The 71,216-nt window shown below is 47.2% G+C and overlaps 1 protein-coding gene across 4 annotated transcripts; it reads left to right on the forward strand.

Annotated features, from left to right (window-relative positions):
* The first annotated feature begins 3,598 nt into the window (after positions 1-3,598).
* On the forward strand, positions 3,599-52,602 carry RIMS3 (regulating synaptic membrane exocytosis 3). 4 transcript variants are annotated; one of them, XM_058303808.1, is made up of 10 exons: positions 3,668-3,960; positions 17,156-17,325; positions 17,781-17,936; positions 19,435-19,603; positions 23,847-24,094; positions 31,612-31,753; positions 42,260-42,372; positions 44,840-44,941; positions 45,077-45,216; positions 46,755-52,602. In XM_058303808.1, exons 5-10 carry the CDS (start codon positions 23,878-23,880, stop codon positions 46,965-46,967), a joined length of 927 nt encoding a protein of 308 aa, XP_058159791.1. In that variant the 5' UTR covers positions 3,668-3,960; positions 17,156-17,325; positions 17,781-17,936; positions 19,435-19,603; positions 23,847-23,877; the 3' UTR covers positions 46,968-52,602. The 4 variants fall into 4 exon arrangements, with proteins under 4 accessions (XP_023442397.1, XP_004450703.1, XP_058159791.1 ...); XM_058303810.1 differs by having other exon boundaries at positions 3,676-3,960; positions 19,435-19,599; XM_023586629.3 differs by lacking the exons at positions 17,156-17,325; positions 17,781-17,936 and having other exon boundaries at positions 3,599-3,960; positions 19,435-19,599.
* The last annotated feature ends 18,614 nt before the right edge of the window (positions 52,603-71,216 follow it).

The following is a 71,216-nucleotide window of genomic DNA, read 5'->3' on the forward strand; positions in this document are numbered from 1 at the left end:
ATACTTGTCCAGCCTCCTCTCCAACCTACTCCCAAACTCAGGTCACACGGATGCTGCCTCTCCCCCACACCCCACTCTCACCTCTCTGCCCCATTCCTTCTCTGGTCCCTCAACTCCGGAAGGCTCAGCTTCAAGAGCGTCCCTAGGTACTTCTGCTGTGTTTCCAGGATTCACTATCAGAAATGTTTCTCTTCTTGTCTCCCCCAATGCCTGTTTCCTTCCATTCTGTATCCCTAGCATCAAGGTAAGCCTCAAAAAACAAAAACAAAAACAAAAACAAAAACAAAAAACACGTTTGCTTTATTGAATTCCCCCAAAGAGTTGGCTTTCTCACATTAAGACCTGGGGTCTTAATGTATCAGATGTTACATTACGGTAACGTCTTAAGATATCAGACGTTAAAACCTGGTGTCACCATTTAAGAATTGGACAACTCACTGCTTTTGAAGCCTCAATTGCTTTGTCTGTCAGATGGAGATGGGTCGTAAAAAGGTCCTACTTCGAAGAGTTGTTTTGAGGGTCAAGTGCAATAGTCCATGTTAAGTGTTTAGCACAATTCTTGGAATACGGTTAGCTTCCTCAGAAAATTAGCTATTACTCATTTTAAGGAAAAAATGTCCGCCTCAACGCAGGAAGCAGCAGGGGCTAGAACCGAGGACTGCAGTTCCCAAGATGAGCACACGAGGGAAGTGGTGAGCAGCCTCCGGGCGGCCTCTGGCTCCGCTGTGCGAAGCCACCTGCTGTGGACCCAGATGGCCTGGCTGGGATTTCCGGGGCTTCCGGGTCCCTGAACAGGTGGACGCTGGCCGGGGAGGAGCTTCCGCAAAAGAGCTTGGCCTCGACTCCCACAGCCCTGGTCGTCCCTCCTGCTCAGCATCTTCCCCGCTTGGGAGGGACTGCAGTTTGAGCGGATGGCGCCTGGGATTTATACTCAAGTAATTTGTCATTTGTCTTTCAAACTGGTTTATGGTCATTTCTTCCCTATAGAAATTTTTATAGTCAAATTTATCGATGTTTTCTTTTCTGGCATCTAGATTTCATCATGCTTAGAAAGGCTTTCCATCTCCAAGATTGTTAAAATATTCACTCGTTTCCTTCTGATACATTGTGATTTTATTATTTAAATATTTGCTCCACCTGGAGTTTATTTGGGTGAAGGGAAAGGACATAGCTTTCTTTTATTCTTCAAAATGACTTCCCAGTCATTCCACTCATTTACTGAAAGGCCTTTATTTTCCTCCACTTATTTGAAATGCTATTTTTATAATAAAATTCCCTTGTGTTGTGGGAACCCGTTTCTGTACTCTATTGTGTTCCACTGATTTGTCTAGTCCTGCTTTATTACCATACTGCTTTAAATACACTGACTTTATAACATGTTTTAATATCAGGTAGGGCGAATCACTACTTTCCCTAGATTTTCATTACTTTTTTCATAGATTTTCTAAAAGATTTCTGCATTTTATTATATATATACTTAAGAATCTAATCACACACCCCCAATTCTTCTGAAAGCCAAAATGGAGCTTTGGAGTCCCTAAAAGTAGATGTAAAATGTACATTTGCACATTTCTCCAGGGAGAAGGTTCACAGTGCTTTTTACCAGCAAAGGGAGGCTCTGGTTTGCATGTCCTGTGACGTGTGTGTAATGATGTTTATACAGTCTGCCCCCCTCCCTCCCACATCCTCTCAGGCCCTGGTCTTGGCCCGCATTCTCTACCTCCAGTACTGTTCGAGCAACTTCCCTGGCCTCTATCTTGCTTACCTTAATCTATCTTTCTTTCTTCTCCAGATCATATTCTGTAACACAGGCCCTAGCTCCAGGCCTGATGTGGATTCAACAATAACAAAAACTTAACTAATAAGTGAATAAAGTCACAAAACCCTGTTCAACCTCTGACCAGCTGTGGGAGCCAGCTTCAAGCGCTCCCCATTCTTAAACCTCATTTTTCCCTTCTCATAGACTAGCTGAAAAGGGAAGAGACTGGGCGAGAGGTAGGGAGAAGACACAGATAGCTAACCCAAGGAGGGTCATTTCATCCCAATAATTTTCCTTTTTCTTCCCCCCTCCCCACTCCCTGTTCATACTTTAATTCATCCCCTTAGCAGGGAGACTGCTTTTTTGCCTGCCTCTAAGCAAACAATTAGGATGGCAAATATTAATAATAATGTCCCTTTTGTAAATGAATGAAATTGAGAACACCTCAATCCAAGAGTGGACTTGATCCCCCCAAGCAGGGTTAAACACAGCAAGTTGGGGCAGGCATGACCCTACGAGAGACTTTACCCAGCATCCTCCTCAGGGCCCAGGCTGCCAAGGAACCCAGGACTAGGGAACCCACTTGGAAGTGCATTAAGACAGAGGCCAGGCTCTAAAGTAGAATTTCTCAACCTCAGCACTGTTGACATTTTGGATAATTCTTTGGTGTGAGGGACTGTCCTGTGTGTTGTTTTTTTTTTTTAAGATTTATTTATTTATTTATTTATTTCTCTCCCCTTCTCCGCCCCCCGCCCCCCGCCCCCCCCCACCCCGGTTGTCTGTTCTCTGTGTCTATTTGCTGCGTCTTCTTTGTCCGCTTCTGTTGTTGTCAGCAGCACAGGAATCTGTTTTTCTTTTTGTTGTGTCATCTTGTTGTGTTAGTTCTCCATGTGTGCGGCACCATTCCTGGGCAGGCTGCACTTTCTTTCGGGCTGGGTGGCTCTCCTTGCGGGAGGCACTCCTTGCGTGTGGGGCTCCCCCAGGCGGGGGACACCCCTGCGTGGCAGGGCACTCCTTGTGCGCATCAGCACGGCGCATGGGCCAGCTCCACACGGGTCAAGGAGGCCGGGGGTTTGAACCGCGGACCTCCCATGTGGTAGACGGACGCCCTACACAATGGGCCAAGTCCGCCGCCTGTCCTGTGCTTTGTAGGATGTTTAGCAGCATCTCTGGCCTCTACTTACTAGATGCCGGTCCCCCTCTCCCCCCCAGTTTTGATAGCCAAAAACATCTCCAGATATTGCCATATGTCCCCTGGGGAATAAAATTGACCTGAGTTCAAAACCACTGCGCTAGGAGAAAGAGGGAGGGCAGAAGAGGGGAGGTTCGTGTGCTCGGGGCAGGTGGCTCTCTATTCCTTTCTCTATGTCTGAGACATGATAGTCTTTTCTTCATAGCAGACACTCAGACAAGTCTTTCCTCTTCTCTGGGCTTCAAGTTTTTTCATCTGTAAAATGGACTTGGTATTTGTAAGTCTTTCCCCTCTTCTCTTACCATCTGACGTTCTTAGATCTGGTCAGCAGATTGCAGGGCCCAAATTGCCCCAAGATGGGGCAATCGCGATGCCAGGGAAGTCCTAGGAGGTAAGAAAGGAAGGAAGGACGAGAAAGAACAGGTAAGGGTGGTGGAGAGGGCTGCCAGGCGTGAGGCAGGAGCGTCCTAGAGCCGAGGAGGGGCTTGAGGTGGCCCCTAGACCCCGCCACTTCGAGGCCCACTCGCTTTTAGCCTTATTAGCATAAGTCGCTCCTAACTTGGAAACCTAGACGCTCCGGGTTCCTCTAGGCCCCGCCCACCTGTCAAGGCCCCGCCCCTCGTTGATCCCACCCCAGCCAGTGGCCCATCCCGCCAGGCCGAGGCCCCGCCCCCAGCAGGCCCCGCCTCCCTCTTCGCCTCCCGCCAGCCGAAGCTGGGGCTTTGCACCCCCAGGCGGAGAGAACCGTGGCGGCTGCAGAGCGGGCAGCGCAGGCGGGCGGAGCAGAGCTGCCCGGCCCCGTGGCGGGCGATGCCCCCGTGAACCTCTCTCTTCGCGCCTCCCCGCCCCGCGTCCCTACTCCCTCGGAGTCTGCCGCCCGCCTGGGGCCGGGCCGCGCCCACCGCCGGGTCCGCGGGGCGGGGTCCCGGGGCAACACCTGCCCCGCCTTGTGGGGCCGTTTCGGCCTGCGGAGCCCCTCTCCCTCCCTGGATCACCGTCCCACCTCCAGGTAAGTCAGCAAGCCTTGCTTGTCCGGGAGAGGACTTGGGGAGGGGGCTACGGTGATCGGGGGTATGCGAGGGTTCAGGTGCTGGGGAACCAGATGTTGGGGGGCAGGGCTCCGGCAATGAGAAACAACGCAGGGAAATGAGTGCAGGGTCTGGGAAGGCGGAGGCCAGTGGGGATGATCATCGCGTGTGGACCATTGCGGGGTGGGGGCTAATATGTGAGGGGAGACATGGAGTGTTTGGGGGAAGCCCGAAAAATGGGGTGGGGGCCTCAGAGCCTTGAGTTCTTTGCTGATCCTCAGAGCACCTGGGGCCCTGATCCTAAACAGCGTAGCCTTGGATGGCATTTTTGGAAAGTGATTAAAATCACTCCTGGAAAGGCAGCTGGGAGGCAGGCTGCCTTTTTCCCCCGCTGCCAGTGCCCTGGTTGAGAAGCAGTCACTCTTCTCTTCCAATGTGACACCATTATGGTGCCCAAAGGAACCTGGCCAGATGAAAGAAAAGGAGTGGTGCTCACCCCAGCCCTAGGGTGGGAAGAGGGGCTTCTGGGAATCTGGAAAGGCAGTTGGTTAGCATCACGGGGGGAGCCCAAGGTGCAGGGGGCCTTGGTCAGACCCTTAGTGGGTTTTCTTCTCTGGGCATCTTCTCATTCAGGGGGAGGCTACCCTCCCTGGCTGGCCTCCTGGCCGCCTGGACGCCATCCTCCATCCCTTTCTCTGGACAGCCCAGTACTGAAGACCTGGTTTCTTCCCAGTGTCCTGGGCCTGGAAATCCAGGGAGGGCCCATAGCATTTGTGGTCCCAGATTGGAGTGGGCATTGCCATGCCCAAGGCCAGAGAACAAGGGGCTCTGGCTGGCACTGCCACCTGGGGGATGTTTGGATGTGGCCCTTCAGGGCTGGGGAAGCTGGGCAACTGTCATTGTCGACCCCAGCCCCAAAGATGTTGTCTGGGTGTGGGGAGGAGAGCTGCTGTCCTCTGTTCATGATGACGTCTTAAGTCTGGGGTCCTTGGTTTTGGGGCATGAAGTGGTAGAGGGAGGGCCTTTCTGGGCTGGGGCTGGTCACCAAGGGGTTAACTAGCCAGGCCCCACAGTTGCTGCCAGCTACCAATTAGTCTGTAATCAGGCAGCTGCCAGCTGTCCCTGGGGGCATGTGGGCTACCTAATGGGGAGTGTCTGGTTGGGGGTGGGTGGGCAGGGGTCTGCTGGGGAGAAGGTATAAGAAACATGTGCTTAAAACAAGTACTGTGCTTGTTTAGGGCCCACAGACCCCATCTGTGCCAGGCGGCCTGGTGGAGAAGCCTCCAGCCCTGGGATTCCATACGTACCCAACCTTTGGCAGAATATGGAGCCCAAAGTTGGGCAAACCTGGCTTCAAACCTAGGCTCTGCCACTTTCTAACTGTGTGTTGCTTAGGAAATCACTTCCCTTCTCTGAGCCTCCTTCTGTAAAACAGACCCACCTTCTAGGTCTAGGAGTAAATGACATGGTGATTTGAGCTGATTAGCACAGTGCCTGGCACTCAGGGGAGCTTAGTAGGTAACTGCTGTGCCCAGCACTCACTGGGGGCAGGCTTGCAGGAGCCAAGTGCTGAGGACCCGCCAGGGACAAGGCAGTTGTGGTCGCTTGCTGGGATTGGGGGTTGGATAAGAGTGTGATCTAGAGGGCCGGGGCATTGTCACTGTCTTAACTAGCACCCAACCTCTTTGCTTGCCTACACTCTGGTCTCTGGACATGAACTGTATTTTACTCTGCGGAGTCCAGGCCTGACGCTGCGCCTCTCTGGGTTTCGCCTTCTCCCTGCCCAGGTGCTGCGCTCTACAGGGTCTCTCAAGGATCTGGGTGATGTCTGCAGCTGCAACAGCAACTGGCCCTTTAAGGAGGGAAGAAAACAATTATCCGGCCTGGGCATTGCATCAGCTGGAGCCTGGAGGGTCCCTGGGGAGGGGCGAGCAGGCTGGTGGTTGATTTCATTAGTGCCATGTGAGAACTCTCACCCGAGTCTGCCCCACTCCCCAGCTGCAGCCTCCTCCCCCAGGCGGTGTAGCAGCAGCAGCAGCAGCCCCCAAGCCAGAGCCTCCCCCACCCCAGGAGCAACACCTTGGTGGGTTCCCTCTGTGCACCTCCAACCCATGTCATGGGCCCAGGCAGAGGTGGGGTGTGGGGAAGTGTCTCTCACACTGGAATTTTGCTGACAATGAGGGTGAGGCCCCCACTAGAGTTTGACTGACATTGGGGGATGTTTCTCCCACAGGGGCATTTTGTTGCCCCTGGGGAGGGGCCAACTTCTAGACTCTGGTATTTTGCTAATCTGACAGAGGAGCTTTGCTGGCCAGAGTGTGTGTGAAATGAGGGCATGGGTTAGAAACAACTACTTTGCCTGCGGGTGAGCCGGCTGGGAATGGTGAGTCATGGGAGTCTTGTGGTCTGGGGAAGAGAGGAGACCAGGTTCATGGGCATCAGCTGGACCTGGGTTCAAATCCTTATCTTCCAATTCCAGACTTTGTTACCCTTTGAGGGATGTGGCCTCAACTCCTGAGCCTCAGTCTCATTTGAATAACAGGAACATGCTACCCATCCCGCCTCCTCCCCGCTGGCTGTGCCCAGCCCAGCATTGGCAGGTAGAGGGCGCAGACTATACGATTGTTCTCTTTCCTTTGCAAACCTGGGCTCCCCAAGCCTTGAGCTCAAGATGCTCCAGCAAGAAAAAGAGGTTTGGGGAGGGATGGAGAGCCAGGAGAAGGAACGCTGGGCCTCTTGCCTCCCTTTTGGGAGGCTGCCGTTGGCCCACTGAGCACCTCTGATGTGCCGTGCTCCGTGGACCAGCAGCCCCTGCGCTTATGGAGCTCTAGTGAGGAGATGATCCAGAGCAGGGCAGCATGCAGGCAATGTGTTAAAGGAGGGATTCAGGGAGCCTCAGGAACTATCACCAGGATGCTGTTTCTATTTTAGCGAAGGTGTGAAGGGTGACAGGGATTGAGGAGGCAAAGAAGAAGGGATGGGGAAGAAGAGTGTGCTCAGGCCCTAGTGCTGGCAGGAACATGCTTAGTGGGATAGAGGGAGGTTGGCGATGAAGAGAGGGTCGAGAGGGGGTAGGCTTCAGCAGCCGGGACACTGGAGACCTGGGAATTTATCCCAAGGCCCCTGAAGAATTTTGAGCAGAGGAGACAGGGTCAGATTCCCGGAGAGCGTGGGCTTAGGCCACAGACCCTCAGTCAGCACTTTCTCAGGTGACCTGTTGACCTCTCTTAACCCCTTCCCAGTACCCAGCCTTGGCGCCCAGGGAGCCAGTTGTTTTTGTGGTTTGCCCCAGGAGGGAGGGGGCCAGGTGGAGTCCTGCCTGCTCCCTCTCTCTGGGCTGAGGTGCATCTCAGCCTTGTTGACGAAGCTCCACAGAGCTGAGCCCTTGGGGCCAGGCTCCTCTGAGCTTCCTGGGGAGCCAGATGACAAGGTGCAGGGCTCTGGCACCAGGCTGCCCTGTGTTCACATCCCAGCTCTCAGTTCCCCAGCCAGGTGGCCTCTGGCAAGGTACTCCCTGTCTCTAACCTCTGTCCTGGACTCTAAGATGGGCTTGATATTATCTCTAGGGGGGAGGAAGAAGGGAAATTCTAGGTGGAAATCACAAAGCCCTATCTCGATGTAATTGGCATGTTTTATTCTGGGCTGGCTTCAGGACACTGTAGTCACACAAGGTCTGGTGCTTGGTTTAAATGTTCTGCTGTTTCTACTTGGAATTCTTAATACTTTTGAGCAGGGGGACCCACATTTTCATTTTGCACTGGGTCCTGCAAATGATGTAGCCCTGCAAATTAGGTAGGGACAGGTGTAGGAAGAATCTGGGAAGACACAGACCTGCACGTAGGTCCCAAGAGGAGGAGATAAAAGACAGAGGGCATGACTAGCTGTGCTGAGGTGCGTGGGTGTTAATAATAGTAAGGATTTTTTTCTGTTTTGCTTTTAGTTAATTAATTTAGTTATTTTTAATGTTACATTAAAAAAATATGAGGTCGCCATATACCCCCCCCACTCCCCTCACCCCACTCCTCCCATAACCACAACCTCCTCCATCATCATGGGACAGTCATTGCACTTGGTGAATATGTCTCTGAGCACTGCTGCACCACATGGTCAAGGGTCCACACTATAGTCTACACTCTCCCCTAGTCCACCCAGTGGGCCATGGGAGGACATACCATGTCCAGTAACTGTCCCTGAGGTACCACCCAGGACATCTCCAAGTCCTGAAAATGTCCCCACATCACATCTCTTCTTACCATTCCCACCCTCAGCAGCTACCATGACCACTTTCTCCATCTCAGTGCAACATTTACTTCCATTACTAATCACATTAGTTCCGTAATAGAGTATCAGTAAGTCTACTCTAATCTATACTCTATTCCTCCATTCTGTGGACCCTGGGATGGTTATGTCCACTCCACCTCTGTATCAAGAGGGTGCTTCAGTTCTGCTTGGATGATGGATGCAATTCTCCTGTTTGCAGTTGTAGGCACTCTTGGCTCCCTGGTGTGGTGGTTGACCTAATAGTAAGGTTTATTTAGTGCTTACCACTGTGAGACGCTCTGCAAGCCCATCACATGCTCCTCTGCAAGCAGCCCTATGAGGTCGGACCTATTGTTATCCCCACTGTACAGATGAGGAAACTGAGGGGCAGTTACTTGGCCAAAGTTACACAGCTGTCAATGGGCAGAGTTGGGATTCAAACCCAAGTTGTCTGGCTACACAGCACATACTTGGCCAGGGAAGTCTTCACGTAGGAGGGACTGGATCTAAAAGTAACCAGAGGGGAGCCGATGCGGCTCAGTGATTTGAGTGCCAGCTTCCCACATACGAGGCCCCTAGTTCAATCCCCAGGCCTGGTACCTCAGAAAAAAAAAAGAGTAACCAGAAATTGGTCTAGGAGGAAGAAGTAGCTAGGAAAGGAGGCATCTCTCAGCTGGCGAGTGCCTGTGCCAAGGGTGTGATGCTGGGCCAGGAGAAGAGGAGCCAAAGCCAGATGCATCTTGGGGCTGAGAGAAGGTAATTTTTGCATTTCAGTGCTTCTCATTTTCCAAGCTCAGAGCCTCTGGTCACACCACCCCCGGCCCGGCTGTCGTGGTTCCTCAGAGCTGTCCCGGGCCCTCTTCTCAGTGTATACTCTCCTCCACCCACCCCCCTCCCCAGGTAATTTCATTTACCTTCTCGATTTTAACACTCTTTTCCACCTTAAGACCTGCATGTCTATCTGCTTCCTGGACTACACTTAGATGGCTCAGAGATAATCAGCCTCAGGTCCAAACCCAGCTCCCCAGCACTGCCTGCCCGAACCTGCTCTGGTTCCGCCTCCAGTGTCCCCAGCTCATCCCTGGCACCACCATCCACCCACTCGCTCAAACTGGAAAGCTGGAAGTTCTCCTGGACACCTCCCTCTCCCTCACCCCCATATCCCACACTCGCTCTTCAGAGAGTTTTGTATGTTCTCCTGAATATCTCGAGTCTGTCAGCCCTCTCCCGCCCGTCCCCTCCTGGGCCACTGTGGCAGGCTTTGTGCCCCTATGTTCCTGTCCTTTCCCCAACTTCATTTCACTTTTTACACCATAGCCAGAGTGATCTTCAATAGATGAATGTTTGGTCATATCATTTCCCTACTCAAAACCCTTCCAGGGCTTCTTACTGTCCTTGGGATGAAAGCCAGACTCCTTGACGTAGCCTACAAGGAAGGCCCTGCGTGATCTGGCGCATGCCTGCCTTTTGTGTATCGTCTTGAACCCTTCTCCCTCTGCCTCAGCTGCAGGACCCTCACACATGCTTCTCCTTCCTCTCCTGATGCCTGAGTAACTCCTCTCTGTCCTTCAGATACCAGCTTGCACGCCCTTTGCTGCGGGAAGCCTAAAAACCAGAAGCAAAATGCCGCCCCCTCCATGGAACCTTGTACTTTCGTGACATTTACACTTGAGCTGCTTTTTCATCATCTCTCATTCTTGCTAGCCTGTGAACTACATGGGGCTAGGAATCCTGAATTTGGTGAGCACACAGTAGGTATACAACAAGGAATTGCAAAATGAATGGAGAGAATAAATGAACCATCGCTGCAGCCTCCTAACTAGTCTCTGCTTCCAGGCTTCTCTCCTCTTTCCCTTTCTCTGTGCAGCCCCGGAGCGATCTTTCTAAAACACAGAACTGACCCTGTCACCCCCTGCTACTTAAAATACTTCAATAACTCCCCACTGCTGACAAGAAAAGGCCTCAGCTTCTTCTCATGATGTTCAGAGCCCTTTGTGATCTGTGCCCGACTGCCCAGCGACACCTCCTCTGCTTTCCCACCATACTTTGAACTCCTGGTACTTCCTCGGACACACCAGGCTGTTTGGTACCTCTGTGTGCACTTGCCGTTCCCCTGCTTATAATGTCCCTCTCCCTACTCTGTCTCCCTGAAGAACATGTCCTTCATTCTCCAAACCTTTGCTGTGAAGCCTCCTCTCCTCCTTGGGCAGTCAGTGCCGCTCAGCCTCATCAGTACAGAGTCTACACCTCTTACTCATTGTTTCCCACTAAACAGCTCCTCTAGCTCAGGCATGGTGCTTATTTCTCTTCAGGGTTGTGCTTTGTATCTCCAGCTCACTCTCAGCTTCTCCTTGTCTTAATTAGGTCTTTGTTTGTATACAGAAACTAACTCAAGCTAGCTTCGGTAATAAAGAAGCATTGAGTATGAGGACACTAAGGAAGTCTGGGCACTGAGGGGCAGGAAAATCATAGGATCAGGAAAGGCGGGAGCTGGAAGGCCAGGAGAAATGGAAGCAGCTGCTCTCTGCATCCTCTCGTGTCTGTGCTTTTCCTGGCCGGCTGTCTTCATCTTTCTGTCTTTGTAGACTGAGTTTTTTTCCCCTGCTGTTCTGGGCACCAAGCCACATACAGTGCCTGTATTGTGTCCCTCGGTGCTAGCCACTCTCAGAGACAGAACTCAGGGCTTGACCGATCCAATTCCAGACTCCCAGGAGAGAATCTGATTGGCTCTGATGTGTCAGGGACCCAGCCTGGTCCAATCAAATGCAGCCAGCTGGGAGGGGTCCGAAAGTCAGACAGGCAAACATGCCCATCTCAGAGAAAGGGACTGTTTGTTAGCTGGGCAAGTACCCCAATAGGTACCTGCTGGAATCCTGAGAGGACCAGGGTGGGTACAGGGGTTTGAACCTTGCCCCCAACCTTCCATCTGAACAGCCCTTGGAGAAAGTCCAGCCTCCTGGAATGGTGTCTTAAAGAGGAGCCTGTTCCTGGGCCAGCAGTGCCCAGGGCAGGATCTGAAGAATATGCCAAATGTCCTTCAGAGGACTGAGCAGAGATAGGGAGGTCAGATCCGGAACTTTCTCACCTCTCTTTGGAGTGGGGTGAGAGGGAAGAAGAGGGCATGAGTAGTCACCCTGCCAAAAGCCTATTCATCCTCTAAGATTCAACTCATTTCCTTTCCTCTGTGAGGAGCCACACCCCCCATCAGTTATTCTTTATGTGTATTGATTCTGTGCTTTTACTTCCCTAATAAGCATTTTTTGACATATTTTCTGTGCCAGACATGATGCTCATGCATTATTTCATGTAATCTTCACAGCCCATAAGATGGGCACTATTATTATCCCCATTTCACAGATGAGGAAACTGAGGCACAGGGAGGTAGTATTAGCAGGCTAGGGACGCACATGGTGTGACTCCAGAGTAAAAGCTTAACTGCCCTTGCCTCAGCTCTTACTTGCCTGTCTGTCCTCTGGGATTGTGAGGACCTCTCAGGCAAGTCCCAGGTGACCATCCTCCTTCTCTCCCCACTGCCCAGCATGGGGCCAACCCAGAGCAAGGGCTCCTGTCTGTGGGATGGATGGATGCAGATAGAGTAGACAAGGCATCTGGTGGGAGTCGAGGGATCTCCTCCTCATGGGTTTGCCCATGCTAGCTTGTGACTCTGGACAAGTCCCTTAGCCTTTCTGAGCCTCAGTTACGCATTCAAAAATGGGGACGATAATCCCTGCCTGGAGGCTCACGGAGATGGTGGCTGTGATGTTAATTTATAAGTAGGAAGGCCAAGCAATTTCTAAAGGGTTTTATTACCAGAATGGGCTGTGGCAACAGGATGCCAGCTGCCTACCGTGCCCCAGCTCTTGCAGGAGGTAGGCAGGCCTGGAGTGGCCCAAGCCTGGAGTGGTGCCTTCGCATTCTCAGCGGCTCACGAGCCTGCCATTACAGTGCTCTGACTCACAGAGTGAGGAGGTTGATTCCCATTAACTCCATCAGGTCCAAGGGTTTTGCAGGGAAAAAGTGTCAGTTTAGTGCTAGTGTATCTTTAACACCTTTCTGACCCCCTTTTCAACAGAGAGATCACAGACTAGGCTCGAGGTCTTGGCTCGCGACTCCACATAGTGAAAAGTTAATAATATAGCTTTGTTTTCACTGTATTTGTTCTACTGTCACTTTCTGGTTATTAAAAGTGACATTGGTTTTCTATTTATAGCAGTAAAACAAAGTTTCTATTGAAAATAAATGTATTTAAGATAAAAGTGTCAATTTGAAGAAAACAATGTGTAGTACAGGAATTTGTGGATTTGGCAGAAATTGTTGAGGTGGCATACAGTGTGACGCAGACATGGGAGAATGGGGCAGGGGGATGGGCTGCCAGAGATGTGGACTGTTGGCCTAAATAATCGTAAAAGCCCTTTCCACCCCCCTGGAAATTGTGGGGCCTCTCCCTGCTGTGCCAGCCGCTCCCCCTCCTCTCATCTCATGCCCTGGCGAGGGTTTCTTTTGGAAAATCCCGCCATGATTGTCCTGCAGACAGGGGGATTTGTGCCCACTGCCGCCACAGCCTGCTTGAGAGGGAGGAGGTCTTGGAGTTGGTGTATCAGGGTGAGGGCAGGATGGCCCCTCCTCTCTGAGGCCAGGACTCAAGCAGGAGCTGCAGATTCCACAGCTCTCCTGGTCACCATGCACACCACGGGCCTCGGGGCCTAAGGCCCTCCCAGCAGCCTTCGGTCCCAGGGAGTCCTGGGGCTGTGGGAGATGCAGGTGAGGGTGAGGTGGTCCCTGGAGCCTCTTGCCCCAGAGCTTGGGCCCAGGGACAGTAAAGCCAGGAGGCCTGTGAGTCTCAAGGGTCCTCTTTCCTCTGCTGCCTGCTTCTTACCCACCTGGGGACTGGGAAGCAAACTCTAGGAGGCCTCAGAGGACACACTTGGACTTATCAACAGGTCCCAAGACCAGGGTCAAAGATGAGAAGGCAGATGGGAGGGAGGGAAGTCCTGCCTGCCTCCTGCCACAGTGGGAGGGCGAGCCTGGCACCAGAAGGGGCCCTGGGTAGAGGTGGGATGTGTGCTCGTGTGTCCATGGTGAGTGCCTGAGAATCTGTGAAGGTGTTATGTGTATGTGTATGAAAGAAGAGTCTTCCTGCAGGATTTAAGTTTGCGTGTGTATGCGTGTGTGATGTGCGTGTGTGTTCGTAGTGATGTAGCTCTGACTGGTATGTCTGAGGGTCTCTGTGAGTGAGATGGAGCGTTTCATGTGTCTGCGTGTGAAGTGTGTGGGTGTGTGCTGATACCTCTCCATGTATTGTGTATCTGTGATGCACGTGGTGCGCACGGTATGTCTGTGTGCCCTGTCTAGGCGACTTGCACGCAGGGCGTGGCGTCTGCGTGGTGCGCATTTCGTCTTTGTACAGTGTGCGTCTGGCTAAGTGGTGTGTCTGAGCGACCGTGTGAAGGTGCGTGCCATGCACGCGCGTCTGTGCCCAGGAAAGGGTCTGAGGATGTGGTGTGTCCTGTGCGCTGGAAATGCCGCGTGCACCTGAGGGGCCGGGCTGTGTCTGGTCTGGGAGAGGACGTGCTGGGTTCCCGAGGACGGTCTCCAGGGAAGGCAGCAGCGCGGGCGGCGCCTTCCGGCTCGGCGCGGGGCTGGTAACCAGAGCCCCTTCCCCCCATGAATTATTGATCTCGCGAGCAGGGCGCCCGGCTAGGGGAGGGAGGAGGGCGAGCCGCCGCCGCTGTCCGTGGTGCTGCTGCGTGGCTCCCGGTTGGGGGCGTCGCTGCTCGTCTAGGGCGGGGCTGGCAGGGAGAGAGTTTTCCCATCCACAGACGTCCGCAGCAGGACCCCTGCCTCGCAGGAGGGGCTTGCCTGTCCCTACCGCCTATCTGACAGTCCACCCCACCCCACCAGTCCCCCCACCCCATCTCGGAAGGAGGAGCAGAGGGACCAAATGGGCGTCTTCTTGAGATCCAGGATTACCTCAGAACTAGGTTGAAAATAGAGCTGGTTTGCCCGGGACAGTCCTTATTCATACCTGCAGCCCTGGTGCGATTGTTAATAGCGTCCCTGCACACTCTCAAAAGGGTCCCAATTGGATAATAAATTTTGTGGTCACCAGCAACGAGACTTTAATCCAGAGACCTCTTCCCCCCCACGCTCTCTGCTCTGCCCTGGGGGTTCTGTAGTCGCGTGGGTGTACGAGTGTGTGTGCACACCCACGTGTGCAGGGGGGTTGTCTTCCTGGGCCAGGGCTGAGTGCTTGGGTCCCTGCTGCAACCCAAACTCTTCCCAGGGGAGCCAGTCCCCTTCATGGAGCCAAATTCTGCTTTCTGTTCGAGCTGTGCTCTTCTCTCCTCCCCTCCCACCTTACGTCTCTGAGGCCTTACTCCTGCCTCCCGGGCTGGGCAGGCCTCTCCCTGGTCTACAGTAGGTCAGGGTGCTGCAGGCCTCCAACTCTCAATCACCAAGTCTCCTTTTGTTGGTCTCATTCCCCTCCACCCCAAGTGTAGGAATTTCCTCTCACCCTTTCCTCAGTCTACACTGTGTTCTGGGCCTTCTCCTTCCTTTCCATGCCCCACTTCCTAAGGAACACTCAAATCCTGCCCACTCATGTTGTGTTCCTGAGCAACCCCCATGAATCTGCTTACCCACCCAACACCTCCACTGGGGGCTGCCTCAGACTCACAGTGTCAAAAATGGGGACTCACCTTTTCCTTCCCCCAGCTTTTTCCTTTGGCACTTCAAGCTCTGCTGATGGCACCTCTCAGCCCTCCCTCCCCCCAATAAATCACCTTGGATCCTATTTTTTCCCCCTCTCCTACTTTGCCCCATTATTTCCTCTAGGCACCACCCTGCAGTCCTGCCCACTCCTTTCCTCTACACACCTGCGCTATTTGAAGCAGTGTGACCCTCCTTCCCTGCACGGGAAGAGGCCTCCTGACTGCTCTTCTGCTACCAGGCTTTCCTCTGATTCTGCACTCAGGGTCAGATTGATCTCTGTAAAACATCATCTTTAACTCATGTCGGCTTTCACTACCTACAAGATTAAAGCCAAGCTTCTCAGCCCAGCCTCCAAAGCCCTTCGTTGGCTGTTCCCAGGTCACCTGTCCAGCCTCTCTTCCATAACCAAACTGCTCCTGCTCCAACCACACTCAGCAGCCTCAGCAAAATGGTTTTCTCTCTGCACTTTTCCAGGCAGTTTCCACCTCTTTCCTGCCACCTCTGCTTTGCCAAATCCCACCTATCTTTTTTTTTAAATTTTGTATCCCCCCACCCCCCGCTTTGCGACTTTCTTGCTATCTGCTCTCTGTGTCCATTTGCTGTGCGTTCTTTCTGGTTATGTATTTGTTTTTTATTTATCCCCCCCACCCCTTGTGGCTTGCTTGTTTGCTCTCTGTGTCCATTCACTGTGCACTCGTCTGTGTTTTTACTTGTCTCCCTTTTTGTTGCGTCACCTTGCTGAGTCAGCTCTCCACAGCATGCGGGTGAGCTTGCCTTCACAAGATGGTCCCGGGATGCGAACCCAGGGCCTCCCATCTGGTAGATGGGAAACCAACTGACTGACCCACACCCGCTTCCCCACCTATCTTTTGAGGAACTTTGCAGCACACTTCCCCTTGATGCCTTCTCTGGTCTCCCTCATCCCCAAGTGCCCATTCCTTCTGCAGAATAACCAGCACATTTCATCTTAAACTCTCTGCATGGGCATCACCTGGGAGCTTGTTAGAAATGCAGAAACTTAGGCACCACCTGAGACCCATGGAACCAGAAGATGCATGTCCAAAAGACCCCCAGGTGATTTGTGGGTACATTAAAGTTTGAGAGGCACTTATTGAGTGTCCACTGAGGGTAGGATCCTGCCTCAGTCTGGAGGTGGCCATCAGCCTGGGCTGGGGGGTGTCCTGTGCCAAGTCTAGCAGGTCCTGTCAGGTGACAGGTGCCAGATCTGGCCAGATGCCATGAACCTTGGGAGGTGGAGATGGAGGCAGAGACGGATGCTTTCCTGGCCTGGCCCCTTCCCACCTGGAGTCCATGCCCCAGAAGACCGCAGACCTTACACTCAGTAAATCTCACTCTGGAAAGCATTCTAATGCCATGAAAAGAAATCAATTAATATATAAGCTGTTTCCAAGCATATTACAGAACTTTTCCCTCTTTGCAAAACACACATCGGTAGAAATGTCTGTTAGTTTGATGTATGTTTTAAAAAGAAAAAAAAATATTTTAGCTTTTTCTTTATTATAACATTAATACAGTTTCCAAAGGAGTAACTTTAGAAAACACAATATGTCACGTTAAGAAAATAAAAATGACTCATAATTCTACTATCCAACTATAAATACTGTTAATGCAATGTTTATTTTAGATTGCTATCCATTCATTCAACAAATATTTGCAGACCCCTACTAAGTGCCAGATGTGTGCCAGGAACTAGGAATTTGGAGTGACAAAGATGGCATGGTTCCTGCTTTTAAAACAGCTCACAGTCAGGGAGGGGGTAGGATGTAGGAGACTGACACTGAACAAATTAGGAATGGCAGGGATGGTGCAGAGTTCTGGGGAGTATGTTACGGGGACTAGCCCCATCTGAGAAGACTCCCCTAGGAAATGGTATTCCCGTTGGGACTGCGTGATAAACAAGATTAGCTTAGCAAAGGAGATGTGGCAGACAAGTACGGGTCCTCAGAGCATGGGGGCTGGCGAGGGCTGGAGAAGAGCCTTCCAGGTGGACAGAAGACCAAGTGGCAGTTGTGAGGAATGAAAAGAAAGGAAGTGTGGGTGGAATGCAGAGTCAGGGCAAGAGGCACGGGGTGAGCTGGGAGAGGTAGGCAAGGGCCAGGTCGCGTGGGCCTGTGGGCCTTTACCCTGAAGGAAATGGGACACTATGGGAGGTGTTCAGCAGGAGTGATTTGCTCTGTTTTGTAGGCTGCACCCTCATAAGACTGAACTCGCTGAGGGCTGCATTGTTCCTGTGTCCCCAGTTCTGAGTGAGGACACATGGCCATGTCCTCAGGAGCCCCCAGGCTGAAGAAGACACCTGTCTGAGGAAGGCAGGCTTGGCCATGCCCTCGCAGCCCCTAGCTGGAGGAGGAAGGGTAAGCCCTGACTCACCAAGCTCTGGCTTTCCCTCAACCTGGGATGTCCTAGTCTTTGGAGCCAGGGGGACACAGTTCAGGCCATCCGGCCCCCTGCATTGCCTTGAGCACCATGGCTGAGAAGGTGTCCAGCGCTGGGTGCATGACCCCAGTGGGTGTCTGGTGCCAGAGGCCCGGTGCTGGAAGAGGCCCCAGGGCTGGAATCTGCAGGGCCTGTGTCCTCTGTCTGCTCCCCTCCAGGCATGTCTGGAGTCTGTCCGTATTGCTTTCCTGTTCAGGACCCAAGAGGGGCCCCCTTTCCTGGGTGTGATGGGAGAAGGCCCACCCTGCCCGAGGATGCCTATTCCCTTTGCCCAAGCTGGGTGGGCCAGGCAGGGTGGAGGAGAAGCGGGTCCGCTTGGTAGCCATGGAGACAGCAGCTGCTCCCTGCCAGCCTTCTCATCTCTTTGCCATAGACCTCGCCGATGAGCTCCTTTGTCCGGTTTGGCAGGGATGAGGACCTAGAGGGTGAGATTGGGAGCTGAAGTGTATATGAGTGTGTGTGTTCAAGCTCGCACAAGCGTCTGCTCAGAGCTGTGCGCGTGCCTCAGCCAAGGAACTCAGAGCTTCAGGTAAGACACTTCCTACTTCCCTGCCCACTGAAGGGATGACTCTTCCTGCCTCGCTGGGCAGGGCAGAGGCCGAGGGAAGGGTGTGTGTGGGTGTGTGCAGATGTATATGCACATGTGAGTCTGTGAAAGCCGTGGCTGTCGTGTGGCTGCTTCTGTGTGCCTTTGTGTGGATGAGTGTCTTGATGTGTATATCTGTGTACTCATGTGATTGTGTCTTTAAGTGGGTTTTATCTGTGCGGGTCTGTATGGTGTGTGATCACACATTTGCGATCTGTGCCCTGTGACTCCCCCGGTGACTATGTGTGTGAATGAGCCTGGTTTGGGGAGACAAAGGGCTGTACAACCAGGAGAGGAGCTGGTACGTGGGCTCTGCGTGCTCCCTTGGCCCAGCCTACGTCCCCCACCACGTACCAACCCCCTCTCCCTGCTGCAGCCAAGGGCAGCTCTTGTGTGGCTGTGGAGGCAGGCCCTGGGTACAGCTGGGCACGGGGGATATGGAGGGGCGGTTCCGGTGCTGGCTTAGGGTTGGGCAGGGGTCTCTAATGCCAGACCGAGCATCCAGCGAGAGGCCAGGAGCCGGGATGCCGGCAGGAAAGAGCACAGCTTCACGTGCCAACTCCTGCCTCAACCAAGAAGGGCAGGCGCCCTGATCCCACACTTATTCTGGGGTCTGCATGCGAGGTGATCTTGTTAGTCTCTGGGCCTCTGCCCAAAGTGCCTGTGTTTGGTGTGAGATCCAGCCAATAAGAATTAACACCTGTCTAGTCCTTCACCGTGTACAATACCACCATTATTAATGAGAATGTAATTGTCTACCTGTACCAATTCTTGTTTTTAAAAATTTCATTGAATAATCCTAAGGCAGGGTTGTTAGCTCCATTTTAGAGAGGGGGAGCAGGAGCCTCCTGGGGATTGTTAAGGAAGTCATCCTGTGTTCTAGGACACGTAAGGGGGTGATTTCGGCTCTGAACCTAAGTGCCTGTTTTTGACCACTGTGCCTTCCTGCTCTTCATGATCTTATCTGATCACCAGTCCATCCTGGGAACTTGGGCAGGGTCCACGTGGTGATTAGAATCATTGTATAGAAGAGGAGTTGGAGGGTCAGAGAAGCTGAATGACTTGCTCAGGGTCACATGGCTGGGGGCAGAGCTGGAGTGCCCCCTGCCTCCCCCCACCCCCACTCCTGACTGCTGGGGAGGGACACAGAACCCACCTGCAGGAGGAGGGAGGAAGGAAGAGCAGAGTTCCTCACCAGTTGGCCCTGGATGAGTTCTTGCGTGTTGAAAGTCTTAAAGCTGTGGGTGAGGCTTCGGCCACCTGAAGGCAGATTAGGGGACTTGACTTTCAGTTTCCCAAAGGAGGAAACAGAGAATCGGAGCATTTTAATCATTTGCCCATAGCTCCGAAGTCTTGTCTTTTTAGTCCACAAGTTACTGGAAGCCCTTGAGGGCAGATGTCTTCCCTAGTCCTTCTTCTAAGCTCCCCTCTTCCCTTCCAGACCCTCTTCTCACATCTCCTGAGAGCCTGCCCTAACTGCCTTCACCTCATCTCTGGAAGTCGGTGTCTAGGCAGAAGTTACTGGAAGCCTTGTGCCAATGCCCTAGTGTGCTGCTGGGAGGGGCCCGGCCCTGGTGATGCCAAGCACCACGCTGGGATTCATCAGGTCGGTGAGTTTGGGTTTCTTAGTGAGGGGGGGAGGGGTGTGGAGGGAGCTCCTGGCCGGTGACAGGGAACCTGGGAGTCAGGGGACTTGGGGGGTGGGAGCCCTGGTTTTGCCACTAGCTTTGTGGGTGACCCTGGGCAATTCCCTTCCCCTCCCTGAGCCTTGATTTACTACTGTACAAAATGAAAGGTTCAGGCTGGAACAGGGATGATAAATAGGTTTTACCCACCAATTGTCGTTTCTGGTCAGTTGTGCTGGGGTGCTGTGTTGAAAAGGCTTCTGAGGTTCAGTCTGGTCTCAATGGGAAAGAGCAATGGATTAGTGATGTCTCCTGGGGCAGAGGATGGAGAGGTTGGTGAGAGCCCCAGTGATTTGCTCTACTTCCAACCTCCCAGTCCCTTCTGCTGTGACAGATCCTTGGCCTTTCCTGTTCAAAGGGTGGGTGCTTACGCTCATCTTAGGCTTTTGAATGGCCTTGCTGACTCTCAAAAGAGGCTCAGAGGGACTGAGGGACCCAGGATGGCCTGACAGGACCTGAAATGGGCTGTGGTCAGGATTCAGGAGAAAGTGTGGGATACGGAGACCCGGTGATGGAGGCCAAACATGAGGGCTGGAAAGCAAACACAGCTTCCTACCTGGGGAGCCTGGAAGGTTCCTGCTGCCGGAGTTTCGGCAGGACTGTTCACCCACCTTCCTGAAGGATATATCATAGCAAAGTCCTGCTACTGCTGTAGTAGTAAACGGGAATAGCAGGGAGGACTTTGGGAGTGAGGTCTCCATGCCCGGGGAGGAGGGGGAGGGGTCCTTCCGTGGGGTGCCACGGACTGGGACAAGGTCAGCCCTGCTTGGAGGAAGGTGGGAGGATGTGGCTCACTCAGCGGTCCTTTCATGCCACCAGTGCGTGAGATGTTGTGTTCGGTGTCCTGCCCCCATGGCCTCCTGCTGCTGCTTTCCCTCCCTGGGGTCTGAGGCTCAGGGTTGCCGTGCAGTAGGACTTCCCTCCTCACAGGGGCTGGCTGAGTCCGTCTCTGTCTTGCCCTTCCTGAGCTAGACTTGCTGCCCCCGACGGAACTAGAGCCCTGATTCTGAGCTCCCTGCCACAGCATGGTGTGCCCAGATCCCGCTCTCGCAGTGGGAGGGACCTCTAGAGAGCGCCTAGTCTGGCCCTTTCCTGCTACTCACCGATGAGGACCCCAGGGCCCAGGGAATCGGTGTACCTTCTAATCCCACCTGCCTGGGCCCTGGGCCAAGGAATCAGGCCCTAAGGTGTTAGGTCTGCTGCTTTGAGCCTGGGTCCTCCTCTCCCCCCCGTGGGAGCAGCCTGCCAGCCTGGGCCCGCCCAGGCCTTCATTCGCCAGCTCTGCAGGCCCCCTGGGTGATGCCTCCATGGTTAAATACGAGAAGGCAGCTTGGGAGAGCAGAATCCTGAATGTCAAGCCATTTGCATGTCAGTGCCATTCATTTTTCATGAGGAAACTTGAGCCCTTGGGTTGGCAGGGTCAGGAATTTTGCCCCCCTTCCCTTCTTACTCTGGGGTGAGGGGGGGAGGGGGCTAAGGGATGGTGGCTTCCTGGAAGCGGCACCAGGCCACCACCTGCTTCTGCAGCTACAGTTTAGGTGGGGCTTGTGCTGTGTCTCGGCTGTTCTCCCCAGCAGTGGGAGCCTGGGCCCCGGCTTCTTTTTCCCTAACAGACACCTTTCCTTGCAGTCTTCCCCAAAAGCCCAGAGTCCTGGGGTAAAGCCCTAGCTGGAGCCACGAGCCCACATCTTTAGATGAGCTCTAGGTTGGAGGGACAGGGGCTGCTTAGTGCGGCTGACCCTGTGGAAACAGGGCTCTGCCAGTCCCAGCTGCGCAGATGGGCAAGGCTCTGATATCCTGAGACCCACTCTTCTTATCTGCCATATGGAGGTAACTACACGCCTCACCGAAATACTGTGTAGAGTAAATTAGCCGTCCACGGTGGCAGACGCATGGTATCAGATAAGCCCTCTCCCACCTTCCACTGAAAACCATGCAGCTGCCCTAAAACTTACAAACTGGCATTAGAATTGGAAACTTAAAGAGACGCGATCATCATAGGCCGAGGTCCAGGGGGACTTTCCGTTCGCCGCAGGCTGATGGGGGATGGATGGGGAAATCTGATCCGGGACACTGCACTTGTCACAGGGTGAGCAAGGACAGCCTCGATAGCCACGAAGAAGGCATGGCAAGGCTTTTACTCATCTTCTGTGCCAGCCCTGTCACCAGGCCAGCAGGAGCCACACTGACCGGGGGACCAGGCAGCCTGGAGACTGTCCTCCTTATCAGCCGAGTGGGATGAAGGTGCCCACCCCCACTGGTCCCCCCCTTTCTGTGTCCTTTTGAAGAGACCGACTCCCTCAGGGGTCAAGGAGAGTGCCCTGAGTCCTAGTAGGGCAGCTGCTTCGGATAAAGCACCGTGGGTGGGAGCTGAGCCAGGAAGGTGCCGGGCGCGGAGCAGGCTGGAGCAGCTGCCCTTCCTATATTCTACTTGAGCGAAGGAGACCGACCACAGCATCAGACTCTGCAGCCAAGTAGTAGAGCCGGACAGCGGGACATGGCACCTCTGTGCAAAGCAGAGCACCAGACGCCAGCTGCCCCCGCCCCCCAGGGTGGCTCTGAGTTCTCTGCCCTCCTCTTCCCTTGCACTTATCGTAACCATTGTTAAATATTTAATTTCATGATTAGTTATTTACCTGCTGTCTCCCCTCCAGGACTAGAGGCTTTGGGAGGGCAGGGCCAAGTCAGCCTGGCTCACTGCTATAACCTTGGCATTCAGCATAGGCCTTGGCATTTTAAGGGCTCAAGTGTTTGTTGAATGCAGCTGGTGGGGAGAGTAAATGTGTACACTTCGGAAAAAAACTTGGCAAGATATTCCAAGAGTCCACAAAACATTTAATGCCCTTGATATCAGGTAGGATGGTTTTGGCTGGAACAGAGAACCCTGTTTCAAACTGGCCTGAGCGATGGAAAATGTATTATGGCACATAAAGGAGAAGATTGGAGAAAGGCAGGACTTTTCTGTCTCTGCCTAGGGCAGAGGTCCTCTCCATGGGGAAGGGCTGGGGGTGGGTGGGGAGGAGAAGGGGATACCCACCTCTCTTGTAAGCCTGGAATCCAAATCTTCCCTTTAAGTCTGATTGGGCCAACGTAGTCATCTGCCTACCTTTGGACCAGCAAGAGCTACTAAAGGTGTCATTTTCTGATTGGCCTAAACTAAAACAAGGGAGGGTGTGGGACCTGGACAAAACCAACCTCTGTCAGGAAGCAGGAATGGGAATGAATGTTGGAGAGATTACCAGCAAAGTCTACCATCTCAGGAGCTCCATTTCTGGGGATCCATCCGAACGAAATAAGCTGACAAAATCAATGTTGTAAGACATCTACTGCAGGGTTATTTAAAGTGGGGAAAAGAGGAGAGAGAAGGGAGAAAGTTGGACTGGATCTATGGGGTAACCGCTAAAATGTTTAAGTAAATTATGCTATCTCCATAATTATGGGAATGGCATTAAAATGTTCATAAAAAGTGTTAATGACATTGGGAAATGCTTATGTTATGATGCTAAATGAAAAAGTCAGGATATAAAATTGTATTTGCAGTATGAGTTCCATTACTTTTTAAAAAATGCATAGAAAAGAGACTGGAAGGAAATGGGTTAAAATGCTTCTAGTAGTTGCCTCCCAGAAGCGCAATTAGGGTGGTTTTTGCTTGCTTCTTTATACTTTTCTATATCATCGCCTTCAAGTACGATGACCCCTTCCAGAACCCATACAGTCTGGAACCAAATCTTATGATTTGCCATGAGAATGTCAATGGCCTATGTGTGATGAGTTTCTACCCTGTGCCCAACACTATCTAGGCACCTTAGGTGCACTATTGAATGTAATCCTCACAGCAGTTCTATGAGGTAAGTGCCTTTCTGTCTCATTTTGCTGAGAGGCTCACTGGCACACAAAGATGTTGGGTTACAGGGTCACACAGTCAGGGAGCAGAAGCCTTTGCAGCGCGGACCTGGCAATCTGACTCTATGGCCTCCTCCAAAAGGGTCATGCACCAGGTTCTTCCCAGCCATGCTCTAAGAAGGGGGAAAGTAGGCCCAATTATTGAGCCTTCCAGCCATGTGTTCCTCTAATGCCCGCGGCCTCAGAGACGCTGAGTGACTTGCCCAAGGTGGTAGAATGCGCTGGAGCCTGATGCGGGACTCTTTTGTCTTCCCTCATCCCACAGAGCTGCCTGAGGCCCTGCCGCCCCCGGGACCATGTTTAACCCGGAACCGGGTCCCGCCTCAGCTGCGGCCTCCAGAAACGTGGTGCGGAGCTCCAGCATCAGCGGAGAAATCTGCGGCGCCCAGCAGGCTGGGAGCGGGCCTGGGACCACCACCGCCAAGAAGCGGCGCAGCAGCCTTGGCGCCAAAATGGTGGCCATCGTGGGCCTGACGCAGTGGAGCAAAAGCACGCTCCAGCTCCCCCAGCCTGGTGAGGGGGCATGGGGCACCGAGGGGCAGCGGGGCATGGGGGTGAGGGGGCACCTGGTGCCAACAGGACTCCCAGGCACAGCCGGCCTGTGCACCCCCTTGGATCCACCTGCCCACACCCACAAATGTTTGCATAGCACTTACCACCTACCAGGCGCTGTTCCAAGTCCAGCATGCGTATTGACCCGTTTAATCTTCATCCAACGCTATGAGGCAGGCACTGAGATGGAGAAACTGGAAACACAGAGAAGGGAAGTGAGGTGCCCCAAACTGTGCAGCCAGTAAGTGGTGGAGCCTGGATTCAAACCCCTGGCAGTTGGGCTCCCCCTATTCAGGCTCTTGACAGTTATAACCCACTGCCTAGCACACACAGACTCACACAGCTATCAGTAATGATGTACTGAACCACTGTGTCCCTGGCACTGTGCTGAGGGCACCACGGACTCAGACACACATCTGCGAGAGTCAGCCTCACCTGTCATCTCAGAGTTACCTAAGTCCAAACAGCCATGCCAATATGGCTACAGTCACTCATGTTACACAGTCACAAGGGACACATACCCACACATATGTGCATGCCTTGCAGAGTCACATAAATATGGTGCCACCCCTGCTGCCAGGGAAGCATAGTGTGGTCGTTCACACTGCACGTGGTCACAAATGAAGCCAGCCGTGAGAATCACACACACAGACACAGATGCACAGGCCCAGAGCACAGAAATGCAGTCACGTGTGTGCATCCACACAGGATGTGCCCATGGTCCCAGAAGGCCGACACTCACGCATACACACATACCTCCCAAAGCCACATCCACAGACGCCTTGTCAGCTACATCCCGGTTAATGCATCGTACTTTCTCAGACACCTGCCAGTTGTGCTCAGACCCGTGGTGACGCGCCTGGTCACACCCCTGCTCCGATGTGGATTCCGCATCACAGAGGAGCCTGCCTTCCCCGCCAAGGCCCTGCTTCCCGCACTTTGCGGCACCAGCCCAGACACCAGCTGGTTTTGTTTTAAAATCTCTTCCTGCTTATTTTGCTCAGAGTAGCAACTTCCCCAAGAAACCTTCAAATAGGCAGCTGGATGGGGGTGGTGAGGGGGTGGGGGTGCCAGAGGATCCAGGGAGAATGCTCATCAAGACTCCCAGTTGGGGCTGGGGGGGTACTTTTCCAGGCCTTAAAATAGATTTTTACAAAACCCTCTACAGAAGCATGTGGGATGGTCTTTTCCAGAAATCAGGCTGAGATGTAGTTTCTGGCCTAGGGGCCTAGTAGGTGGAGAGGTATCAGTGCCTTAGGTGGGCTTGGCCTCTGAATATGCAGTGTAGGCCTTGACACTAGGGCATCAGGAAACAGAGAGATGAGGGTTTGGAGATCCCAGAGTGGGGCTTGGGCAGGGAGGGCTGGGATAGGACCAAAGGCTGAGATTAAGAATAGAGGATTAAAGCAAAAAAAGAATAGAGGATTAAGAATTAGAAGTCGTGGAAGTGATGGACTCAGGAGACCAAGCCCAGGAACCTGACTTACTCAGTTCCAGTCCCAAAGGCTTCTTCATACTTGAAGGGGTTCAGAGGGACAGTCTTCCAAGGCCAAGGCAAGGGCTCGAGTCACTGGGTGAAATGCCAGCAATCTGCCAAGACTTCCACCTACCCAGACTCCTCAGTCAGCGGGCAAAGATGGGGGCAGACACCGGCGAGCCCTCCCAGCCTTGAGGAGAGATGAGCCATCATCTCTGGATCTCAGTCTCTGTGGTATTCGAGGGCACAGCTGGAGTCCTGGGCCCTGGAGCTGGGGGATGTGCCCAGATGCCCTTCTAAGTGAAGAACTCTATGAGTCATCTAGCAACTGAATGTCAGAGCAGGAAAGGTCCCTTGAGAGCATCTCATCCATGTACTCGTTTTACTGATGAGGCATCCAGAGCTCTGTTCCTGGAGAACAGCCTGCGCTCGGGCTTCAGGGTCACACCCAGCTGGGCGACTGAGCCTGCTTGCCTGTTTGTTGCATGAGGACAATAATGCCTGCCTTGCATAGTTCTTGGGGGGACTATATGCCTCATGTCTGGCACATAGTAGACACTCAGTGAATTGTCACTGCTATTATTACCCATGGTCACACAGTAGGACCAAGAGAGAAGTGAGTTCTCCACCTCCACACACCTGCCCCTTCCCTAGCATGCTCCTTTCCCACCCATCATTCCTTCTCCCCATTTTTGTTTTCTCTCAGACCTTGAAGGTGCCATTGTCCCAGCTTTGTGTGCCTAGAGATGGGCTTGGCCTGGCCCTGGCCCCATCCATTGTGTTCTTCCTGGCAGTTGGAGCCCCATCCTGGGTGGGAGAGTCTGGCCTCAGTGGGATGTACAGGCCCTGGAAATTCTGTTCTAGAAAAATATCCTAGAAGTATGTGCTCCAATGACTCAGTTCCCTGGACCCGGGGAGGAATTCCTCTCCTAGACCTGGTCAAGCTTCAGGGCCCTTGAGTGTCTGCCCTTCTCTTGTGTCTCCCTCCTCCCAGTTTATCCATATCCTACCCTCTCTTTGTTTCAAAGCCTTTGTCCCAGTTCAAGCCCCATAATCTCTGGCCTGGACTATTGTTTAAGCCTCCTCGCCATTTCTTCTACCTCCTGCTTCCCCTTCCTGTTTATTCTTCATGGTATCCTAGTGTGACCTTCAAAATCCTCCCCCCAAAACTTTGGAGGACTAGTTTGGGCTCTATCATTCCCCAAGGGACCTTGGGAAAGTCACTGTCCCACTGGCCCCCGTTTTCTCTTCTGTAAAATAAAGCTAAAATGACTCTCTCCAAACTTCCTTCTAGATGTAACAATCTTTAAGTTGTAGGAGCAGTGAGAAGGCTGGGGTCAGTGCTCAGGCCTAGCACTAGGCTGAGTCCATACAGTCCATCCTGGCTGTCCCAGCCCCTGACCAAATGACCTTCTCTTTTCAGTACCTGGGACAGTGACTCTCGACCTCCTGTGCTCTGGGTCCAGTGGGGAGAGGGCACGCGACCACTCCAGGAGATGAGGAGATTGTACGGGGGCGAAGGGGGCGGGCAGCAAACTACAGGAGGCTGGGACTGTCTAATTATTGCAAGCCACTTGGCCCGGTTCTTTAGAGAGAGAAGCTATAGAAAGTTACTCCTCAGATCAGCAAGTGCTCAAAGGCTGGACAAGTAAGAAGCCAGTAGAGGATTTTTCTCCAAGGTTGTGAGATCCTTCTTCCCACTCAGAGCATATGGAACTTAATCTCTGCCAAATGATAGCGCAAACAAATTGGGGGTGAGGAATGGGGTAGGTTGGTGGAGTCACATATCATGGTGCAGGGACTCTTAGTCTGAGGTCTGCAGGCCTGGAGTCTGGCCCCAGTTTTGTTGACACCTGGACCTAAGGCTCCCCATCTATGAAATGGGGAGAGGGCTCAATGAGGTATTTCCAGCATTTCAGCATTCCATGACTCCCCCACCCAGGAGTTCACATTGAGTTGGGCAAGTCTGATCAAAGAAGGTAAATTTGCTCCCAGATGGGTCAGAACTCTCCTGAGCTCCAGAAGAGGGAGGATTTGGGTTTGTGAGGTCCTGAGGCTCTGGCTTCAGCTCAGGGCGTGTGTTGGAGGCAGGTGGGGGTGTGCGTGCAGCCCCCATTGAGCCATCTGTTTTCTAACTGGGTTAGAAGGGATGTGAAAGTGAGGAGCCAGGGACAGGGAGCACCCCACACCCACCGCTTGTATCCAGCCTTGGAGTGTGCTGGCTCACATGCCATCTGCGGGTTGAGCGGATGGGCTCAGCGCTGAGTGTGAGAGAGCATGTCGTGTATGTGTGACTAAGGCCTGGGGGTAGTGTGTGGCCTGTGTGACTGTTGCATAAATATACATGTGTCTTTGCGTGTGAGATTACTGCAGTCTACATTTGAGGTGGAAGGCACTTGTGTGTGTGCTTATGCCTGGCCGTGTGAAAGAAATACCGTCTGAGCTAATGTGAGTCTATGTGTACGTGTGTGTGAGAGACAGATAGACAGAGACATCTTGATGGACTGACTGATTCCTGGACATGCTATTCCTGTATCCCAGAAACTGGGATGATTTCTGAGAAGACATTCCTCCTTGCCTCCTGCCCAGAACCCAGCCATCCCAGTCCCCTCCACTGTGAGATGCCAGCCCTCTCAGCCTTCCCTCCCTGAGGAGGGACTTCCTAAAAGATAAGTAGGGCAAACCTGCAGGAATAAAGTCCTTTTTTCTCAGACTGGGTCTTAACATCCTCTCCCCAAAGCACTATTGGATATGGGTGGGAGAGAGGGTTTCTGGGGTAAGCAGCTACCCTCTCCCCACTGCTTTCCTTGTCCCGCCCCCCACCCACCTCTCCCCATCCCTTTAGGCAACTCCAGTCTTAACTTGCCTGAGTCTATAACCAGTGACCGCACATGGCTCCTTTGGTAAAGTCTCTATCTGAGTGCTGCTGCTTCTGTCCTCAAACTCCTCAAACTTCTCCCCATCCAACTCCTCAAGGAGCCAAGTTCAGCAGGGGAAGTCCCTGCAAGCCCTCAACCAGTTGCTCCACGACCCCCCACCCCCCAGCAGGAGAGGGTGTCCAGAAGGACCACTCTGCAAGGCTGAGGGGGCTGCCTTGGAAACCGGGGCAGGATGGTACCCTGATAGGAGAGGGAAAGTGCCCCGTGCTCTCTGCCAGGTCGAGGAGGGGGCTGGAGTATGGCCCCTCCATCTCTCCATGTGCAGACTGGCCTTGAGAAGTTGTGCTAGTTTGAGCATGGCCAGACTTCACGTGGGGTTTTGACAGGGCCTGTGAAGGTGTCAGAGAGGTGGGTCATGGGGTTGGATGTGATGGGGTCCCTAAGGATACCTGGAAGAGGGAAGGTAAATCTGGGATTCCCATAAAAGGTGAACTTTCCAGAATAGAAAAGGAGGAACATGTAAGCCTTTGGGGCAAAGACTGAAAGGAGTGGGAGGTGGGTCTCAGGGGAGTCTGACAAGGCAGGGGTGAGGGCCAGGGGGCTGCAGGGCTGGGACTGCAAGTCCTTGCATACCCTCACCCTGTTGTGTCCCCCCACCCCTGCCATCCTGGCTCTGTCTCCAGGTGTCTTTCTAGTCTGCTTTGTCTGTGTCCCTGCCCTGAGCAGGGTCCTGTGTCTCAGGCTGCACACCAGCTCTAGAGGTCGTCTCAGCCATGCCTCTGCCTCCAGGCAGAGCTGCTGCCCATTCTGTCCTTCCCAAGAGGCTGACTTTGGTAGCTTTTATTTTAAACAAACCTTTATTTTTAGAGAAGTTTAAATTACAGAAAAGTTACATAAAAAATATAGGTGGGGAAATAGACTTGGCCCAATGGATAGGGTGTCTGCCTACTACATGGGAGGTCCGCAGTTCAAACCCTGGGCCTCCTTGACCTGTGTGGAGCTGGCCCATGCGCAGTGTTGATGCGCAAGGAGTGCCGGGCCGCAAGGAGTGCCAGGCCGTGCAGGGGTGTCCCCGCATAGGGGAGCCCCATGCGCAAGGAGTGTGCCCCGTAAGGAGAGCTGCCCAGAGGGAAAGAAAGTGCAGCCTGCCCAGGAATGGCGCCGCACACACGGAGAGCTGACACAACAAGATGACGCAACAAAAAGAAACACAGATTCCCAGTGCCGCTGATAAGGATAGAAGCAGTCACAGAAGAACACACAGTGAATGGACACAGAGAGCAGAAAATTGGGGGTGGGGTGGGGTGGGGTGGGAAGGGGAGAGAAATAAATCTTAAAAAAATAAGTGATTCCCACATACCCCACTACTCCCCTCCTTACATTTTCTCCTATTAAAACATCTTACATTAGTGTGGCACATTTTTTACAGTTGAACCAATATTGAAGCATTGCTACTAACCGTGGTCTATAGCAGGGGCTCTTTTTTTTTTTAATTTCTCTCCCCCTGCCCCAGTTGTCTGTTCTCTGTGTCTATTTGCTGTGTCTTCTTTGTCTGCTTCTGTTGTCAGCGGCACGGGAATCTGTGTTTCTTTTTGTTGCGGCACCATTCCTGGGCAGGCTGCACTTTCTTTCACACTGGGCGGCTCTCCTTATGGGGCATTCTCCTTGCGCGTGGGGCTCCCCTATGCGGGGGCACCCCTGCATGGCAGGGCACTACTTGTGCACATCAGCGCTGCACGTGGGCCAGCTCCACACGGGTCAAGGAGGCACTGGGTTTGAACTGTGGACCTCCCACGTGGTAGACGGATGCTGGGCCAAGTCCGCTTCCCAATAGCAGGGGTTCTTAACCAGGGGTCCATGGACCCCCAAGGGGTCTCTGTAAGGATTTCAGGGGATCTGTGAGCTTGAATTTTTAAAAAAATCAACTTACTGTCTTTATTTTCTCTGACCTCCAATGTAAGTGTCATAAAACTATCTGCCAGTACATTCTGAGAAGGGGTCTGTGGAACAAAGGAGGGTTAAGATCCCTTGGTGTATAGTTTACGTTATAGTTTATACTTTGCACCATACAATTTTATAGGTTTTGACAAAATGTATAATGGCCCGTATCTATCATTGCAATAACATACAGAACAATTCCAATGCCCTAAAAATGCCCTGTGTTCCACCTATTCTTCCCCCCCCCCCCCCCCCCGCCCCCGAACTTCTGGTAACCACTCTCTATATCAATGTTACAAGTTCTTCTACTGCTGTAGTAATAATAAGTCTACTTTGGTCCATGGTTGCTTTCCCCCCTTAGGTTTGTTCATTCCTCAATCTTGAGGATTTTGGTGCCTGCTCTGCTTCAGATTGAGAGGGGGATTATATCTTATGGGCAGTGGGAAGGAACTGTTTTGCTTGCAATTGTAGAGGCTTCTTGTTTTTTGGGATGAGGGTTGTCCAACATCATCATTTTATTAGTTGTCCTGGGTGAGTTCAATCAACTGGAGAGTAGGTTTTGGCCACAGCTCTGCTGAAATTCAGGGCTTGACTGAATTTTAAGATTTAAGTCTCTGGGACATATTTTTAATAGGTATAGTGCTAATTATAGGTTCAAATAAGAGGGGTAGAAGAATCATGTGTAGGGAAATTATAAATGAGCCTACCCTGTTACAGTGGGAAAATAGGTTATCATATATTTCAAGGTAAGATCTACTGACAGGGTGCTGATTTCATGGTGGTGTCTGCCTTGCCTATACTCCAGATGTTTCTAGAGACCCTAGGAACACCCTGTTTGAGGCTTTGTTTACTGTAGCAGATAGTGAGACCCTCCTGAGACATGCATAAGCATAACCTCTGGAATGACCTCCCAACTCATTTTGAAGTCTCTTAGCCATAAAAATTCTTTTGTATTTAATTTCCCCCCCTTTTGGTCAAGGTCTTTTCCAAATGCATTGCTAATTGGCATTTGGTAATAACCCTCAGTGCCAGGGAGGCTTATCCCCAGAGTCATGCCCCCATCTGGGGGGCAGGGTAGTGAGTTTATTGAGTTTGGCTTAGAGAGAGTGGCATCTCTTTATGATAAGCTGAGTCTGTGATCTGACCTTGTTCCCTCTCTCTGCTTGGGGGTGTATATGTCACAGAAGGGACCACCAAGAAGCTGCGCAGCAACATTCGGCGGAGCACAGAGACGGGCATCGCAGTGGAGCTGCGGAGCCGTGTCACACGCCAGGGCAGCCGGGAGTCCACCGATGGGAGCACCAATAGCAACAGCTCCGAGGGCACGTGCGTGCAGCCCCTGTAGCCATGCCCCCTTCCCACAGTCCCCATCCTCTTCCTTGCCTCCTTGTACCTATAGCCACAGAGCTGGGCACAGGGTAGGACAATCTCCGAATTTGGTTTGGAGCTGAGAGTTCTTGGGTTTCTTTGATGTCTCTGCCTCCCTCCAGCCCCCTCTCCTAGAGAGTGGGTGCCTGGGCCCCCTATCTTCCTGCAGCTCCAGGCTGCTTGTTCCCATCTGAATGTTTGAGTGGTCCAGGAGCAGTTATTTCCTTCTGTATATTTTAGGAAGGGGCTCCCTGCCTCCCACCTCCCAACACCTATACGCTGTCCAGCTCCAGAGGAAAACATCCAAAAGAAAAATGTGATTCTAAAATTCTTTCCAATGTAAAACATTTTTATGGCTCATTTGAGTGGAGTTCTCAAAAGTAGCCTTGCTTGGAGCTTAGGAAAGGAGGTTAGACTCCATCAGCATTTTTCAAACTGTGGATGGTGATACATATGCATGAAGTAACATCAATTTAGTGGGTCAAGGCCAGAATTAGAAGAAGAAATAGAAAACTTGAGTAAATCACATGTAGTGAGGGTAAGTATCATTCTGTGAATTTTTGTTTTAGTTTTTAGTGCATAGATGCATGTGTCTATACAAAGTCATGATGATATACTGTGGGTGTCATTAAAAGTTTTGAAAGCCACCGGGTTAAATATTCCCTCATATCTCTTCCAAATCTATGAAACCATGATTGTATGAGTAAGATTTTCTGATTCTGCTTCATCAAAGCCCAGTGAGTTCCAGTCTCAAGATTCTGTGGCTCCACTATTTAAGACTCCGTGATTATGTGTCTTGCTACTACAACTATTTCCATGAGTGCAAGTAGCCACTAGTATTTATGATATCTTACTATGTGCAGGTTATGTGCTGGGCACTTCAGATCAGTGCTTCTTACCCTGGGATCTATGGGCTTCATCAGATCAGGAACACTTGGCTATGGATGATAATTTAAGTATAGAAATTGAGAATCAGCTTTCAGAAAGTCTTTTAGCAATTTAACATTGCCATGCTATGTCTACGGTTTTGTGTTTCTTTTTGAGGTATCGGGGGCCGGGGATTGAACCTGGAACCTTGTATGTGGGAAACTGGCACTCAACCACTGAGCCACATCAGCTCCCCAGTGTTGGTTTTTTCATTTGTTTCGCTTGTTGTTGGTTTTTGTTTTTTTCTAGGAGGCACCGGGAACCGAACCCGGGACTTCCCATGTGGGAAGCAGGTGCTCAACTGCTTGAGACACATCCGTTCCCCTCTACTGTATTTTACAGAAATATTGGTATGTGATGAATTAGAAATAAAAAAACCAAATTGGTCCTTCATCCAAATTGTTTAAAAAGCATTGGTTTAGGTACAGTGTCTCATTGAACATTTTCAACTACACTGAGTGAGATAGGTACTATCATCTCCATTTTATTTGTAGAGAAACTGAGGCTCAGGAGGAGGGTGAGGTACCTTGCCCAGGAAGACAGTTATTAAATGGTGGTGGAGTCAAGAATTGAATTAAGGCCATTTGACTCTGTAACCTCTGTTCATAGTGGCCACACTCTCTGTACTAAGCTCCTAAAATGCTGTGGTCTCTAGCATCTGAGTTTCCTTATTTAACTTTCTTAGCTCCCATTGTCCTAAGAATGTGATGTTAGGCTCTTTCTGATTGTGGCCATAAAGGTGGGTGGGCCTTCCTGGGGAATGGAGGCTGAGCCAAGTGGGGTCAGATACAGGCTCTCTGGGACAAGCTTACACAGCCTGCTCTGCCCTCCTTGTCACTGTCCATGGGGGACTCAAGGCCAAAGTGTCCAACAGGAGATTCTTGGACAACCTTTGAGCTGCTAGCTATGAGCCTGGGCTGTCTTAGGAGACCTTCAAACCTTTGGTCCATTGTAGCCCCTGGGCAGACCTGTGCCAGCTCTCCTATATCCGTCCATATTCTGCTGGCCCCATTCAGAAAATCTAGGTTTGAGGACATGAAAAAGTGACTCTTTTCACTAGATGATGACAATGACAGCAGTGACAATAATACCATTTATTCTTTCTGGTGGGTCAGGACCTTTCCATGCACCATCATCTCCCCTACTCCTCATCATAAAGCTGTGAGTTGGGTATCAAGTCTGTTCTTTTTTTTTTTTTTTAATCAATGTTACTGAAATATATTCATAAACCATATAATCCATCTAAAGTGTACAATCAATGCCATTTGATATAGTCTCAGAGTTGTGCATTCATCACTGTAAGCAGTATTAGAGCATTTTCATAACTCCAAAAAGAAAGCCCCTACCCCTTTGTAATCACCTCTCAATACGTCTATCCATCCCCTGTCATACATCCCTGGTAATCTATTTCCATCTCTATACATTTATTTGTATTTACATTCATGAAGTCTGTTTTGTGGGTGAGGCTAATTCCCTTTTGGAGCCTCATCTATAAAATTGGGTAATAACTCCTACCACACAGACTGGCCTAAGGGATCAAATGATATAATGCATGTGACACACTTTGTACAGTGTTAGCACCTGGCCAACTTTCTGTCACTGTCAGTTCTTGGTACTATTTCTAGACACACACACACAACATCCATCCAGTCCTGGACTGCCTACAATCACTGCCATTAATCTCAACCCTGTAATTGTGTTATTTCAGTCTCAGTTGCTGTTTTGGACACCACCTTACATTATTGATTTGATATCATACTTATAATCAGTTCAAATCTCAGTTCTTGGAACTTGTTCCAGGCATAGAAACTTCTAGCCTGTGTCTCTGGTTCTTGACATGAACATCTCTGAACAAGGACACAGGTATCCAGCAAGCCCTGCTTTTTAAGGGCCACCTAAGAAATCCCTGGTCCGTTAGGATTAAATACTATCATTATGTTATTTAAAAAAATTTTTTTTATTGAAGTATATCATTCATACATGAACATACATAAATAATAAGCATATGGTAAAGATTGTGAACTTACAAAATAAACATACATAACAACATACAGGGGTCTCATACATCACCCCTCCACCAATACTTTGCATTGTTGTGAACCATTTGCTACAAACTATGCAAGAGCATTGTCAAAATATTACTACTAACTATAGTCCCTATCTTACATTTAGTGTATTTTCCCCCAACTCACTCTATTTAAAATATATATATATATTTTTATTACAGAAGTTGTAAACTTGCAAAACTATCATATACATGTGTAGAATTCCCGTACAATACCCCTTCACCAACACACCACACTGTGGTGGAACATTTGTTACAGATTTTGAGATATCATTAGACTGTTACCACCAACCATGGTCCATAGCATACATTTGACAGATATTTTCCATACACCTCCATTATTAACACAGTATATCTTAGACACTGATGCAAAATTATTACAGTATTGCTGTTAGCCACAGTCTATAGGTCACATCAATTGTAGTTTTCCCATGTTTCTCCCCATTCCTACCACCCTGCAAGAGTGATGTATATCTGCTCTAGCTCATAGAAGGACACTGTTGCATTTGTACCCTCAACCACCATTCTCATCCACCTCTGGGTTCACTGTGTTATTCAGTTCCTAGATTATTCTTTAGCTTTCTTTCAAATGACATTTACTTCCCCAGACTACCCTTTTTAGCCACAGTCCCATTTATAAACCAGTTGCTACTCACTATAATGTGTTACCATTAACTCTATCAATTTCTACACTTTTACAGTCAAGTTAATTTAAACTTCTACATACATTAAGCATCAGTAGTTCTTTTCAACCTTCCTCTCATCTCCTAATAACTTAAACACTAGATTTTAGCACCATTTGTTTATTCTTTGTTTATGAGACCATGCAATATTTGTCCTTTTGTGTCTGGCTTACTCGTTTAGTATGATGTCTTCAGGATTCATCTGTGTTATCATATGTGTCCCAATTTCATTTCTTCTTATTGCAGTATGGTATTCCCTCATATGTATATACCACATTTTGTTTATCCATTCATTGCTTGATGGACACTTGGGTTGTTCCTATCTTTTGGCAGATGTGAATAATGCCGCTATAAACATTGGTGTGCAGATGTCTGTTTGTGTCATAGTTTTTATTTTTTATTTTATTTTATTTTTTTTAAAGATTTATTTATTATTTATTTCTCTCCCCTTCCCCCCTAACCCTGGTTGTCTGTTCTGTGTATCTATTTGCTGCATCTTCTTTTGTCCGCTTCTGTTGTTGTCAGCGGCACAGAATTCTGTGTTTCTTTTTGCTGCGTCATCTTGTGTCATTTCTCTGTGTGGGCGGCGCCATTCTTAGGCAGGCTGCACTTTCTTTCGTGCTGGGCGGCTCTCCTTATGGGGCGCACTCCTTGCGCGCATCAGCACTGCACATGGGCCAGCTCCACACGGGTCAAGGAGGCCCGGGGTTTGAACCATGGACCTCCCATGTGGTAGACGGATGCCCTAACCACTGGGCCAAGTCTGCCGCCTGTGTCATAGTTTTTAGTTCTGGATATATTCCTAGTAGAGGAATTGCTGGATCATATGGCAGTTCTATATTTAGCTTCCTGAGGAAACATCAAACTGTCTTTAGCAGAGCCTGTACCATTTCACACTCCCACCAACAGTGAAGGAGTGTTCCTATTTCTCCACATCCCCTCCAGCACTTATTGTTATCTGTTTTTTAAATAATGGCCATTTTATGTGGTGTTAGATGACATCTCATTGTTGTTTTGATTTGCATTTCACTAATAGCTAGTGATATGGAACATTTTTTCATGTGCTTTGGCCATGTGTATATCCTCTTTGGAGAAATGTCTTTAAATTTTTTGCCCATTTTTAAATTGGATTGCTTGTTCTTTTATTGTTGAGTTGTATGATCTCTTTATATAGAATGGAAATCCAACCCTTATCAGATATGTGGTTTCCAAATACTTTCTCCCATCGAGTGGGCTGCCTTTTCACCTTCTTGAAGTCCTTTGAATCACAGAAGTGCTTAAGTTTGAGAAGGTCCCATTTATTCATATTTCCTTTCATTGCTCACGCCTTTGGTGTAAGGTTTAAGAATCCACCACCTACTACCAGGTCTTGAAGAATGTTCCCTATATTTTCTTCTAGGAGCTTTATGGTACTGCTTTTATATTTAGGTCTTTGATCCATTTTGAGTTAATTTTTCTATAAGGTGTGAGATAGAAGTCTTCTTTCTTTCTTTTGCCTATGGCTATCCAGTTCTCCCAGCACCATTTGTTGAATAGACTGTTCTGTCCCAGCTGGGTGGGTTTGACAGGCTTGTCAAAAATCACTTGGCCATAGATGTGAGGGTTTGTTTCTGAATCATCAATTTGGTTTCATTGGTCTATGTGTCTATCTTTATGCCAATACTATACGGTTTTTACCACTGTAGCTAGGTAATGCAATTCAAAGTCTGGAAGTGAGAGTCCTCCACCTTCACTTTTCCTTTTTAAGATGTTTCTGGCTATTCAGGCCTCTTTCCTTTCCAGATAAATTTGATAATTGTGTTTTCCATTTGTTTAAAAAATGCTGGTGGAATTTTTATTGGGATTGCATTGAATTTGTATGTCAATTTGGGTAGAATTGACATCTTAATGATATTTAGTTTTCCAATCCATGATCATGGAATGTTCTTCTAATCATTTAGGTCTTTTAAAAATTTCTTTTAGCAATACATTATAGTTTTCTAAATACAAGTGCTTTCACATACTTGGTTAAGTTTATTCCTAAATATTTGATTCTTTTAGTTGCTATTGTAAATGGACTTTTTTTCCTGACTTCCTCTTAGATTGCACATTACTAGTATATAGAAACAAAATTGATTATTGCATATTGATCTTTTATCCTTCCACTCTACTAAAATCATTTATTAGCTCTAACAGTTTTGTTGTAGATTTTTCAGGACTTTCTAGACAAAAGATCATATCATCTGTGAGTAGTGAAATTTTTACTTCTTTATTTCTTATTTGGATGCCTTTTATTTATTTTTCTTGCCTGATTGCTCTAGCTAGAACCACTAGCACTATATTGAACAAGAGTGGTGACAGTGGGCATCCTTGTCTTGTCCCTGATCTCAATGGGAAAGGATTCAGTCTTGCACCATTGAGAACAAAGTTAACTGTGGATTTTTCATATATGGCCTTAACCATGTTGAGAGTTTCCTTCATTTCCTATCTTTTGGAGTATTCTTTTCAAGAAAGGATGTTGTATTTTGTCTAATGCCTTTTCTGCATCAATTAATAAGATTATGTGATTTTTCTTCTTTGATTTATTAATGTGGTGTATTATGCTGATTTATTTTCTTTTCTTGAACCACCCTTGCCTGCCTGGTATAAAACCCACTTGAACATGATGAATAATTCTTTTAATGTGTTGTTAAATTCGATTATTAGGTATTTTATTGAGGATTTTTGTGTATGTATTCATTAGAGAAATGGGTCTGAAATTTTGTTTTTTTCGTAATGTCTTTATCTGGCTCTGGTATTAGGGTGATAGCGGCTTCATAGAATGAGTTTGGTAGCATTCTTTCTTGTTGAATTTTTTGGAAGAGCTTGAGTAAGATTGGTATTAGATCTTCTTTGAATGCTTGCTAGAGTTCACCTGTGAAACCATCTGGTCCTGAGCTTTTCATTTTGGGGAGGTGTTTGATGTCTGTTTCAGTCTCTTTACTTGTGATTGGTTTGTTGAGGTCTTCTATTTCTTCTAGGGTCAGTGTAGGCATGTTGTTTATATATTCCTAGGAATTTTTCTACTTCATCTACATTGTCTAGCTTTTTGGCATAAAGTTGTTCATAGTATCTTCTCATGATCTCTCTTATTTCTGTGGGGTCTTAGTGATGTTCCCATTTTCATTTTTTATTTCATTTATTTGTATCTTCTCTCTTTTTTTCTTAGTCAGTCTAGCTAAGGGTTTGTTGATTTTGTTAATCTTCTCAAAGAACCAACTTCTGGAACAAAAAACCCTGTGTTTTTTTTGTTCTCAATTTCATTTATTTCTGCTCTGATCTTTGTTATTTCATTCCTTCTACTTGCTTTGGGATTAGTTTGCTCTTATTTTTATAGTTCCTCCAGCTGTGTAGTTAGGTCATTGATTTTAGCTCTTTCTTCTCTTTTAATGTAAGCATTGAGGGCTATGAATTTTCCTCTCAACACTACCTTCACTTCATCCCATAGGTTATGATGTGTTGTAATTTCATTGTCATTTGTCTAGAGTTATTTACTGATTTCTCTTGAAATTTCTTCTTTGACCCACTGATTATTTAAGAGTATGTTGTTTAATCTCCATATATATGTGAATTTCCCCTTTTTCTGCCGCTTGTTGATTTCCAACTTTATTCCACTATGATCACAGAAAGTGCTTTATATAATTCTGATTTTGTTTAATCTATTGAGATCTGCTTTGCGACCCAACATATAGTCTATCCTGGAGAAAGATCCACGAACACTTAAAAAGAATGTATATCCTGCTGTTTTGGGGTGCATTGTTCTATATATGTCTATTAGGTTTAGTCCATTTAGCATATTATTCAAGCTCTCTGTTTCTTTTTTCTTTTTTTTTTTTTTTTTTTGCATTTGAAGAAGTGCTTTATTTCATTAAGCTTCAGGGAAATGCAAATTTTTTAAAAATATTTATTTATTATTATTTTTTAATTACATTAAAAAAAATATATGAGGTCCCATTCAACCCCACCGCCCCCGCCCCCCACTCCCCCCACAGCAACACTCTCTCCCATCATCGTGATACATCCATTGCACCTGGTAAGTTCATCTCTGAGCATCACTGCACCCCATAGTCAGTGGTCCACATCATAGCCCAGACTCTCTCACGTTCCATCCAGTGGGCCCTGGGGGGATCTACAGTGTCCCGTAATTGTCCGTGAAGTCTCTGTTTCTTTATTGATCCTCTGCCCAGATGTTCTATCCAATGCTGAGTGTGGTGTATTGAAGTCTCCAACTGTTATTGTAGAGACATCATTATTTCTTCCTTCAGTTTTGCTAGTGTTTTGCCTCATCTATCTTGCGGCATCCTGGTTAGGTGCATATACATTTATGATTGTTATTTCTTCCTGGTGAATCATCCCTTTTACTAATGTGTAATATCCTCCCTTGTCTCTAATAACAGTTTTTCTTTTAAAGTCTGTATCATCTGATAAAAGTATAGCTACTCCAGCTTTTTTTTTTTTTTTTTTGGTTACTGCATGCATGAAATATCTTTTTCTAACCTTTCACTTTCAGTCTTTTGGTATTCTTGGGTCTAAGGTGAGTCTCTTGTAGACAGCATATAGATGGCTCATATTTTCTTATCCATTATGCCAGTCTGTGTCTTTTGGTTGGGGAATTTAATTCATCAACATTAAATATTATTACTGTAAAGGCAGTTCTTATTTCATCCATTTTGGTCTTTGGATTTTATCTGTCATTTTAATTTTGACACTTTTTAATTACTCTTACTGATACAGTCATCATTTCTAGATTCTCTTCCAAGCTTCTCTCTCCCGTCTCCACTGCCTTCTTGCCTCCTTGGTTTCTGATGAGAAATCAGCACTTAATCTTATTGGGTATCCCATATATGTTATATGCATTGCTTTTCTATTATTGCTCTCAGAATTCTCTCTTTGTCTTTGGCATTTGACATTCTGATTAGTATGTGTCTCGGAGTTGGTCTATTCAGATTTATTTGGATGGGAGTACATTGTACTTCTTGGACATGGATATCTATGTCCTTCAATAGGGTTGGGAAATTTTCCACCATTATTTCTTCACATATTCCTTCTGGTTCAGTGGGCACCCAACAGTTCAGTCTCTTGAGGCTCAGAATACCTGCCATTGCCCAGAGAGGCTGAGGAAACACCAGTTCCTATCCTATTAGGGCATGGGGTTGGATCCACAGCACCCAACAGTTCAGTCCCTGTAGGCCAAAACTACCTGCCATTGATTGGAGAGGTCATGGAGGCACCAGACCCCTCCTATCCTACTGGGAGTGGGGTGGATCCATAGGTTATCCAACAGTCTAGGCCATGTGGGCCCAAAGCACCTGCAGTTACCCAGAGAGGCTGGGCAAACACAGTCCATTTCTTGTCCTATTGGGGATAGGGGTGGACCCACAGGTGCCCAACAGTTGGTTTTGTGCAGGCCAAAAGTGCCTGCAGTTGCCCTGAGAGGCTGAGGGAACACCAGCCGTCTCCTATCCTATGGCAGGCAGAAGTGGAGATGGAGATGGACTTAAAGGCACTCAACAAACCAGCTCCTGTGGGCTGAAAACTCCTGCTGTTGCTGGGAGAGGCTGAGGATACCCAGCACCTCTCCTATCCTATTGGGGTGAGGGCATGCAGTTCCAAGTGACCAACTATTCATTTTGTTCTGGCAGAGAGCACCTTTATTTGCCTGGAGAGGTTAGTGCAGGTTCTGCCAGCTTCCTCTCTGCTGGAGGTGGGACTGGAGCCTAGGCTAGGGCTGCAGTCTGATCTGGGTGGAAAGAAGCCGGTCCCTAACTTCACTGGATTTTCAGTCAGCCAGGCTTCCCCTCATGCTGAGGTTGGAGTCAAAATGGCAGCTACCAGACTCTTTCCAACTTGGACAGGCTCAAACCCTAGTTGTTCCTAGGATTACACTTTAGCCCACTGAGTCCACTAATCAGTAGCTGAGGTCGGTGGACAACTGTCTCTTCCTCCACTGTTTATGGGAAATGGAGCTTCTAAGTCTAGCCATGGAATAGCTCCTGAGGTGGCTTGCGCCAGAGGCACTGAGCTCCGTGGTGTGGAGGGTTCTACTCACAAATCCTTTCTGCAGATGGGCAGTCTCCTCCTTCCATACTTTCGAGAATGTTGCAGGATGCTCTTCTGGTCTCCTGGAGCCCCCAGACAGGTGCTTTAGATAGCTCTGGGAGATTATTAACTGCCCTGTAGCATGAGCTGACTCCAGGAGCACCATACTCTGCCACCATCTTGGCTTTCCCTTTATTGTTATTTTTATTCATCTCTTTTTCAAGTAACCTCGAAGTAAATTTAATTTGCATTTTTAACAAAATGTTATGGTGGTAACATTTTTATCTAACCTAAAGTTTGCCATTTTAACTGTGTGAAAGTGTACAGTTCAGTGGTATTAATTACATCATCACCATCCACTACCAAAACCTATCCATCACCCCAAACGGAAACTGTTTCTGCAAAAATTCTCCATTCCTCCCACTCTCCCTCTAGAACCTCTGGCCTACTTTCTGTCTCTGTGAATTTCACATTTTTGATATTTCATATGTGGAATCACACAATATTTGTCCTTCTTCACTTAGCCTAATGTTTTAAAGTTTTTTTTTTTTAATGTGCAGAAATGAACAGTTGTTTGTCAGCCAGAATGGTTCACTTGCACTCCGCAGCAGAGAAACTGAGGCACAGAGGGGAGTGTTCAGTGCCTGGGGACAGAGCCACGGCATCCTGCTGTCCACTCTCCCACCTCGGCTGCCCAGCTCCCCTCATACACCACTCTGCCTCCTTCTCCAGGTTCATCTTCCCTACCACGCGGCTCGGGGCCGAGAGCCAATTCAGCGATTTCCTGGATGGGCTGGGGCCAGCCCAGATTGTGGGGCGACAGACGCTGGCAACGCCGCCGATGGGTGAGTCTTCCTGAGGGCAGACAAGGGGGATCGTGGTGGCCACGCAGCAGGAGGAGGTTGCTCAGCAGGGTCCCTGATATGGTGGGAGCATCAGGAAGGAGCCCTCACTTGGGCTTTTGTGCTGGCAAGGAAGAGTCAGCAGAACGTGCCTCATTCCCCTGTGAGAGGAGAGGGGTTCCAGCCGTTCCCAGCAGCCACCCTGCAGTTTTACAGCATATCCCTCCCTCACCCACGTCACCACTTACTGGGCACCAGGCAGTGCTGAGTGCTGGGCATATCATGGAAAGCAAAAATAGTCACAGCATCCGTTTTCAAGGAGTTTATTTCATCACTGATTCTCTGTGTGATCTTGGGCAAGTCACTCCCCTTCTAGGAGCCTCAGTTTCTCATCTATAAAATGGGGATAATACCCATCTTGGTTCTGCGATCTGACAACTATTTATTGAGTTCCTGTTAGATATTTTGCATGGAGTATTTCATTTACTCCTCAGGAACCATGTCTTATTTGACTTTTTACCCCTAACACAGTGCCAGGAACCTAGAAACATTTTAGTAATTTTCCCATTCTTCTTCCCTGCAGCTAGGAAGTCCTTCCTAAATCTAAGCTTGGTCCTCTTAGCTGCAGTTCTGGTTCATGTCCTGAGCTCTCAGATCAGCTCATCCCTGCCCCTGCCTCCATATTGGCTCTGTGGGCATCAAGGAGCACCTCCCCCTGGCCTAGCTCCTCACAGATGCCTCCTGGTTTCCACCTCCTTCCCAGACCTCCCCACTCAGAGGACGACTTGGTCCTCATCTGGACATTACTTGACCTTTGACTCTTGTGGCAGAGGAGGAAGCCGAGGCGCAGACAGTGCCCTGCTATGGGTCATGGAACTGGGATTCCATTCCGGCACTTCCCCCTGTCTGCTGGATCAGGACCCATAGGAGCTCTCAGAGGGTGAAGGTCAGCTCCCACCTGGCTCGTGAGTTGGGTTTAGCTAATTCCCAACCCTTTCTTCCCAGCTCACAAGCGCCTGGGGAGCCCTTTCCCCAGCCACAGCCTGGGCAGCAGTGAGAGGAGTGCCCGGCTCCTCCAGGCCATTGCGCCGCTGCAGCTTAGATAGTTGTGTGTGTGGTGCCCCCTGGTGTCCAAAGGTGGGAAGGACAGGCTTACATTTACAAAACTTGTTAGGGATGTTACAGTGAGACATGAAGGAGATTAATTCCTAAGACTCGTCCTCCTGGGGAGGTCAGGAATAGCTGGAGGGAGGGAGGTGAATTTCAGGATGTCTCCTGGAAGTAGAAAATCCCCACGATCCCAAGCATGCAGATACAAACAATTGCATGATGGCTCAGAGAATCTAAAACAGGTGGCCAAATCCAAAGTGTGGCCCATTTTAATTTTTCTGGTTCAGGCTTATGATTCTGGATACTTTTGAAGAATGTTCTAAGTGAATAGTACATAATTTCAAATTCTGATCCGTGTTAGACAAAGCTGAGAGTTCCCAGAAATCAGGTAACGCACATGACTCCTCTTCCCGGCTGCCAAGTCTGTCTTGTGGGGCATGGGAGGGGCGCTCTGTACCCAGCTCTTCCGGCCTTCCTCCCTCCTTTGGCAAGGGTGCCTCCGGAAGAGCAAGGCTCTCGCTCGTTGGCAGGTTCATAGCTCACTGTCTTCAAATGGATATTCTTTAAATATTTGTCTGGCATGGGAAGTGGACTTGGCCCAGTGGTTAGGGCGTCTGTCTACCACATGGGAGGTCCACGGTTCAAACCCCAAGCCTCATTGACCCATGTGGAGCTGGCCCATGAGCAGTGCTGATGCGCACAAGGAGTGCCCTGCCACATGGGGGTGTTCCCCGCGTGGTGGAGCCCCACGTGCAAGGAGTGCGCCCCGTAATGCGAGCCGCCCAGCGCGAAAGAAAGTGCAGCCTGCCCAGGAATGGTGCCACACACACGGAGAGCTGACACAACAAGATGATGCAACAAAAAAGAAACACAGATTCCGTGCCAATGACAACAACAGAAGCAGACAAAGAAGATGACGCGGAAATAGACACAGAAAACAGACAACTGGGGCGGGGAGGGGAGAGAAATACATAAATAACTCTTTAAAAAAATATATTTGTCCAGCATAAATTTAGGGAAAACGTGAAGGTTGCTTCGTAGGGAAGGTGGGGGAAGCCTGCAGGCTCCCTTCTGTCTTCCTGAGCAGTTCAGCTCTGGTCACAAACTTGTCTAGTCTGCCCAGTAAAACAGAAGCTCCCAGCTCACCAGACATAGAGAGGAGTTTAGCAGCCATTTGTTGTTACCCGGGCACGTGACCCCAAGTGACCTATCAGATTATTTCTCAGCCACTTAAAGTGGTCTCCTGGCTCCTGCAGGTCACTCCATCTTGTTTCCTTTCCTGTGATGATGTGGCGTCCTCTGCAGCTGGCGTGCCACCTCGGTCTGGCTCTGCCTGGACTGTCCCTCTCCCCCCTTGCAGGAGACGTGCACATTGCCATCATGGACCGGAGCGGCCAGCTGGAGGTGGAAGTGATTGAGGCTCGGGGTCTGACCTCCAAACCAGGCTCCAAATCCCTCCCAGGTGAGGCTGAGCAGCTGGGGAAGGGACTTTGGAAGTGGGGTGCTGGCAGGGGGGCTCTGCTGCGGAGCTCTGGGTCTAACAAGTCATCGCAGCCTCTCTGGGACCCCTCCCCTCATGCTCTCTCCCACCCCTCAGCCACCTATATCAAGGTTTATCTGCTTGAGAATGGGGCCTGCTTGGCCAAGAAGAAGACAAAGGTGGTGAAGAGGACCTGCGACCCACTGTACCAGCAGGCACTGCTCTTTGACGAGGGGCCCCAGGGTAAGGTGCTGCAGGTGAGTGTTACAGGGAGGTAGGGGAGACCCTAAGAGCCTGAAAGCTGTCATTTTAAAATGTTCATTTATGATCGATCCTGTGCCTGGCGCTGTACCAGGTGCATTAATATACATTACTCACTTATTTTCAGATAACAGCGAGGCGTTATCCTCATCCCGCCCCCCCGCCCCCCATTAATTTGTTAGGAAACCAGGGTTCAGAGAGGATTACTAAGTGCTGTGCTCCCCAGGTTGCACAGCTCGTAGGTGGGCCCAGGATTTGCTTGACCACTGCCTTCTCCTCTACCTCATGATTTCCAAAATTTATTGAGCAACTGCTTAGTGCCAGGATTGTGTTGGGTGCTTTCCAAACATGATCCCATTTAGTCTCTGTGATGCTTCTGTGAAGGAGATATGTTTGTCCCGTTTTACAGAGGAAACCATCTCAGAGGGATGAAGTGACCAGCTTGAGGTTTCAGCTAGTGCTGTGCAGGTCAGCTCTCACCCAGCCGCTTTACAGCGACAAAGTCCTTCCGCACACCTCGTGCTATTTGCCCCTTGCAACAGGCCCAGGGAGGGATCATCATGCTCATTTCAGAGATGAAGAGACTGAGGTGCACAGAGGTTCTGTGGGAAGACAACCCAGTGGTAAACTGTCTCTGCACTCAGTCCTGGGGTACAGTTCCAGCTTAGTTCTTTCCTAGCTGCAGGTGGTGAGTTGTGACGATTAAATGAGAGATTGGATGTCAAGGACGGAATGTCGTGCCTGGCACATGGATGGCTGCTTGCCAAGTGTTATGGTGGTGGCAGTGGCCGAAGAGAGGCTAGAAGCAGGGGCTGTCTGGGGCTGTCCCACCCTCGTCTAAGGCTGTGCTTTTGGGCAGAGGTGCTTCCATGGCTACCTGCAAGGGCCTCTGCAGTTGCAAAAAGCAAGAACTGCAGAACCCCAGGGTCTGTGGAGGGAAATCTTGGGGGGAAAAGGAGAAGCTGATGAGTCCTGCCCCTTCCCCTGCAACTTCAACCAGGTCAAACTCTCCTTTAACCTGTTTTTTAAATATATATATATGTTGGGGTTCCATATTGATTAAAGGATTCTCTTATAAAAACACAAGTTTGAAAGTCACAGAGTGAATTCATCCCCTTCTCCCAGCTTTACAGATGGGAACACCAAGGGCCAGGGAGGGTGGCCCCACAGCAGAGCTGGGTTCTGACCCAGGCCCTGGCTTCTCAGTGGGCTCCTTCCCGGGGAAAGCTCTCATCTGGGATGCTGGGAAGCTCTGCCATCAGACACAATCCCAGCTCTTCCACAATACCAAGGATCTTTGGGCCAGTTAATTAACCTTTCTAGCTGTGGTTTGCTGGGACAAGCCGGCTTGCTGGGACAATGGAGCTAACGCCTGGCGAGTCCGTAGGATCGGGTCTGGTCTGTCGGTGAGTTGTTGCCCCCAGTCTGTTCTGGTGCTCTCTGCCCCAGCTGAGCCCTGGAGAAACTTGGGCCCCCTGCCTAGCCCTGGAGAGGAAGGTGGCTCAGCCCTCCCATCCCTCCCTTCTACTGGCAGGTGATTGTGTGGGGTGACTACGGCCGCATGGACCACAAGTGCTTCATGGGCATGGCCCAGATCATGCTGGACGAGCTGGACCTGAGTGCCGCGGTCACTGGCTGGTACAAACTCTTCCCCACCTCCTCAGTGGCAGACTCCACGCTCGGCTCCCTCACCAGGCGCCTGTCCCAGTCCTCCCTGGAGAGTGCCACCAGCCCCTCATGCTCCTAAGGACCTCAGGAAGAGAGCCGAGGATGGCGGCGTGGGAAGGGGTGCCAGCTGACACCCACCTCCTCCCTGTACAGAGTCTTCGTATCCTTCTGGACCCCCTGCCCTGCTGCATGCCCAGCTGGCAGTCAAGACTGTGGCGTGCGTGTGTGCGTGTGCGTGTATAGTCTGTGTATGTGTGTGACCACATTTATATATGTTCATCTGTCTGGGTATAGTCAGTCCCAGTGACTACATGAGCTGAAATCTGTCTCTGTATCTCATTGGAAAAAAACCCCAAAGGAGTCTCCAGGGTTGGAAGCGGGTGATGCGGCCATTGGTCGATCCTGCCTGGTCCCATGGCTGGGACACAGGCTGTGTGTTCCCCACCTGTGCCTCTTCTTTGTGGTCTCTGCTTAGTTTTCTGTCTCGTTCTTTGTTCTGCCCCCTGCCTCTCCCAGCACTGCTGCTCTTTTCTAAGGAATGTAGCATCCACTACAGCTGGCCACACCGAGGCCCCTTTGGGAAGCTCACCCCTCCTTTCCACCCTAGCCTCCTGGTTGCTCTTTCCATGAAATGTATTTTGCAGCACGTAGCATGCTCATCTAGTGCCCTGGCCCCAGGGCCCCAGGGGAAACAGAAGATGCCTGGGGTGCTGGGGCTGGGGCCTCCTCCTTTACATGTGTGAAACACAAGGTCTTGGTTCCCAGGGGAGCTGGCCAGATACCTTAGAGGGAGGTCCAGATGCCTTCCTTTAGCATTTGCTTACCTCCTCCCTCCTTTTCAAGCCTTCTCACCCAAAAGCTGTCCCAGTGGGCCCCAAGAGGCTTGGACAGGAGGGTCTTGACATTCACAAGGCCAACCTCAGAGAGGTTATCTGTGAAAGCCATCCCTGGAGATACCCGTGTCTTCGCAAGGCGCTGAGGGAGGCCCTGCCTTCCTCTGGGCTCATCCCTGGTAGGAGTGAAGGAGGTACAGAAGGTAGGGCTGTTTGCTGGAGCAAGAGGGCTGAGGCTGGCTTGTTCTGAGCCATCGTTGAGAATCCTGACCTTTGAGGGTTGGCTGCCTGACGTTGCTCATTTGGGGTTCTATTTTTTGCTCATTTCACACCAAGTCCAGCCTCCCAGCTCCATGGACAGCCTGGCCCTTGACTCTGGACTGCCACAGTCACCAGCTCTGCACAAGCAATACTTACCCCTCTTGGCCTCCCTGCCTTCTTGCCCTCCATCGCTGCCCTCTGGAAAGTGGCCTGAACTGCTCTAGGCACCTCCTTTACTCTTTGCTTTCTTTCTCACCACCTCTGTCTGGTTAGAGCTTCTCAAAGCTGCTCATGCCCTGACTTGACCCGGTTAATAGGGACCAAGTCCTGTCCTGGACCTTGCAAGATGCCTGCTGGGAATCTTGAAGTATGACTCAGAAAGGCCCAAACTGGACAAAGCTGCCTTGGGGTCCATGTTTGCTGGGAAGGGAAGAGGTGACAGGGGGATCAAGGCATGAGGAAGGGCCTCTGCCACGTCCCCAGACGTCAGCCCCTTGTGCTGAAATGACCCCAGCACAAGGCCCTGAGGCAGACGGAGAGCTTCCCCGGGTGGCAGTGGAGAGGTCTCAGGGCCCCAGTGCTTGGGTCTTGTTCATCACTAAGCTGGACAGGCATGAAGGTGGATTCGGAGGGAATGCTCCCTAAAGTTAAGGCCATCTCGGTCCAAAGGACCCCCCTCTTGTGGCAGGGATCCCCTTAGGCTAAAACCTGAACCCTTTAACTTCCCTCCCAAGAAAACTAAGGGAAGTCAGCTCCCTTCAGCCCTGCCCGTAGACAGAGTAGGTACAGGCAGGGAGGAAATGAACACAGTGAGCTCCTGGGCTATTGTCTCCTGCCTGAACCTTCATTTTTGTATCACCAGAGAAGAGAACCATTGTGAAATGGAGGATGGTGAGGGGGGTATCCGGGTGGAGGTTTCTCTTGATGTAGAACTTTTCTTCCCAATCCCATTGCTTGGGACTGGGTAATGCAGGCATTTCTCATGTTCCTAAAATTGGGGCAAAAATCTCTGTACTCTTTGACCTTGGGGGGAAAAAGGGAGAGAAAACTCTCTTGCAGATGGGTGTTTTTGTCTCCTGTCATGTATTCACCTCTAGATGGTGTAAAAATAGCCAACACCTCTGAAGTGGTGGGCTCATTGGTGATCCACTGGATCGAGTAGACAATTGCAGATGTAGCACAGGGTGTCCACACCCCGGCATGCAATCGCCCCTTGGGAATGGGGAACTCTTGATACTCTCATTCTTCTAGGGGTCCAGGAAGACAGAGGAAAAAGGCAGGGAAGCTGCCACTGGGCAGCTGTAGGCTGCAGTGCCCCTTGCCTCCGACAAAGGGTTAACGCGATTTTTGCCAAAGCAGGGCTTGGTGCAGAAGTAACTTGGGCTGATCTGCCTGCAATCCGTGGCTCCCAAAACACCCAGGAGTTGCCTCTAAATGGAGGCAACTCTCTCCAGGTTGACCTTGGGGGATTATTCTTTTTAATCTTTGCCACCAGATGAGTTACTGATCCTCACCTGGATAGCCCCCACAACGTGAAGCTGTATGGGACTGTGTGTATGCATGATGGTGGGTAGTTGGATAACGGTTGTTTCTCTGCATCTCGGAGGCATGGACTTGACTGAGAAGCTGCTCTGGAGCTAGGCTGGCCCGGGAGGGGAGACAGCAGAGCTGTGACTGCTGGCCTTCCCTGGGGTGATGGAGCATTGCCCTTTGAGGAAGGGACAGTGAGGAAGAAAGGAACATGAGTCCCCCAGAGTTTTCCCTATGCTTGGGTCAATTCCCTGACAGGTACAGCGTCCTGGCTCCAAATGCCTCCTCCTCCAAGGTAAAACCTGGGGCTGGTCCAGAATGGGGGTTCTTTGTCATTCCCTCTTCCTCTGCTCAGGCAGGATTTGTGTCCTAAAGGGGCGAAGATGTGGCAGAGACAGGAGTGGCTCTGCAGTGGGCAGGTATAGGAATGGTTGATTCAGAACATCAGTCTTTGTTTTCTGCTCCATTCAGGTTGCATAGTCTCCTTCCCTCCCTAGGGGAGGTCTGTGATGGGCATTTGGTGTAAATCAGGCCCCAGTAAATGGGAACAAATCTTGGTTTGACACGATGGATTTGAGACAAGAAGAACCAGCTCCCAAAACACTCCCCACCCAGTCTGTTCTACCCCCTGATTCCACTAGGAAAGGAGCACTTGGAGGCTCTTGGTAACCAGCAAGTCCCAGGCAATGCCAGTGTTTCATGGGGCTGAGTGGAACCTAGGAGCTCAAGAGAGAGGGTCCTACTCTGGCTCATCACCCCTGGAATCACTGCCAGTTAGAGCCCTGAGGTCAAGCTGGTTCTGCCAGGGGCATGACAACTACCAGGGGAAGCCTGACTGAACTCTTTACTGCCAGCCTCAAGAGCAGAAACTTCCTTCCCCCTTAAAGACAATAGAGACTTCCAAGGTACTTCTTTGGAAATAAAATGTAGCACAATCTTAGACTGCGCTACTAGGAGCCCCAACATGGAGTCAGGAGATGCCCAGGAGATGTGGAGCTCCTCTTTCCTTGGGGTTCTAGAGCTCCTAATACCTCATATTCCCCTTCTTCTTCAGCCCAGAAAGCAGCAGGGCTTTAGTAAGGCTGCTCTTCTGTGCTTCTCCAATTGCTTCCAGCACCATGCAAACTCTGTGCAAGAAATTGCTGCCTTTGTTTGATGTTGTAGGTGTGTTGTCCTTGCGGGAGTGGAGAGAGATGGCACAGCAGTTGGTGAGAGGAGGTTGTCCAGCAGCTTTCCTGCAGTTGCTGCAGGGAGATGTGAAAGAAGAGGCCTGCCTCCCTGCCCACTCCTGCCTGCCTTTCTCTTCCTCTCCTCAGTTTTCTTCTCCAATATCCTGGTACTTATAATGTTCTTTAAAATGCTGCTTCCTGTGCTTGATTGTCTTTCACTGAAGGATCAGGGAAGAGAAGAGAATATAGAGCCCTTCCCTGCCTTTTCCCTCAAGTCTGCTATTCCCTCCGGTCAGAAGAGATGGTGTCAAAACAAAACAATCATGATGAAAGGGTAGATGATGCCTGGATGGGGGCTGGATTGGCCTGATCTGGCTGGGAAAGGGTTATTTTGAGAGTGCCTGAGCATCTCAAAGCAATGTCAGTGATGCCAAAGAGAGCAACTGGGCTTCCCTGGGCACCAACTCTTCCAGTTGAGCTGTTCAGATGTTGGCATGCCTGACAATGGGGCCTTGTTCTCTGACAAAGGGCTTAATTCTTCCATGTAGCAAAGCAACTCCCTCTCCCCCCAACCCTGAGCTTGGGCTTTTGGGGCCCAGCGTGGCTGTGCCTATGAGGGAAGCCACACCAGTGAGAGAAACTTGCATTCTCTCAGAGGTCTGGACTGGCTTGGGGTGAATGCTCATTGAAAAGCCTGAGTATTGCTGCTTTGGGAAAACCTTCCAAGGTCCTGGCTGGAAATTTGGCCAGTGAGGACAGGGGTCTTGTGCCTCCCAAGCAGTTCACCCTGAGGTCAGGAGAGCTGCACTGACTTCCAGGCAGCTTGGCTAACAAATATGCCCTGAAATTCCAGGGCAATAGAGCATCTGCCCTGTTGATCAATGACCTGAACAGCTGGTTACAGGGAATCAAAGGCTGTTATACACAGTTTTGCCAGAAACTGTGACCTTGGGCAAGACTCCTCACTGTTCTGGGCCTCAGCTTCCTCATCTGCAAAATCAGAACATTACCTAGTTGCTCCATGGTTCCCTCCAGCTTTTGAAATTCTCTGATCTGGAGATGAGAGTTGGGAGCCTGGTGTACTTGGCGCCTGGTTCCATGGGCCTGTTCCTTTCAGCCTGTGCCCAAACTGGGTGCCAGTCCTCATCCGGTCCATGCCCAGATGCTGCTTCTGACAAGAACTCTGGGAATCCTAACTGACTCTGCTTTCACCTCTTTGTGGTGTGTTCCCCCTCTTTTATTCTTATGTAATGAAGAGAAATAACTAAGGGTTGTCTACAATGGACAATTTTCAAGGTGCTGATGTGATGTCACAACCTCAGTTGTATCCTGAGTAGGTCATTATCCCCACCAGCAGATGAGGCTGGGCCATTCCTCATTTCTGCTTCTAGAATGACATCAGAAAAGTCGAACATCTGTGAATTTTAAAGGCAATGCTCTCTGATGGGAAGAGAGAGGGAACTTATTTTCTTTTGAAATATTTTGCTTAACAACACCCCTCTCTCCAGAATGTTTTTTTTTGCCAGACATCATCTCAGAAGGCAGCGTGGCTGCTGCTCTGGGAAATTTGGCCTGATAGTTCTATTAACTCCTTTAGAATGTAAATCCACAGGAGGCAGGAGCCCCTTTTTTAGAATTTCCAAATGCACCCCGCAAAGAAAGAGAGAGCAAATAGGGCCTGACAAGCACATTGTTTAGATAAGAAGCAAATAGCCTTTTATATCTGTGCTCTATATGTTTTATATGTGCAGCATTTTCCAAACTTGTTGTTGTTCCTGGGTGGCAGGTAGACAGCTGGGAAGGACCGCCGGCTGTTTTGTACAACATTCTTGCCAATTCCCTCAAGGAGAAAACTCTTCACATGGCTTCTGCATGTACAGTATTTGGGCAGCAAAAATGATTAAAGTCAGTTTGAAAATGGTTTCATGTGTTGCTTTCTGTAGATCAGTCTTAATTCTAGAAAAGAGAAAAAAGGTTCCATGTGACTGGATCTTATAAGATGAGGAACCACCACTGGCTGCAAGGCAGGAGATGGCACTACATCTCAGAAAGACATGAAAGACATGACCTGGGCTTATGACTCCTGTTTGGGGAATTCCACCACCAAAGTGATGTCCTTGTGCCATGGAATCTGACTGGTCCAGTCAGTTTCCCAGCTCTGTCTCTCAGGGTCCCTGCTTACAGTTTCTCAAAGCTTTCTTTTCCCACAGACTCCAATGAGGGATGCCCAGAGCCAAATAGAGGGGGAAGTAAGATGGAGCCACAGCTACTGCTTTCGACCCACCTATTCATTGCTTTCTGAGCTCTTGGGTCTAGCAGCACTGCTCAGTCTTGCTTATTTTAGACACACCTGATACAAGCAGTAAAAATAGCAGTTAACCCCCAGGGCTGTGAATTACAGTAATCGTGACCCCTAGAGCACCTCTCTAGGGTGCTCAGGGAGGGACAGAAAGGTGTGTTAACATTTAGTAACTTCTAGGCAGAGCCATTGTCCTTCTTGGGCTAGGTTTTGGAGCAGGGGTTGCCAAAAATGGATAAAGAAAGTGTAGCTATGTCTGAACACATGCTTGCCTGCGGAAAGCTGGCATTTTCCATTCCGAGAGCCCACCAGGGTGACCTCTGCACTTGCAGTTCCAGTGGGGCAACATCTCTTTAAGGCAGGCTTATGAGACCAATATATGAACTCTGATGTTCCACAGGGTTCTGTCTTATTTCTTTTCCACATCCACTCATTCCCCAAGACATAAACTCTCATAAGAACACTTTTACTTCTACCCAGCAAAATTCTTAAAAAAAAAAAAAAAAAAAAGGACAAAAGGGCAGACAACAAAAACAGAAGCAGAGAAAATCCTAAAGGATGGTCTTACTAGGGAAATAGTAAGAAGTACATACCCCATGGGATTGTTGGGGAAATAAAATGAGGTAATATGCTTAAATTGCTCAGAATAGTGCCTGACACATAATAAATGATATGTGTGCTATTATTAGGGAAAACAATTCTAGATAAAAGGAAAAGTGAGCAAATAAGTAGGTAAGAAATGGGAAGCAGGCTTGGCCCAATGGATAGGGTGTCCACCTACCACATGGGTGGTCCTCAGTTCAAACCCCAGGCCTCCTTGACCTGTGTGGAGCTGGCCCATGCCCAGTGCTGATGAACGCAAGAAGTGCCCTGACACGCAGGGGTGTCCCCCGCATAGGGGAGCCCCATGCGCAAGGAGTGCGCCCTGTAAGGAGAGCTGCCCAGCGCGAAAGAAAGTGCAGTCTGCCCAAGAATGGTGCCGCATACATGGAGAGCTGACACAACAAGATGACGCAACAAAAAGAAACACAGATTCCCGGTGGTGCTGACAAGGACAGAAGCGGTCACAGAAGAACACACAGCGAGTGGACACAGAGAGCAGACAACGGGGAGGTTGTGGGGGAAGGGGAGAGAAATAAATAAAAAATAAATCGTTAAAAAAAATAAGTAGGTAAGAAATATATGAGTAAATATAAGCATAGATTGTAAAACTTTACTGTTTAATTTGTAAAATTTTAAAAATTAAGCCATGAACTAAAATACTTGACAACAAAAGCACATAAGTTGGTGCTTAAAATGTTCTTGAGGAGATTTAAGATGCTGAATACCCTGTCTTCCTTAAGTGTCCATTCTAAAATTTCTAGAGTAAATACTAAGAGAATAGAAATAGAATTTAGGGGAAACGGACTTTGGCCCAGTGGTTAGGGCGTCCGTCTACCACATGGGAGGTCCCCGGTTCAAGCCCAGGGCCTCCTTGACCCGTGTGGAGCTGGCCCATGCGCAGTGCTGATGCGTGCAAGGAGTGTTGTGCTACACAGGGGTGTCCCCCGCGTAGGGGAGCCCCACGCACAAGGAGTGCACCCGTACGGAGAGCCGCCCAGCGCGAAGGAGGGAGCAGCCTGCCGAGGAATGGCGCCGCCCACACTTCCCGTGCCGCTGACGACAACAGAAGCGGACAAAGAAACAAGACGCAGCAAAAAGACACAGAAAACAGACAACTGGGGGAGGGGAGGGGAATTAAATAAATAAATAAATAAATCTTTAAAAAAAAAAAAAAAAGAAATAGAATTTAGTAGATTAAAATATCCTAAGTGCAAGCTATGAAATTCAACAGTTTATTAAAAAATAATTCATCATAATCAAGTAATGTTTGTCCCAGAAATGCAAGGATGGTTCAATATCAGAAAAAAAATCACTGCAATTAATCATATTACTAGACCAATGGAGATAACTCATATAATTATCCTAATGCAGAGAAAAACATTTTATAAGATTTAATCCTATCTATAATAAAAACTCTTAGCAAATAGAAGGGAACTTTCTTGACAAAAGTTATATCCCAAAAACGTACAGCAAACATAGTAATGGAAAAAACTTTGGACATATTCCCTTTAATATTCAGATCAATAAAAGGAGCCATTGCTGCCATTTATTATAGTTCTAAAAGTCCTGTACGATGCTATAAAAAAGGTATAAGGACTGAAGAAAAGATAAAGCTATCATTTATAGATAATTTGATCACTACCTAATTAAAAAAAATTATTAGAAGTAAAAACATTCAGCAAGGTTTCTGGATACAAGATCAGCCTACAAAAATCAATTATATTTTACTGTAACAGCTATAACCAATAAAACATCTGAGATATTACCCACAATAGCAATAAATCTAAGTAGGAATTATTTAAAAATATATAAGACCTCTATGGAGAGAACTTTCAAAATCTAATGAAAGAATGGAAAGACATTCCCTGCCTTTGGCTTAGATAGTTTAACATTATAAACATATTAACTCTACCAAAATTAATCTATAAATTCAATAAAATCTTAATAAATTTCAGTTGGTATTTTAGGAACTAAAATTGCTCTACAATTCATATGCATAAAAACAAGTCCATGAATGGCTAATTAAACTTCTGTTTAAAGATGAGAGAGCTCAAAGACTGAGAAATTAATAAATGACAAAGGGGGCATGACAAAACAATGGGGAAAATGGATTTTTTAAAGTATGTGTTAGGAAAACTAGTTCATTATCTAAAGAAAAAAAAGTATCTCTACCTGAACCAAGAGCAAAAATTAAGTCTAGATGGTTTAAAAGACCCAAATTTGAAAGTAAAGTGTAAAGTTTGTAAAAGAATATGTAGAAGAAATATCTTTGGGCAGAAGGAAGACGTCTTAATATTTCAAAAGCACAAACCACACATTAAAAACTGATGGTTGGGAGTGGATGTAGCTCAGTGGTTTGAGTACCGGTTTCCCATGTACATGTTCTTGGGTTCAATCCCCATTGCCTCATTAAAAAAAGGAAAAAATTAAAACCCTGATGGATTTGCTTGCATTCAAATTAAGTATTTCTATTTAATGAATACATAATGAACAAGAAAGAAGAAACAGTTTATAGAAGGATAATTTACAATGTCAAAAATTGGCAAGGGATTGATAGCTAGAATACACAAGGAAGCCCTGCAAATCAACAATAAAAAGACAACAACTTCAATAGGAAAATGGGCAAAGGAAATGAACAGGCAAATCCCCAAAACTAATAAGCATTCAAAAATATCCTCAGAATCTTTTAAATCAAATTGCAAATTAAAACAATAATGAGATGTCACATTATACCTATAATAAACTGGCAAAAATTAGAAAGTTGGATAAAGCCAAATAATGGCAGGGGCAAAGAGATACAGGAGCCTCAAGTCCTACTGTTGAGAATACAAATTGGTGCAGATGTTTTGGAGAGCATTCTGACACTATCTAGTCCAATTATATGCAGACCCTATGATCAGTAAATATAGATCATTAAAGGGACACGTACAAGAATGTTCACTGAAGCATTATCTATGGTGGTGTTATGGTAGGCAGAATAATGCCACTCTTCCCAAAAGATGTCCACTTCCTAATCCCTGGAACCTGTGAATATGTTTATTTACATGGCAAAAGGGACTTAGCAGATATGATTAGATTAAGGACTTTGAGAGGGAGAGGTTATCTTGAATTATCTGTGGACTCAGTCTAATCACATGAATCCTTAAAAGCAGAAGCCCTTCTCTGGTTGTGGTCAGAGGAGATGCCTATGGACGAATGGGCAAAGGAAGGCAACACTGTTGGCTTTGAAGATGAAGGAAGGTAGCCATGAGCCAAGGAATGTGGGAGCCTCTAAAAGCTGGAAAAAGCAAGGGCACATTTTCCCATAGGGCCTCCAGAAAGAAACAGAGTCCTGCAGACATCTTGATTTTAGTCCAGTAGAGCTGTGATGGTCTTCTAACCTACAGAACTGTAAGATAATACATTTGTATTTTTTAAAAAAATAACCACCAAGTTTATGGTAATTTGTTACAGCAGCAATAGAGAACTAAATCAGGTGGGAAGTAGGCGGTTACCTGGGTGTTTATCATGGGAAAATTGGTTAGGTAAAATGTGGAGGATGCATACCCATGGAATATTATGTAACAGTTGGAATAGATTAGAAATATAAATATGAGTAGATCTTAAAAACAGAATGATTTCTCTGTAAGAAAGCTACTAGAGCTAATCAATTCATATTTAACAAGGTGCAAGGTACAAAATCAACACACAAAAATTAGTTCAGTTTCTACATGCTAGCAATGAACAGAACAATGCAAAAAGGAAAGAAAGAAAACAATTCATTTACAATGGCATCTACAAGAACAACATATCTAGGAATAAATTTAATCAAGAAGGTGAAAAACTTGTACTGAAAACTATAAACACTGCTGAAAGAAATTAAAGAAGAGATAAATAGATGGCAAGAAATCCTGTATTCATGGACTGGAAGACTTAATATGGTTAAGATGTCAATACTACCCAAAGCAACCTACAGATTCAATGCAATCCCTATTAAGATTCCAACATTCTTTTTTGAAGAAATGGAAAAGCCAATCCTCAAATTCCTACAAAATTGCAATGGGGCCCCAAATACCTGAAAATTATCTTGAAAAAGAAAAACAAAGTGGGAGGACTGTAACTTCTCAATTTCAAAATTTACTACAAAGTTACAGTAATCAAAACAGTGTGATATTGGCATATGGACATACATATAGACCAATGGAATAGATTGTGAATCCACAAATAAACCCATACATCTATGGCAAATTGGTTTTTGGCAAGGATGCCAAGCCCATTCAATGGGGGAATAGTAACCTTTTCAAAAAATATGCTTGCAAAATAGAGAACACATACGAAAGACCGAAGTTGGACCTTTTTTGTACCTCATATACAAAACTTTATTCAAAATGGATCAACAACCTAATTATAGGAGTTAAAAACATAAACTTCTTAGAAATTAACAGGCTCAAGTCTTCATGGCCTTGGGTTCTTAGATATGACACCAAAACTATAAGCAACAAAATTACAGATAATTGGACTTCCTCAAAATTAGAAATTTTGTGCATCAAAGGATATTTTAAAGAAAGTGAAAAGACAATTTACAGAATGAGAGAAAATAGTTGCCAATCATATATCTAATAAGGGTTTAATATCCAGGATATATAAAGAACTCCTACAACTCAACAACAAAAAGACAACCCAATTAAAAAATAGGCAAAGGACTTCAGTAGACACTTCCCAAAGAAGATAAACAAGTGGCTAACAAGTACACAAAAGATGCTTAGCTTTATTAGTCATTACGGAAATGCGAAGCAAAATCACGACTAAACACCATTTCATACCCACAAGGATGGCTGTTACTAAAAAAATGGAAAATAAACAAATGTTGGTGAGGATGCAGAGAAATTGTAACTCTTGTGCTTTGCTAGTGGGAATGTAAAATGCTGCAGCAACCATGGAAGAGTTCAGCAGTACTTTAAAAAGTTAAACATAGAAGTACTGTATCCTGGCAATTCTACTCCTACGTAGATGCTAAAAGGAATTGTAAGATGGGACTCAAACAGATACCTGTATACCAATGTTCATAGCAACATTATTCACAATAGCCAAAGGGTGAAAACAACTCAAGTATCCATCAAGAGATGAATGTATAAACAAAATGTGGTATATACACTCAATGGAATACTATTCAGCCATAAAAATGCATGCTACAAAATGGATGAACCTTGAGTCATATTGAGTGAAATAAGGCAGGCACAAAAAGACAGATACTGTCTGATTCCACATATGAGAAATATCTAGAATAAGCAAATGCATAGAGACAGAAAGTATATTCCAGGTTACCAAGGTCTGGGTTTGGGTGGGGAGGGGAGTTATTGCTGAGGTAAATAGTTTGTTTGGGCTGAAGGAAAAGTGGTGATGGTAGCACAACATTGCAAGTGTAATTAATACCACTAAAATGGGAAGCAGACGTGGCCCAATGGATAGGGCGTCCACCTACCAGATGGGAGGTCCGTGGTTCAAACCCGGGGCCTCCCTGACCCGTGTGGAGCTGGCCCATGCACAGTGCTGATGCGTGCAAGGAGTGCCCTGCAACACAGGGGTGTCCCCCGCGTAGGGGAACCCCACGCGCAAGGAGTGCACCCTGTAACGAGAGCTACCCAGCGCAAAAGAAAGTGCAGCCTGCCCAAGAATGGCGCCGCACACATGGAGAGCTGACACCACAAGATGATGCAACAAAAAGAAACACAGATTCCCGGTGCTGCTGATAAGGATAGAAGCGGTCAATGGTTAAAATGGCAACATTTATGTCATATATATGTTAGTCCAATAAAAAAAAGAACGCATTATAACAAAACATATTTATGTAAATTTTAAATACATGTACATATTCTGTTTCTGGTAACAGCAAAATTAGATAATTCAGACCCAAAACCCTCCCGCTGAAGTCAACTAGAAAAGCTGAACAAAAAGTCTAAAAAGCATTAGCTTGAAGCCATTAGAGAATCACAAGATCATACAAAATTATCAGGTCATAATTTAGAGGATAAAAATCCAGAAAGGTGAGCCCAGCATTTTTTTTTTAAAGATTTATTTATTTATTTAATCCCCCCCCCCCCCCCCCCCCGTTGTCTCTTCTCTGTGTCTATTTGCTGCGTCTTGTTTCTTTGTCCGCTTCTGTTGTCGTCAGCGGCACGGGAAGTGTGGGCGGCGCCATTCCTGGGCAGGCTGCTCTTTCTTTCGCGCTGGGTGGCTCTCCTTATGGGGTGCACTCCTTGCGCGTGGGGCTCCCCTACGCCCTACGTGGGGCACATCCCTGTGTGGCAGGGCACTCCTTGTGCGCATCAGCACTGCGCATGGGCCAGCTCCACACGGGTCAAGGAGGCCCGGGGTTTGAACCGCGGACCTCCCATGTGGTAGACAGACGCCCTAACCACAGGGCCAAGTCCGTTTTCTGAGCCCAGCATTTAAAGACACCTTTCCTCTTGGATTTCGGCCAAACCAAGAAGAGCTAGAAGCTGAGACAAAGCAATGTTTTTGATAGCCTCAAAGGGCTAGAAGGACAGAAGAGTCCAGAACATACCAAAAGAGGGGCTTGGAAACCTGCATTTTAGAGGTTAGGAACCCAAAGGGCTAAATCCTAACAATAAGGGTAAAGTAGAGGTAGACCTGCCTTTGCTGAACTAGAGCCTATCCGTAAATAATTTTAATATCTGAAGGACTGAGGTGATTAAAGATTGCTGGTACACCAAGCCTCCTGGCAGACGTAAATGTAAATTTCTGCAATAAAATAACAATAACCTAGTGTGAGAGATTGAGGCTTTTATGGATTCCAGAAAAGATCATGTCCTTGGAGCTAATCCATTCCTGTGGGTATGAATCTGTTGTAGGTAGAACCTTTTGATTAGATTACTTCAATTAAGGGTCTTTGGCTAGATTACTTCAGTAAGGCATGACTCAGGGTAGTTCTTAATCTTTTTACCAGAGTCTTTTATAAACGGGATGAATATAGAGAAAAAAAGTCACAGGGGCTCAGAGAGGAGCCCACAGAAGCTGAGAGAGAGAGCCACAGATGGAGCAACCAGAAGCTGAAAGCAACAGAGGAGAAGGCAGAGAGTGGCAGACACCATGACGTGCCTTCCCATGTGACAGAGGAGTCCAGGATTGCCGGCAGCTGGTCTGTGGGGAAAGAACGTCACCTGATGCCTTGATTTGGACATTTTTCTCAGCCTTGGAACTATAAGTTTGCAAGCCAATAACCCCCCATTGTATATATTGCTTTCAGCAGCTTTTAGCAAATGAAAACAGTGTTCAAAATATTTCTACAAATAAGTTTCCAAGTACAGTGTCAGGCACACAATAAAATACAACAAGGTGCACAAAGAAAAATGCAATGAAAATTAAGCACACAACGTAAAATTGATGAAAACAAATATAAAAACAGAACAAAAAGAATCCAATTTAAGAGACTCTGAATAATGGGGTTATCAAGGACTTTAAATAACTATATTTTGTTTAAAAATATTAAAAATAGTAAGAATTTAGGCTATAAACTTAAAAAGGATGTAGCACATTTGTAAAATACCCAAGTGAAAATCCTAGAACTGAAAAAATAAACTGAGAATTTAATGGATGAATTTAAGGCAGAGTAAAGTCTACTGACCATGATGATAACACTTTTCTCCAGCCATAAACTATAAAACTGGACATATGCTCCAGTTTTCTTCCTGAGGAGGGCATTTTTCAGGCTGCAGTGCAGGGAGGTGGAACCCAAGTGGAAGTGTGGCACTCTTACTAAGCTAGAAGGCAGAGACTGAAGTTTGAGGCTACTGAAGCAGCATGGATTTGTAGGTTAGGGTACCAGAGAGGAGACAGCTGTGTGAAGGTGGGGCCAGAAGTCTGCCTGAAAATTCCCCACAGGTCCTTGGTTGAGAGCTTGGTTGTGCATGTACAGGGCAAGACACTTGAAGACCTAGCAGACAGCAGATGGTGAGAGCTGAGAGGAGATACCAGAGGATGCACAGTGCTAGGAGATGCTGGAATTCCAGCCTGGCTAAGCACCTCAGGTATTCTGGTTGAGATGCCAGAGAGACCATGATTTAGGAGCATGGACAATACCCTACAGTGAGGATCATGTGCTAGGATTAGGACAAAACCCAAATAGATCTTGTGTGACAAAAACAAGCTGGAGAGAATCAAGAGCATTCACTAGTATTTTAATTGTCTGTCAGAACAGAGGTAAATCCCCTTTAAAAGAAGTCAACACAACTCTGACATACTCTATCTTCCACAATGTCCAGGATACAATAAAAATGTTCTAGTCATATGAATAAACAGAATAATGTGACAGATAGTGAATTTAAAAAGCTGTTAATAAAAACAGACCCTCCTGATCCCCTTCAGTCCAGCCCCCTCCTGGTCTCCCTGAAGGGCAGACGTGGATCTGGTCTCACACTTCCCCCCTCATTGCCTATTCCTTCTATCCTTGTAACTACTGAGCCCTCAGGTATTTCTGTTACAGAGCATCAGGTTCATGAGATTTTCTTGGGAAGGGTACTCAGTTTTTCACCATCCCATGGAGTACCTATGACTCTTGATGTAGCACTTTGTGCTGCAGTTCTTTATTTTAATCCCAAGAAAGAGGAACTCACTTGTTCTGCACACCTGCACATGCACTGACACTGGACACTGGGACCCATTTTTAATCTCTATATCTCTGTGTATGCATAGAAAATGTGGTTGGAAGAGCTATAGATCAATAGCAATCAGAAATTCCAAAACACTTACATTTAATTGGTCATTGTAGGTCAGTTATTCTATGCTAAAATTCATAATTTATTTTAATGTCATCACTTAGAATCACTACTTACAATAACAATAAAAATATTAATAATATATGAGAGAAACCCACTTGGCACAGTGAAGGGAAGGAATAGAGTAGTTTAAATATGTCAATCCCATCATTTTGCATTTGAGTATCACTGTGTGACAGTGAAGGTCTTAGAGGCTATGAACAGTGATCTGAGCCTCCTGAATCAGGCATAAAATTCCCACAAGCAGATGGAGTGGAGAAAGAGAAACAGCTTGAGCCATAAAAAACAAATAAACAAACAAAAATTAAAAACAGACCCTAAGAATATGCAGGTGTTGGAACTAGAAGGATATTAAAACAGCTATTATAAATATATCCAAAGGTTTAAAAAAGATATGGACTTAGCAAGTGAATGGATTAAGACTATCAGCAGAGAAATGTAAACTATAGAAAAGAAAAACAAATGGATTCCAACTATGGTAGAAGAGCTGAAATGGAAGAGCCCTCTGACAATAAACAGTAGAAAATTGTGTAAAATCTATGAAATATATTTAATAATATATGAATTATTTTAACAACTTTTTTTTGTTTCTTTTCCTGAGAGGATGGAAATTAGGTGATCTGCATGATTGCCTTGGCTGTCTTCCTTGAGGTATGTGGCTGCTAATGTCTTGTTCATTTTTTAAAAAATTTTTATTCTTAAGCCTGGCATGCTAGGGGTCACCCCTGTGTCTTAGTGGTCAGCCAATGATTGGGCAGAGGTTTTGCTCAAACACCTCAAACCAGTAAGGTTTCTGTCCTCTGTGGATGGATCTGTGTGTGGGCAAGGGAATGAATTCAAAATATAGGCCATTTTCAAGTCTCTTCTAGCTTGTATTTTTTTCTGGGCCCTTTCCTTCTCCTATGTGCATGCCTATGGCCTCAGGTTTGACCAAAGGTGTTTGAATAGCTTTGACACTTTCCCAGTCTCTGCTGCACATGTGCACCACCTCAGTCAGGAATAACCTAAACCAAACATAAATGTAACACAGGCTAGAAGAGCTGTTGGCCCGCCCTGCTCACCTACTAACTAGATCACTTCTACAGACAGTGTTCCTCCAAAGTAAATGAGTCTCCTTTGATCACAGCAGCACAGCTGTCAGTCTTCAGTCTGCTCTGCTCTGGTAGAACCTTCACATCTATGACAGAGGCAGGCAGATTGGAGAATCCCGAAGTATGAACACCACAACTTCCCACTGTTTTAACCAAACTTCAGTAGTTTTTCAAGCATAAATGCCCTTCAGTTGTTGTATGTCTTTGGTCAGTTTCCAGAGCACTACAATTGATGGCTTCAGAAATTTTATGCAGCTTTATAATTGCTTTTTGTGGAAATAATTTGCCACCCTTCTCATTCAGCCATAGCCAGAAGTCTGCAAATCCACAAAGTTTTTAAAGGAATTATATCAGTTGGATTGAAAGAAACAGGGAACAAAATAACAGAGTACAAAATAAAAAGAGGCATTTGTAACCCTCAATCTTTCACTGGCAAGAAGCAGGCTGGGAATATTATTTAGCTTTGAATGTAGAAAAGGAGGGATAACTCAGTGAAAGAACTAAGACTCCAGAAGGGGGAGCTGAGAGCTATGGAAAACAACCTCCAGGAAGTAAGACTGAGACCTAATAAGGAACTAGCAACATGCAAAACAGTATCCTTAGTTACAGAATCTCCATTTTCTCATACATTGAATGCATTGACAGTGTCGATTATTAGTCAATCAATGTATGTCCAGGGAAGCAGATGTGGCTCAAGCAATTGGGCTCCCGTCTACCATATAGGAGGTCCAGGGCCTCCTGGTGAAGGCAAGCTGGCCCGTGTGGGGAGGTGGCCCATGCGGAGTGCTGGCTCATGCAGAATGCTGGCCTGTGCAGAGAGCTGGCACAGCAAGATGACGCAACAAAAAGAGACACAGAGGAGACATAATAAGAGATGCAGCAGACCAGGGAGCTGAGGTGGCACAAGAGAATGATTACCTCTCTCCCACTCCGGAAGGTCCCAGGATCAGTTCCTGGAGCCACCTAATGAGAATACAAGCAAACACAGACGAACACACAGCAAATACACAGAGAGCAAACAATGGAGGAGGGGTCCATGGTTCAAACCCCAGGCCTCCTTGACCCGTGTGGAGCTGGCCCATGCACAGTGCTGATGTGCACAAGGAGTGCCCTGCCATGCAAAGAAGACACAGCGAATAGACACAGAGAACAGACAACCGGGGTGGGGAGGAGGGGAGAGAAATTAATAAATAAAAATAAATTTAAAAAATAAAAGTACTCTACAGACTTCTGAGCAACAAAGTAGTTGTTAATGTTGCCCCCCGGCTATTGAATTTCATCTCACACTATTCTCTCTCCATGCTAAGTTCTAGCACAGTGGCCTTCTTCCAGTTATCTGAATACTCCATATTGTTTATGCTTTGGGCCTTTGTTATGGCTGTTCCCTCTGCCTAGAATATTCTCTCTCCTACTGTCCTTTTTTTTTTTAAAGATTTATTTTTTATTTATTTCTCTTCCCTCCCCCCTCCATTGTCTGCTCTATGTCCATTTGCTGCATGTTCTTCTGTGTCCACTTGCATTCTTGTCAGTGGCACCGGGAATCTGTGTCTCTTTTTGTTCCATCATCTTGCTGCATCAGCTCTCCATGTGTGCAGCACCACTCCGGGCAGGTCGCACTTTTCTCCCGTAGGGCAGCTCTCCTTACGGGGTGCACTCCTTGCGCATGGGGGTCCCCTATGCGGGGGACACTCCTGTGTGGCATGGCACTCCTTGCGCACATCAGTACTGCACGTGGGCCAGCTCACCACACAGATCAGGAGGCCCTGGATTTGAACCCTGGGCCTTCCATGTGGTAGGTGAATGCTCTATCAGTTGACTCAAATCTGCTTCCTATATCCTTCTTGTCTTTAGGACTTAGTAAAAGGTAATTTCCTAATCTAAATTAGATATGAGTCACCCTATAAAACCTAACAATACTTAGTGTATTTTTCTGATTCTTACTGTTTATTCAATGGTTTATAATGTTTCTTCCAGCTCTCAGAATCCCCTGAAAGCAGGAATCTCATCTAATTTGTTCACCATTTTATCAAGTCATGTATCAAGCACTTAATATGTTATAGGCACTGTATAAGTGTTTTGTATGTATTACCTTGTTTAATATTCATAGTATATCTTTAAAGCAAGTACAATTTTTGTCATCCTCATCCTACAGAAAAGGAAACTAAGGTAATAAGAAGTTAGTTAACTTTATCAAAGAGGAAGGTACAGCTAAGATTCATACCCAGGGTGTTTGACTCTAGATCCCATCCTTTGAACTACTAAGCAACTTACTTTTCTTTATTTTATTACTATTTTTTACTGTGGTAATGAAAATATTGTTATAAACTAATTCAAATTCCACTTTAAAATTGTAATTATTTTATTATTAAGCAACCACAAGAAAAATAAATTTATTTAGGGTCCTGCTGGCAATATTTTGGCTACAATTTTTGTTTCCCAGGAAGTGACCTCTAAACACCTGTGTGTGGGATAGCTGGACCTTAGAGTCTCTGTGCTTCCACCTTGTGTATTAGGGTCTATTCCCATGGACTTCTGTCCTGTGGAATCTATGATGCTCTAAACAATTCAGTTGAAGATGAAGTAAAAATCACAAGAGGTGTTTCTTACCTGATTCCTTGGATTTGCTTTCTGGTCCAGAAAATAGGTTAATATTTTCAGAAACAGAGTCCACATTTTCTTCATTGGCAGATACTGAGCACCCTGAAGCAGAAATGGGGGTGGAGAGGGGAGGGTGGAACTCACAGGTTAGGGTTAGAGCTTTCTGATAAACACTCATCTAGAAAAACTTATCACATTCTCCTGGTCATGACTGAATAACTTGTGCCAGACTTTCCCTCACACCATAAACAAATAGAAAATGAAAAATATATGAAACAGTTGTTTTCAGACATTGGACAACAGGCAGCACAAGACTGTGTTTCTCTGAGAAGGGAAAGGATCAAAGTGAGCACTAACATGGCCCCAAATTTCTTTCTTGAGGCACTTCTGGATGACTGCTCAGGGAAGAGAAACCCAAACAGAGCACAGCAGTCCCACTGAGTTGAGGAAACAGACATGAAAGCTCAGAGAGGCTGAGAAACTGGAATTTGTAGGTCACAGACCCAGAACGAAGGGAAGGTACAGAAAAAGTATTTGAAGAAATAATACCCAATATTTTCTCAAACTGCTGAATCCTATAAATCCACAGATCTAAAAAGCTCAATGAACACCAAGCAAGATAAGCACAATGAAAACCACACCAATGCACATCATAAGCAAATCATTCAAAACCATGATAAAGAGAAATTTTTAAAAGCAACCAGGGAGGCAATTAGGAAAGAAAAGAAAATGAAATAAAAGGCAACTAGATTGGGAAGGAAGAAGCAAAACCATCTCTATTTGCAGATTACCTTATTGTATATACAGAAGATGCTAAGGAATCCACAAAAAAACAAAAACAAAAACTATTAGGAATGATAAACAATATCAATATACAAAATAACAATTAATCGTTTGTTTTTTTTTTAAATTTAATTTTATTTTAATTTCCTCCCCTCCCCTGGTTGTCTGTTCTTGGTGTCTATTTGCTGCGTCTTGTTTCTTTGTCCACTTCTGTTGTCGTCAGCGGCACGGGAAGTGTGGGCGGCGCCATTCCTGGGCAGGCTGCTCTTTCTTTTCACGCTGGGCGGCTTTCCTCACGGGTGCACTCCTTGTGCGTGGGGCTCCCCCACGCGGGGGACACCCTTGCGTGGCACGGCACTCCTTGCGCGTATCAGCGCTGCGCATGGCCAGCTTCACACGGGTCAAGGAGGCCCGGGGTTTGAACCGCGGACCTCCCATATGGTAGACGGACACCCTGACCACTGGGCCAAAGTCTGTTTCCCTAATTGTTTTTCTATACACTTGCACCAAAAAAAAAATGAAGTTAGGAAAAAAACTCCACTTACAATATCATCAAAAAGAATAAAAATACTTAGGAATAAATTTAACAAAAGTAGTGCAAAACTATACTGAAAACACTAAAACATCATTGGGAGAAATTAAACACAATCCCTATCAAAATCCCAGGTGGCTTCTGTGCAGAAATCAATAGACTGATTCTAAAATCATATGGAAACAATTTTGTAAAAGAAGAATAAAGTTAGAGGACTAACATTTCCTGATTTCAAAATTTACTATAAAGCTATAATAATAAAGACAGTCTAGTACTGGCATAATGATAAACATCTAGATTAATGGAGTAGAATTGAAAGACCATAAATAAGCCCTCACACATTTATAGTGGTTGCCTAAGTCTGGGGATGGTTTAGGGTAAATAGGAGGTGACTTTTAAAGTGAACTGGCTTTTTTGGGGGTGAGTGTGATGAAGATGTTCTATAGTTGGTTTTGGTTGCACAAGTCTGTGAATATACTAAAAACCATTGAATCATATACTTTAAATGGATGAATTGTATGATATGTGAATTATATCTCAATAAAGCAATTGCAAAAAAATAAAAACAGCCAGACAAATAAAGACACTTTATGTAGAGAAGAACAAAGTTAAGACTCTCCACAGATTTCTCATCAGAAGCTATGAGAGTCAAAAGACAAGGGAATGACAACCTTAAAGTGATGAAAGAGAGAAAAAACTGTCAACCTATGTGTTAGGTCTCCAGAGAAAGAGAACTGACATATGTAATGTTAAGAGATTTATTATAGGAATCGGCTCACACAACTATGGGGATTAGCAGGCTACAAGTTGGAAACTCTGATGAAGGTTTCAATGATTTTCCCCAGGAGAAGCTGGCTAGTTGAAGTAGAAATAGAAATTTTTTCTCACTGCTAAAATCATCAATTTTCCCTTTAAGGCCTTCAACTGATTGAATGGGACTTCTGTCATTGCTGAAGACAATTTCCTTTGTTGATTATTGATGTAATCAGTCATATACGCAATCAGCTGACTCTGATTTTAATCCACCAAATATACTTACAATGACAGTCAAGCCAGGGCTCAGTTGAACAAACAGCTGACACAATAACTGGACACCATAACCTAGCCATAAAACATGAAGATAAAATAAAGACATTTTTCTGGAAAACAAAAGTTGAGAGTATTTGTTACTATCAAACTTTAACTATAAGAAATAGTAAAGTATTCAGGCTGAAGGAAATCTGAACCTACACATTGAATGAAGAGCAACAGAAATATATGTGTAAATATACTTTTGTTTTGTTTAAACTCTTTAAAAGATAACTAACTCTTTAAAGCAAAATTAACAATAATTTATTATGGTATATACAATATCTGTAGAAGCAAAGTGTATGATAAAAAATAGCACAAAGAATGGGATGGGGGAAAAAGAAGTATACTGTGTAAGCTTTTTTGTTTATATTTTTAGGAGGTAGGGGGAATTGAACCCTGGATCTTGCACATGTGAGGCACATACTCAACCCCTGAGCTACACCCACTCCTAATATTATTTAAAAGTCAGCTGAGATTAGGTAAAGTAGCATAGAACAACCACCAAAAATGAAAGAAAAGAAAAGAAGGCCTACCTGCAGCCCCATGTTGCGCATCTGACCCTGTAGTGTGCCCGTACCCCACCCATGCCTTGGGTGTGTACTCTCACTCTTTCTCATTTTTCGATAAACTCTTGTTACTGGCCTCCTTTTTAAAATAGAAAGAAAGAAAGAAAAAAGAAAAGAAAAAACAAAACAGAGAAAGGGTAAAAAAAAACCCAACAAAGATGTATTAGCTAATAAATTAATAGCAGAGATGCAACAGTTTGAATCCAGTGAATCCCAAAAAATGATTGTTTTTAAACTAATCTATTCCTATGAGTGTGGTACCCTTTGATTGCATTAGGTTTACTTCAGATAACTTGATTAGATTGCTTTTGATTGGATTATATAAATGAGGCATGACTCAAGTTGAATCTGCCTTCTTGTTGGAGCTTTATATAAACAGAGGCACAGAGAAAGAGACAAAGAGAAAGGAAGCTGCCATATTGACCCTGCCATGATTGACAGAGGACTGCAGCAAAACAGACACCCTGAGAGGCTGAAAGACGTCCTGGAGGCTGGAGCCAGCAGAGCACAGAGGCATGGAAAGAAGCCCACAAGGGGCAGCTCATGACTAAGGAGACAAGCAGAGCTGTATGTCTGATAGCCCACAGCTAACTCAGAAAGAAAGCAGAGACAGAGAGGAGGCCCAGAAAGAGACAAGCTCTGTGCCTAATCACCCACAGCTGGGGTCCAGGAGATGGTGAGCCTGGAGGGGAAGGCAGGGACCTTGATAGAGATCAGCCACAATCTTGCTTCCGCATGTGGCAGGACACCAGGATCACCAGTAGCTGACTTTGTTGAGAAAGCATCTCTGCTGATGCCTTGATATGGACATTTCATGACCTTGGAACTGTAAGATTTTACCCTAAATAAAATTCCTATTATAAAAGCCAGCCCATTTATGGTACTTTGCATTGGCAACTCTGTGGCAAACTAAGACAGAAGATCAAGTGCAAGACAAAAAATAATCCAAAAGAAGGTATGAAAAGAGGAAAAAGGAACAAAGAATGATAGGACAAAGAGAAAACCATATAACCATCTCAAAAGAGGCATAAATAGAATTTGACAAAATTTAGTATTCATTCATGATTAAAAACAAAAACAAAAACAAAACCAATCTCTCAGCAAATTAGAAATAGAAGAGAACTTCCTTAACCTTATAAAGCACATCTATAAAAACTTTTAAACTTAATGATAAAATGAAAAAAACAAAACAAAACAAAACCAAAACTGGACATTTCTCCCCCACCCCCAAATCAGGAATAAGTAAAGAATGTCTGCTCTCACTATTTCTATTCAATATTATACAGTCAATCCTAATTAATAAAGCAATATATGGAGAGTTAAAACAGGTTCATGGATTGGAAGACAATATTTTTTAAGATGTCAGTTCTCCCCAAATTGCTCTCTAGATCAAATGTACTCCCAATAACAATCCCATCAGATTTTTTGTAGAAGTTAACATACTGATTTTAAAATTTATTTGGAAATGTAAAGGACCTTGAATAGCAAATGCTATTTTGAAAAAAAACCCCACCTATTGGAGGTCTTATGCCACTTGATTGCAGCTTATTATAAAGCGAAGTAGTATTTACCTAAGAGTAGACAGAGATCAATGGAACAGAATGCAGACAGCAGAAATAGCCATGTAGTCAAAAATTTTTTGACAAAGATGCCCAAGTAATTCAATAATCTTTTCAACAACTGGTGATAAAACAACTGGATATTTGAATGGAAAAATATGAACCTTGACTCTTACTTCACACTATACACAAAAATTAACTCAACATGAATCATAGACCTAAACATGAAAGTTAAAATTGTAAAACTTCTAGAAGAAAACACAGGGCAAAAATCTTCAGAGCTTTGTGTTAGGCAATGTTTTCTTAAAAAGTTAAAAAAAAACCACTAATCCTAAAAATGTTTAAAAAGATAAATTGGATTACATTAGATTTAAAATTTCTTCTCTTTGAAAGACACTATTAAAACTCAATAACAAGACAACAACTTAATAAGACAACTCAGTTAAAGGTGGGCAACAACAAAAAGAAAACAAACCAATTACAAAATGGGCAAAAAATCTGATTAGACATTTCTCCAAAGAAGATGTACAAATGGCCAAAAAGTGCATGAAAAGATGATCAACATTATCAGGCATTAGGGAAATGCAAATCAAAAACACAATGAGACATTATTTCACACTAAAATGACTACTATTTTTTTAAAAACGGAAAAAAAGACG

This window comes from Dasypus novemcinctus, chromosome 9 (genome assembly GCF_030445035.2).
Source record: "Dasypus novemcinctus isolate mDasNov1 chromosome 9, mDasNov1.1.hap2, whole genome shotgun sequence".
Classification (NCBI taxonomy): domain Eukaryota; kingdom Metazoa; phylum Chordata; class Mammalia; order Cingulata; family Dasypodidae; genus Dasypus; species Dasypus novemcinctus.

What these genes read in the sequence shown, in the direction of transcription:
- RIMS3 (XM_023586629.3), top strand. Translation starts at nt 23,878, where the DNA reads ATGTTTAACCCGGAACCGGGTCCCGCCTCAGCTGCGGCCTCCAGAAAC. An exon ending in GCTCCAGCTCCCCCAGCCTG is followed by an intron (nt 24,095 to 31,611) that starts GTGAGGGGGCAT and finishes TATATGTCACAG; the next exon opens with AAGGGACCACCAAGAAGCTG. An exon ending in AGGCTCCAAATCCCTCCCAG is followed by an intron (nt 44,942 to 45,076) that starts GTGAGGCTGAGC and finishes CCCACCCCTCAG; the next exon opens with CCACCTATATCAAGGTTTAT.